This window comes from Cibotium barometz, chromosome 3, assembly GCF_041138505.1.
Source record: "Cibotium barometz isolate CiBa-2024 chromosome 3, ASM4113850v1, whole genome shotgun sequence".
NCBI lineage: Eukaryota > Viridiplantae > Streptophyta > Polypodiopsida > Cyatheales > Cibotiaceae > Cibotium > Cibotium barometz.
Genome location: NC_141048.1, coordinates 48,082,491 through 48,154,579, shown reverse-complemented (window position 1 = coordinate 48,154,579; position 72,089 = coordinate 48,082,491).

The following is a 72,089-nucleotide window of genomic DNA, read 5'->3' as shown; positions in this document are numbered from 1 at the left end:
TTAAATTGACTAAATTTGGACAAGATTTGGACCAGTTTGGCTCCCCTTTTGATCCAGTTTGATCCAAGAGAGAGGAGAGATAAAAATATCACAATTTTTTTGAATTAAAAAACCCTTCCACACATGTAAAGGTTCTTGATCCGTACCTGGAAGTGAAGAGCATGCAAAAAAATAGGCAAACTTGCAAATACACACAACACAAGGAAAGCAAGTAAATAAAACCCTATTGCATAAACCCTAAACAATAAGAGCTTATGCAAGAAGCCTAAGGTGAAGGGCTAATGCATAAGGCTAACGCAAGAAGCCTAAGGTAAAGGGATAATGCAAGAAGCCTATCAATAAGGGCTAATGCATAAGGGCTATTACATAGAGGCTTATGCATAAGCCTATACGCATAAAGGCTATGCATAAGGGCTTATACATAAGCCTAAATCCAAAGCCTATTACAAGAAGCCTAAGGTAAAGGTCTAATGCATAAGGCTAACGCAAGAAGCCTATGCATAAGGGCTAATGCAAGAAGCCTATGATAAGGGCTAATGCATAAGGGCTTATACATAAGCCTAAATCCTAAGCCTATTACATAAACCCTAAACCATAAGGGCTTATGTAAGAAGCCTAAGGTAAAGGTCTAATGCATAAGGCTAACTCAAGAAGCCTATGCATAAGGGCTAATGCAAGAAGCCTATGATAAGGGCTAATGCATAAGCCTATACACATAAAGGCTATGCATAAGAGCTTATGCATAAGCCTAAACCCTAAGCCTAACCCTAAGTCTATTGCATAAAGTCTAAACCATAAGGGCTTATGCAAGAAGCCTAAGATGAAGGGCTAATGCATAAGGCTAACGCAAGAAGCCTATGCATAACGGCCAATGCAAGAAGCCTATGCAGCATAAGGGCTAATGCATAAGGGCTATTGCATAAGGGCTTATGCATAAGCCTAAACCCTAAGCCTATTGCATAAACCCTAAACCATAAGGGCTTATTCAAGAAGCCTAAGGTGAAAGTCTAATTCATAAGGGATAATGAATAAGGCTAATGCAAGAAGCCTATGCATAAGGGCTAATGCAAGAAGCCTATGCATAAGGACTATTGCATAAGCCTATATGTATAAAGGCTATGCATAAGGGATTATGCATAAACCTAATGCATAAGCCTAAACCCTAAGCCTATTACATAAACCCTCAACCATAAGGACTAATACATAAGTCTAATGCATAAGCCTAACGCAAGAAGCCTATGCATAAGGGCACATGCTAGAATCCTATGCCAGCTCTATGCATAAGCTTCACGTAAGCTTGCAAAGAAGCCTATGTATAGAGCTTGCGTAAGCTTCATTCAAGTTTACAAGAAGCCAATGCAAGCTCTATACATGCTCTATGCATAAGCTTCATACAATCTTGCAAGAAGCATATGCATAGAGCTTGCAAGAAGCCTATGCAAGCTCTATACATGCTCTATGCATGAGCTTCATGCAAGCTTGAAATAAGCCTATAGCATGCTTTATCTACCCACCTCCCCATCTTGGGGCCTCTTGTATACAAGTAAAAAAGAAAAAAAACAACAAAAGCATAAGGGTTCTTGATCCATACCTGGAAGTGAAGATCTTACAACACAAAAAGATAGACAAACCTACAAATACACACAACACAAGCAAAGTAACAAGTAAATCAAACCATTAATAGAGATTAGGAAGGCATGCAAAAAAATAATAATAATAAGAAAGGGATGGGAGAAACAAGAGGACACAATTAGAAAGGGATAGGAGAAACAAGAGACATACATTCTCTAAAACTGAAACAAGAAAGGGATGGGGGAAGAGAGAGAAAAGAGAACCTTCAATTTTTTGAAGAGGGCAAACAGTTGTAGGTTTTTGAAAATGCTATTAGTGAGCTGTTGTGGTTTTATTAAAAATCCCCATCATCTATTAAAAATAGGCGTCAAATTATGAAAGATCCCTGTCCCCTCCGCGTAATGAATTCTGGGGTACTAGCAGCGGAAGTAACACTTCTTGCGCGGGGCAGGTCCCTCACTCGAGGTCTTGCCCACATATATTCGGACAAGAGACTAATCCCTCGGTTCTTCCAAAATCGAACCCGAAAAAACTTCCCTCACCCGAAAAGCACGGGAGATTCCTCCAGGATATTTTTACTCTAACGTAGTCAAGAGCCTTAAAATAACTGAACTGATCTGACCAAACCCGTAAGTCCCATAGTCAGATCAAGGAAAAGACTTGCACTTGGATCATAGAGACCAACGCTTTTTTCCTCATTGAGAGGCACAACCCCATTGATTCTTTTCCATAGAACAATTTTTATCTGGGATTAAATTCATTCTATTGTACCATAACAGAACTGAGTCTCATATTAGGGATCTATCAGTCTAGCCTAACCCCATCCAATCCCGTGGGTTAGCCAACCGCCCAACCACTGAAGTGATGGGATCCATTTAAGAATTTGGTTAGGTTTTGTCCTGGGTACCAAGGAAAAGAGTTCTTAGGCCCCTTAGCCGGATATTCATGCAAACTTAAAACTAGTCACACCACTTACACACCCAATATGAAATTGCCTTTTTCATAGATTCAGCTGTCTTTAAAACGATGTTTTAATGAAACTATAGTATCACTGATCATAATCCTCCAAAATTATCTGATTGAATCCTAATTTCCAATTTTTTCTTCATCGGTGTACCTATGGCATCATTGGCAATGAGAACGCTCACCACCTGTCCACTCTCAGGGGCCTTTTTGATAGTTAAATCAAAATAGAATCTTCGTTGAAGATCAGCAAGATCAACTAATAGATCCATATAAAAGAGCCATGGACTCATCCGTTGAGGACCAGCAAGGTCAATCAACTAGATCCATGCCCGAATTCAGAAAACAACTCTTACTCCTTGTTCCAGTATCTTCCACGATGCACGTGTGGGTATCTTTGATGACTCAGAGCCTGAGCACCGTATGGTCAGCACCCTCTAGGATCCTTCGCAGGTCACCTAGCGCTTCACTCATAGGCCGCTTCCTTAGTCCCTCATCCACCGCATCGGAAGCTCACCATTTAAATCGAACCGAGGCTGGTCAACACCTCGGCCGACCTTGCTACGCGAGACGTCCTCCGTTGACTCTCCATTAGCTGTTGTAACTTTATCAGCTAGATCACGACCTTATTCACAAGATGGTCAAAATGCTTCCCCAGCATTTTGGACATAAAAACAATCATTTAAAAACAGGTCATAAATATAGTTTCTATAACAAACTCTTGTCTTTCCACATTGTTCCACATCAATCCTCATTTATTTCATATGTATTCCCATTCTCATCACATCATTTTCCATCTCATCACATCTTTCCTCATTTATCTGCATCAGATCTCATCCACTTGCATCTACTTATATCCACATCATATTCATTCACATCATATTCATTCACATCACATCACATCATATTCATTCATATCACATCTATTCACATCCATTACATCCATTTACGTTCATCACATCACATGTATTCACGTCCATTACATCCATTTACGTTCATCACATCACATGTATTCACGTCCATTACATCCATTTACATTCATCACATCACGGTCATTCATATACATCACATTTATCCATTTACATTCATCACATCACGTTCATTCATATCCATCAAATTTATTCATTCATATCCATCTTTCCTCATTTATCCGCATCAGATCTCATCCACTTGCATCTACTTATATCCACTTGCATCTACTTATATCCACATCATATTCATTCACATCACATCACATCTATTCACGTCCATCACATTCCTTTACATCACATCACGTTCATTCATATCCATCACATTTATTCATTCATATCCATCACCTTCATTCTCATCACCATCCCATCACATACATTCTATCCATATTATATCACATCACTTCTATCCACATCATATCTCATTCATACACATCTCATCTCATCCATCCACATCCATCCAATCGTTCACATGTACGACTACCCACATCTATCCATACATTTATATATCACTTCACATCCATATATATTCATGTCACATCACATCTCTTTACATCACATCACATTATTTCACATACACATCCACATCCATTCTTCCACATCCATTCTTTCACATATATCCACATCCATTCTTTCACATACTCATCCACATCCATTCTTCACATACACATCCACATCCATTCTTCACATACACATTCACATCCATTTTCACGTACACATTCACATCCATTCTTCACATACACATCCATATCCATTCTTCACATACACATTCACATCCATTCTTCACATACATATCCATATCCATTCTTCATATACACATTCACATCCATCTTCACATCCACATCCACATCCACATCCATTCTTCACATACACATCCCGATTCACATGACATCACATCTCATCTCATTTACATCCCGATTCACATGACATCACATCTCATTCATTCACATCTCGATTCACATGACATCACATAAAGTTAAAGATAAAGTGGTTGAGCCCCTTGGTATGCCTGATATTTCCATAGGGCATTCTCTTGTGTTGATGGAGAGTCTAGTGGCTCGGAGATGAGCTGTGAGACCCCTTTGTCCCCCTCCAGCATTCTGGTGTAAGACAGTCCTTTAAGAAAATAGGGTTTCTATGCAAGTTTTCAGTTTGATTTTCTTTTGAATACAAGGAGTATTTCTTGAGTGAGTATCCCCAAAACTTCTTGATCAGAGTCCTAAATTTCATACCAGAATTCCGCGAATTCTATAACCTTGATCCACAAATCAATTCGAAGGGTCTCAAACTTAGTTTCAGATTTGGTGAAAATTTTGAGTGTATTTTTCTAAACTGGTCACACCTTCTTTCCTCGAAACCGACGAAAGAGTTTGGTCTTGGTCATAGTCTAATTCAAGGTTCGAGTCGGATAAGATTTTTCCTGAACTATCTTTCTCGAAAAGGTTTGATAATTCAGTACTATTTTACTGAATTTCCTTCTTTGAATATTCACTTAACTGATTTCTAAATTAGTTACGAATTCCAATGAGGAATAGATTAATAATTCATCTAAATATTTCCATCTCGATAGATTTCTTGAATTTTCTTTTTACAATCCGTGTGAATATAAAACGATAGAAATTTCTCTCTTAGAGTATTAAATTATTCATTTATCTCTTAGAGTATTAAATTATTCATTTATCAAATACTCATAGAATTTAAGAGAATTCTAATTTTGATATAAAAATTCTTTATGCATCTATTTATGCATAAAAATCAACTTCAATGGGAATAACACTTTTATAAAAAATCCTTTTATGTATCTATTTATGCATAAAAATAAACTTCAATGGGAATAACACTTTTATAAAAAAAATCCTTTATGCATCTATTTATGCATAGAAATCAACTTCAATGGGAATAACACTTTTATTAAAAAATCCTTTTCTGCATCTATTTATGCATAAAATCAACTTCAATGAGAATAACACTTTTATTAAAAAAATTCTTTTATGCATAAAATCAAATTTAATAGGAATAACACTTTTAAAATAAAAAGAATTTTTTTATGCATCTATTTATGCATAAAAAATAATTTTTATAAGAATAACACTTTTATAATAACAAAAACTCCTTTATGCACCTTTCTATGCATAAAAATCAAATTTAATAAGAATAACACTTTTATAAAAAAATACTTTATGCATCTTTCTATGCATAAATATCAAATTTAATAAGAATAACATTTTTATAATAAAAAAATTCCTTTATGCATCTTATCAAATTTAATAAGAATAACACTTTTATAATAAAAAACATTCCATTATGTATCTTTCTATGCATAGAAATCAAATTTAATAAGAATAACCCTTTTATAATAAAAAAATTCCATTATGCATCTTTCTATGCATAGAAATCAAATTTAATAAGAATAACACTTTTGTAATTAAAAAAATTTCTTTATGCATCTTTTTCTACATAGAAATCAAATTTAATAAGAATAACACTTTTATAATAAAAAAATTTCCATTATGCATCTTTCTATGCATAGAAATCAAATTTAATAAGAATAACACTTTTATAATAAAAATAAGTCCATTATGCATCTTTCTATGCATAGGAATCAAATTTAATAAGAATACCACTTTTAAAATTAAAAAAATTCCATTATGCATCTTCTATGCATAGAAATTAAATTTAATAATTAATATCAGTGATATCCATGTATATTGATAGGTGAATATGTACATGGAGTAATTAGAATATTTCTTTTAGATGCAAAAATGGTGGGAATTACTCTTTTGGGAATAACATAAAAACAAACTTTCTTTTTCACAAAATTTTGAAAAATTTTGCCATAACCTCCTTTGTATAGCTGACCATTCTCATTTTTATCTATCTTTATTTAACTTAATTAACCCAAATTAGAATTTTAGAACTCTAATCCACACAGTTTTCTAAATTCAAGAGAGTAAACTATAAGAAGAGTTTAATTAATCACTTAGCTAATCTTTCTAGGATTGAGAAAGGTTGGAATGTAAAGAAGAGAAGGGGGTGGCAAATTTATCAAAGGCATAGTATTTGAATTTAATTCAAATATTGGCAAAACATAAAAATCAAGAAAACCATAGATTTTTCATTAAACAAAGTAAGAAAATTAACTTACATGGAGCTTGTAAGCTCTCCTTTGGCTTGATTGAGGGTTCTTCTCTTGTTTGAAGCAAGAGTGGCCACCAATTCACTTTGGAGAGGATTAGGCCAAAAACAATTGAATTATTAAGAAATTCAATGTAGATGGCTCATGAGACAGGAGTAGAGTAACACCATTAAGCTATTACAAAGGGGGAGGCTTCTATTTATAGGAAAAAGTGAGCCTCTAACCATTAAGCTATTACAAATGGGGAGGCTTCTATGTATAGGAGAAAGTGAGCCTCTAACCAAGCAAACCGAATCTAGAATTTTCCAAATCAGTTTGGTGAATTTTTGACCATTTTTAGGTCAGTTCAGCTTACTTTTTGGATCTACTTTTGAAACAGGAGAGAGGAGAGATGAAAATATCTCATTTTATTGCTTAATAATTAGGGGTAATTATGAGGAAAAGGTGCCTACTTTATGAGGGGAGATCCCCACTCTGAGGTGTCAAAATTCAGTTTTTTAATTCTTTTCTTTGGTCCTTAGTCCACTCTTCATCTTATGTGAGCATTTACTCAATTTTGGGGGGTTTGTCATTTATTCTTCAATTTATCTCCTCCCTACATTTGGATTAATCTTATTGGTCCATAGGAACCTTAATTGGACCATAATCCAAAAATTTCTCAAAATCTAGACCCTTAGGCTAATGTCCTTTATACCTATTTTCAATTAATTCCAATTGCACATTGGAAAGTTCTTTTTGAATTTCTGTTTTAGGGGAAACCTCTTTAGACACTAAGAGGATTCTTATATTCAAAAATATCTCAATTTTGAATTACCTCCCTCTAGACATTTTCTCTCTCCAGGCTAAAATAGGGTAAAACAGGATCTTTCTTTTATTTTAGAGAGGGAAATAATTATAAGATCAGAAGGGGAGGTTCTTACACCTGCACACCTCAAAAGCGGGAGGGAGAAATCTTACATCCTACCCCACTTAAAAAACGCGAGATGTCCTCATCTCGCAAACTAGAGGACAACTCTTTCCCCCTTAAGATCCAACTGATTCTAGGGTTCCATATAGTCTGGTGAACCCAACAGAATCCTGGGATAAAGATCCCTTATATAGAACCCATCATCAGATAACAATTCATTTAGATCATATCATTCATATCCTTAACACAATAATGGTCCATTAGACCAAAATTTCCATCTGAACATTCCTCCATGGGAATTTCAATTATACATGTTTTTAATTTGTCATCCCTTAACTTGATCCACTGGGTCAAGTGTTAACAGTAGCAATCTGTTAGCACAATCCACTAATCTCATAGTGATTTGTTGAAGTCATTTTATCGTCATTTCATGAACATCATCACAGGGACTCGTCCCATTCATCCTCATTGTGGTTTTGCTCAGCTTATCACTTTTCAACCAAAATTTAGAAATCATCATTTTTCAATTAGAATCCCAATCAACTCATCAGTTCTCAACCAGAATTTTAAAATCATATCAACGTCCACATTCGAATTCATCATCATCTGGATAGCATTTTTGCTTATAATTTCTAGGTCTTAGATTTACTCGTATATACAGCCAGTAAAGAGCTGCAGTTATACCCTCAGTATATGCAAGTAGTCACGGTCTTTGGAATTTAAAGGTAAATATCAACATTTCTAGGCCTCAAGCAAGTCAAGGATTCCATACAATTGCGGTACTTCCATTTGAATACCCAATTACCTATTTATGAATCTTCATTTCTGAATATCAATTTGTATGAATTTCATCACACAATTACAACCTTTTACTGCTACTTCATGAATTTTTGACATTTCTGGTTTCTCGGTTGATCCACTTTAGGCAGTTCGCTCTGATACCAGCTAAAAGATCCCTATCCCCTTCGCGCAATGAATTCTAGGGTACTAGCAGCGGAAGTAGCACTTCTTGCATGGGGCAGGGTCCCTCACTCGGGGCCTCGCCCACGTATATCCGGACAAGAGACTAATCCCTCGGTTCTTCCAAAATCAAACCCGAAAAAACTTCCCTCTCCCAAAAAGCATGGGCGATTCCTCCAGGATATTTTTACTCTAACGTAGTCAAGAGCCTTAACTAACTGAGCTGATCTGACCAAACCCGTAAGTCCCATAGCCAGATCAAGGAAAAGACTTATACTTGGATCATAGAGACCATTACTTTTTTCCTCATTGAGAGGCACAGCCTATGATTCTTTTCCATAGAACAATTTTTATTCGGGATTTACTTCATTCTATCGTACCATAACAGAATTGAGTCTCATATTAGGGATCCATCAGTCCCATCTAGCCCCGTGGGTTAGCCAACCGCCCAACCACTGTAGTGATGGGATCCATTTAAGAATTTGGTTAGGTTTTGTCCCAGCAGGTACCAGGGAAAAGAGTTCCCAGGCCCCCTAGCCGAATATTCATGCAAACTTAAAACTAGTCACACCACTTACACACCCAATATGAAATTGCCTTTTTCATAGATTCAGCTATCTTTAAAACAATCTTTTAATGAAACTATAGTATCACTGATCATAATCCTCCAAAATTATTTGGTTGAATCCTAATTTTTAATTTTTCCTTCATCAGTGTACCTATGGCATCATTGGCAACCAGAACACTCAACACCTGTCCACTCAGGGGCCTTTTCAATAGTTCCTAGCTCATAGTACCCGACAATACATTCACTTATAAAAATCAAAATAGAATCTTCGTTGAAGATCAGAAAGATCAACCAATATATCCATATAAAAGAGCCATGGACTCATTCGTTGAGGACCAGCAAGGTCAATAAACCAGATCCATGCTCGAATTCAGAAAATAACTCTTACTCATTGTTCCAACATCTTTCACGATGCATGTGTGGGTGTCTTCGGTGACTCAGAGCCCGAGTATCGTATGGTCAGCACCCTCTAGGATCCTTCGCAAGTCACCTAGTGCTTCACTCATATACCACTTCCTTAGTCCCTCATCCACCGCCTTTTCGATAGTTCCTAGCTTCTAGTACCCGACAATGTATTCACTTATAAAAATCAAAATGCAATCTTTGTTGAAGATCAGAAAGATCAACCAATATATCCATATAAAAGAGCCATGGACTCATCCGTTACAAGGTCAATCAACCAAATCCATGCTCGAATTCAAAAAATAACTCTTACTCCTTGTTCCAATATCTTCCACAATGCACGTGTGGGTATCTTTGGGCGGCGACTCAAAGCCTGAGCACCGTATGGTTAGCACTCTCTACTAGGATCCTTCACAGGTCACCTAGCGCTTCACTCATATGCCGCTTCCTTAGTCCCTCATCCACCGTATCGGAAGCTCACCATTTAGTCAACACCTCGGCCAACCTTGCTACGCGAGACGTCCTCCGTTGACTCTCCGTCAGCTGCTGCAACTTTATCAGTTAGGTCTCCCCGACCTTATTCACAAGACAGTCAAAATGCTTCCCTAGAATTTTTGACATAAAACAGTCATTTAAAAACAGGTCATAAATACAGTTTTTATAACGAACTCTCGTCTTTCCACATTGTTCAATATCAATCCTCATTTATTTCATATGTATTCCCATTTTCATCACATCATTTTCTATCTCATCACATCTTTCCTCATTTATCTACATCAGATCTCATCCAGTCGCATCTACCCATATCCACATCTCATCACATCATATTCATTCACATCACATCATATTCATTCACATCACATCATATCTATTCACGTCCATCACATTCATTTACATTTATCACATCACATTCATTCATATCCATCACATTCATTCAGTTATATCCATCACCTTCATTCTCATCACCATCCCATCACATGCATTCTATCCACATTATATCACATCACTTCTATCCACATCATATCTCATTCATACACATCTCATCTCATTCATCCACATCCATCCAATCGTTCAAATGTACGACTACCCACATCTATCCATACATTCATATCTATCACTTCACATCCACATATATTCATGTCACATCACATCTCTTTACATCACATCACATTCTTTCACATCCACATCCACATCCATTTTTTCACATGCATCCACATCCATTCTTTCATATACTCATCGACATCCATTCTTTCACACACATCCACATCCATTCTTTCACATACTCATCCACATTCATTCTTCACATACACATTCACATCCATTCTTTCACATACTCATCCACATTCATTCTTCACATACACATCCACATCCATTCTTCACATACACATCCACATCCATTTTCACATACACCTCCATATCCATTTTCACATACACATACACATCCATATCCATTCTTCACATACACATTCACATCCATCTTCACATACACATACACATACACATACACATACACATCCATATCCATTCTTCACATATACATCCATATCCATTCTTTACATACACATTCACATTCATTTTCACATATACATTCACATACATTCACATCCATTCACATCCCATATCATTCATTTACATCCTGATTCACATCACATTACATATCATCCATTCATTCACATCTATCTGATTCACATCACATCTCATCACATCTATTCACATCACATCCCATTCATCCATTCATTTACATCTATCTGATTCACATGTCATCACATCTCATTCATTCACATCCTGATTCACATGACATCACATCTCATTCATTCACATCCTGATTCACATGACATCACATCTCATTCATTCACATCCCGATTCACATGCAATCACATAAAGGTAAAGAGAAAGTGGTTGAGCCCCTTGGTATGCCTGATATTTCTATAGGGCATTCTCTTGTTGATGGAGAGTCTAGTGGCTCTCCGAGATGAGATGTGAGACCCCTCTGCCCCCCTCTACCATTCTGGCATAAGACAGTCCTTTAAGAAAACATGGTTTCTATGCAAGTTTTCAGTTTGATTTTCTTTTGAATACAAGGAGTATTTCTTGAATCACTATCCCTAAAACTTTTTGATCGGAATTCTAAATTTTATACCAGAATTCCTTGAATTCTATAACCTTGATCCACAGATCAATTCGAAGGGTCTGAAACTTAGTTTCAGATTTGGTGAGAATTTTGCGTGTATTTTTCTAAACTGGTCACACCTTCTTTCCTCGTCGATCGAAACTGATGAAAGAGTTTGGTCTTGGTCATAGTCTGATTCAAGGTTCGAGTCGGATAAGATTTTTCATGAACTATCTTTCTCGAAAAGGTTTGATAATTCAGTTACTATTTTACTGAATTTATTTCTTTGAATATTCACTTAACTGATTTCTAAATTAGTTATAAATTCCAATGAGGAATAGTATAATCATTTATTTGAATATTTCAATCTTGATAGATTTCTTGAATTTTCTTTTTACAATCCGTGTGAATATAAAACGATAGAAATTTCTTTTTTAGAGAATTTAATTATTCATTTATCAAATAGTCAGAATTCTAATTTTGATATAAAAATTCTTTATGCATCTATTTATGCATAAAAATCAACTTCAATGGGAATAACACTTTTATAAAAAAATCCTTTTATGCATCTATTTATACATAAAAATCAACTTCAATGGGAATAACACTTTTATTAAAAAAATCTTTTTATGCATCTATTTATGCATAAAAATCAACTTCAATGGAAATAACACTTTTATAAAAAAAATCCTTTTATGCATCTATTTATGCATAAAAATCATCTTCAATGGGAATAACACTTTTATTAAAAAAATCCTTGTATGCATCTATTTATGCATAAAATCAAATTTAATAGGAATAACACTTTAAATATATAAAAAAATTCTTTATGCATCTATATATGCAAAAAAATCAATTTTTATAAGAATAACACTTTTATAATTTAAAAAAAAACTCTTTATGCATCTTTCTATGCATAAAAATCAAATTTAATAAGAATAACACTTTTATAAAAAAATTCCTTTATGCATCTTTCTATGCATGAAAATCAAATTTAATAAGAATAACACTTTTGTAATAAAAAAATTCTTTTATGCATCTTTCTATGCATAAAAATCAAATTTATTAAGAATAACACTTTTGTAGTAAAAGAATTCCTTTATGCATCTTTCTATGCATAGAAATCAAATTTAATAAGAATAACACTTTTATAATAAAAAATTCCATTATGTATCTTTCTATGCATAGAAATCAAATTTAATAACAATAACACTTTTATAATAAAACAAATTCCATTATGCATCTTTCTATGCATAGAAATCAAATTTAATAAGAATAACACTTTTATAAAAAATTCTTATTAAATTTGATTTCTATGCATAGAAAGATGCATAAAGAAATTTTTTTAATTATAAACGGATTATTCTCATTAAATTTGATTTCTATGCATAGAAAGATGCATAAAGGAATTGCTTTTATTACAAAAGTGTTATTCTTATTAAAATTAATTTCTATGCATAAAGAAAATTTTTTTATTATAAAAGTGTTATTCTTATTAAATTTGATTTCTATGCATAGAATTAAAGATGCATAATGGAATTTTTTATTATAAAAGTGTTATTCTTATTAAATTTGATTTCTATGCATAGAAAGATGCATAAAGGAGATCTTTTTATTATAAAAGTGTTATTCTTATTAAATTTAATTTTTATGCATAGAAAGATACATAAATGAAAATTTTTATTGTAAAAGTGTTATTCCTATTAAATTTGATTTTATGCATAAATAGATGCATAAAAGGATTTTTTTATAAAAGTTTTATTCGCATTGAAGTTGATTTTTATGCCTAAATAGATGCATAAAGAATTTTTGTATCAAAATTAGAATTCTCTTAATTTCTATGTTTAAATTCTATGAGTATTTGATAAATGAATAATTAAATACTCTAAGAGAGAAGTTTCTATCGATTTATATTCCAACGGATTGTAAAAAGAAAATTCAGGAAATCTATTGAGATCGAAATATTCAGATACATGATTAATTTATTCCTCATTGGAATTCGTAATAACTAATTTAGAAATCAATTAAGTGAATATTCAAAGAAAGAAATTCAGTAAAATAGTAAATGAATTACCAAACCTTTTCGAGAAAGATAGTTCAAGAAAAATCTTATCTGACCCGAACCTTGAATCAGACTATGACCAAGACCAAGCTCTTTCGTCAATTTCGAGGAAAGAAGGTGTGACAAGTTTAGGAGAATACACTCAAAACTCCCGCCAAATCTGAAACTAAGTTTGAGACCCTTCGAATTGATCTGTGGATCAAGGTTATAGAATTCGAGGAATTCTGGTATGAATTTTAGAATTTTGATCAAGAAGTTTTGGGGATACTGATTCAAGAAATACTCCTTGTATTCAAAAGAAAATCAAACTGAAAACTTGCTTAGAAACACTGTTTTCTTAAAGGACTGTCTTATGCCAGAATGCTGGAGGGAGCATTTAGTATATGTTTTTCTAAGGGAAGTTTGGTTGCAAAACAACTAGCGGGGAGTGTTCAAAGGACGGCTCACATGGCAAAGCCAGGTCTTGACCAGCCTTGATATGGTTGAAAAAATGGTGCGCTTCCGGTACGATGACGAAGCGGTCCCTGATGAGTGAAGTGCCGGACACCTAAGGAGGATCCTGGAGGGTTCCGACCAGGAGGTGCATGGGCTCGCGATGCCTATGACACACATGCGTATGTCATGGAAGATATGTATGATGGATGAAATAATTATTGTAATTTATTACTAGATCTTATTGGGTGGTGACTAGTTGGTCTACGGACAGTCCAGAGTGATACTACTTTTTGAGAAACAAGGGACTGGATGGCATTTTTGAGTTATGATACCTGTAAAAACCAATAATTGTTTGTCAATGGATTATTTTATATAATAAAGTTAACTATGTGCGTATCTGTATTGACACCTGTAAAAATCAATAACTGTGTGTGTATCTGTAGTCGAAAGCAAAATTTAAGAAAGGCATTAAATTATAGGTGGGTGAGTAATTGTCTGGTTCTACCGATTCCAGTGGTTGGGTGGTGGCTAACCCATGGGCCGGATGGGGTTAGGCTGGAATGAGTGGACTTTTAATAATTAAATTGAAATAATAGGAATACGCTTAGAATTCGAGTAGTTAAATAAAAACTTGAAGAATTTCTCAAATGAGTAGATCAATGGGTGTGCCTGACTTCGATTAGGAAAAAAGTGTTGATTTTCTCAAATGATTAGATCAACGGCTATGCCTGATTTCGATTAGGAAAAAAGCGTTGATTTCTTCAAACTAAGTGATAGTTTTCCTTCTATTCTGGTTTAACCAGGTGAAGGATAGTTTAGTCTCTTGACCTCGTTAGAAAATTCGTTAAGAAAATCAAAAAGGTGGAATCCTCCTCATTTTTTGAGCAAGGAAAATTTTCTCGATTTCGATTTCGGAATGACCACCAGATTAGTCTCGTGTCCGAGCATTCGAGGGCGAGGCCCCGAGTGGGAAACCCTACCCCACGCAAGAGGAAGCTACTTCCACTATTAGCAACCGGGAATCCAGTGCACGGAGGGGGTAGAGGGGTCTCATAGCTTGTATCAGAGCGCTGTTGTAAACTTACGAAACAGCAGCAAAAATTGCCTAAAATTTTAAAATAAATCTGGGAAATAATGTTTTCACTTGTTAAGATTATATTTGAAATAAACTTCATAAATTAAACTGGATTTTTAGATGGATACCCCAAATCTGTCTAGCATTCCTGGACTCTCCCAGCATGCGGATATGATCGCCTTTGCCTTCGAAAATCTCATCAACCACACTATAACCCGAGGAAGTAGAGTGAGACTCGCTCGTCACTTTGAGGATCTATACTTTCCTGATCTAGTAGAGCGATATCAGCATATGTGGTTCTCTGGAGGGCAAAGTATTTGTGTCAATACCAATCAACGACAGAGACTCAGACAGAATATCTCGTTAGCCATGATCTTGATAAGGCTAGGAGTTATTCATTATGTACAACTCTATAATCACTCACCCCGGAATTTTAGAATTTCTTGTCGTATTTTAAGACTTCTTAGTCGCTTTATAGCACCATTATCAGATGAATCGTGTATATCACAGCACATCTCCATCGCAGTATTGCCTTTTGAAGCATACGCGATTGAGGCGGTGATTTTGGAGCCGAGATGCCCTATGCATACATCAAAAACTTTTGATAAAAAATGATGTTTTGCAAAAGATTCCAAATTGTTTTCGTGGTTATGAATATTGGTTAATAAAATTATCAGAGTGAATCTTGTTTTCAAGAATTATGATGGAATATTTATTTGTGTAAGAAATAAATCTCAAAAATTAAATAGTCATAATCTGATGACAAAGTTAAGTTGACAAAAATATCGTTTTGTCAGAAAATCATGAGGTGAGCGGCCCGTGGTAGTAGGCAGCCGGATCCTCTTACCACCAATGGTGAAGACTTAGATCCGGACATTCGTAAAGCCCTCCACCGATCCCAACCTGGTCCCTTTAAGGGTGAAGGGGAACAATTAAGAGAAGTAGTGAAAAAATGGATCGAGGCAATGGAATAGTATTTTGATGTAATCGGTTAAACGAGAAGAGCAAGATGGCTCTCGCCACATTGAAAATTGTGGAAACAGCCAGGGTCGCATGGAGGAACCATTGCAAGATAAACCGTCTCGATTGAAATAGCCAAATCTAGTCAGATCTTAAGGCTTACTTAGGAAGAGGTTGTGTCCTCCAGGCTTCCTGGAAACCAAAATGAATGAGTTCTTGGAACTGAAGCAGGATAGCCAAACAATTGAAGAATACCATGAGGCATTTGCCCTTCTCCTCAAATATTCTCCACTTTTGGATGAAGAGCAGGTGATGGCCAGATTCATTCGAGGGATGAGCGAGCCATTGGACACTTTAGTGAAAATGCCAAGCTAGTCTCAATGGCAGAAGCTGTCAGAATGGCAAAGGACTTTGCCAAAGCATTTGTTGTTAAGGTTCCGTCGAAACCTGCACCCTTAAACTTTAAAAGGTTCGAAACCCCGGGAAGTGCTTCAAACTTTCCACCCCAAAGAGGCAGCAAGGCCCTAATCAAAATCAAGATGCTGGGAAATTTAGAAGTGAAGGAAGACCCTTCCCTCACAGAACACTTTCTCAAGAGCCCCACCTCTTTCAAGGATTCAGAGGGATGAGCTTAGAAGTGAGAACATGTGTTTTGGGTGTCATGGTTTTATCACCAGAGCTTAAAGACTGCCTGACTTGTGCCATGTCAAGAGGACAAGGAAGTCAACAACCCAGAGTGCACAGACCAGCCCCTTTATATCAGTCAATCGTCTCGCCAAAATCAGGGCAATCCCAGGAGGACTCTAGCTCAACCATCTGCCTCTGTTCAGAGTAATCCTAGAACTCCCTCCTAGAACTGGGGTAACCAAAGAGAAAAGGTTCCACCTCAATCTGCAGTAGCCAGAGCAGTTATGATAAAACAAAAGTAGTGGAAGTGGAAAGAGATCAGATTTATGCCGCGATTGAAAACCAAGGGCCAAATCATCAATTCTCTGTCATCCATACTCCAGCTGAGTATAAGGGTAAGCCATTAAAGCTTTTGATTGATTCAGGCAGTACTCATTCATTTATTTCCCCAGGATGCTTGCGTAAGCTAGTCTTAGAACAAAAATCAAGGAAACCTATGCAAGTTGAATTGGCTAGTGGGAAGATTCTTTTCACTCACCATGAGATAGATCGTATTCAGTTTAATCTAGATGGGAATGTAACTGACTGCCGGTTCAGAGTCTTACCTTTGGGAGTTTTTGACGGAATCCTTGGAATGGATTGGCTCCACAAAAATCAAAAGCTGACATTCACTTCTGTCACAATGGAACCATTTCCTTCCGTGACCTTCACGGGAACAAAGTTCAAGGAACTGGAATTTTTGGATCCCCAGATCTGCAATTAGTAAAAGCTTCTAAGTTACTGAAAGGACTTAGAAAGAAGCAGCTCATTTATGTTGTCCAAATGAATCCGGTAGACACAAAGTTAAGGGCTTAAGAATCTCAACATGCGCCAAAGAAGGTGGATGCAGACCCTGCAGGAATTTGATTTTGAAATCAAGTACTTCCCAAGCAAAGAAAATGTGATAGCAGATTCCCTCAGCAGCAGAAAAGCCTCCTTGCTTGCAATCACAGTGGTGTCAAATCCATTGATTAATGAAGCAAGAGAGAAGATCATGCAGGATAGATTCTTTGGCCCTATTGCTACCCTACTTATGAAGGAAAGAAAAACTCCTTAGGAGTTGAATCGAGTTCAAGGGTACAGCATGGATGAAGGAATTATGTATTATAATAGCAGGCTATGCATTCCCAATGATGAGGAAACTAGGTCAAATTCTGAATGAAGCCCATGACAGCCTTATAGCAGGACATCCATGTTTCATCAAGACTTACATGTCTGTAAATAAAAGCTTCTTTTGGCCTTGAATAAAAAGGATGTACTTAATCATGTACTTAATCATCAAGACTTACAAGACTTACATGTCTGTAAATAAAAGCTTCTTTTGGCCTTGAATAAAAAAGGATGTACTTAATCATGTACGTCAATTCGTGATGTGTCAGAAAGTCAAAGCCGAGAGAGTAAAAATGCCTAGGAAGTTACATCCATTAGACATCCCCCCAGATAAAGTGGGAATGTATCAATATGGATTTTATTAATGGACTACCTTTAGTGCAATCAGGTTACAACTCCATCTTCATGGTAGTTGACAGACTAACCAAAGTTGCCCATCTGATTCCAGTAAAAGAAACCTACACACTGCAGTGGATGTGGCCAAACTGTTCCTCAAGGAAATCTTCAGATTGCATGGCCTACCCAGGAGAATAGTAAGTGATCGAGATCCCAAATTCACGTCAAGATTCTGGACTGCATTCTTCAAAGCAGTAGGAACTTTCTTGGATCTCAGCATAGCTTACCACCTCGAGACCAATGGTCAAACAGAAAGGGTGAACCAAGTAATCAAAGATATACTTCGGTCATCATGCTATGGTAGGGAACCCAAGAAGTGGCTAAGCTATCTGCACCTAGTCGAATTTGCCTACAATGCTTCTTATCACCGAAGTATCGAGATGAGCCCTTTCAAAGCTTTGTATGGACAAGATTCCCTAACACCATTAACTTGGTCTGACCCATTGATTAGGGTCGAGATGTCTAGACAGATGCTTGACAACATGGAGCAATAGATGCAGTCAATCCGCAAGGATATAAAAGCTGCCCATGATAGACAGAAGCAATATGCAGATAAGAAGAGGTTAGGCAAAAAATTCGAAGAAGCAGATATGGTCTTCATTCGAGTAATAAAAGTGTTATTCTTATTAAATTTGATTTCTATGCATAGAAAGATGCATAATGGAATTTTTTTATTATAAAAGTGTTATTCTTATTAAATTTGATTTCTATGCATAGAAAGATGCATAAAGAAATTTTTTTATTATAAAAGTGTTATTCTTATTAAATTTTATTTTTATGCATAGAAAGATACATAAAGGAAATTTTTTATTATAAAAGTGTTATTTCTATTAAATTTGATTTTATGCATAAATAGATGCATAAAAGGATTTTTTTATAATAAAAGTACTTTTCCCATTGAAGTTGATTTTTATGCATAAATAGATGTATAAAGAATTTTTATATCAAAATTAGAATTCTCTTAAATTTTATGTTTAAATTCTATGAGCATTTGATAAATACTCTAAGAGAGAAATTTCTATCGTTTTATATTCCCACAGATTATAAAAAGAAAATTCAGGAAATCTATCGAGATCAAAATATTCAGATAAATGATAAATTTATTTCTCATTGGAATTCGTAACTAATTTAGAAATCAGTTAAGTGAATATTCAAAGAAAGAAATTCAATTAAATAGTAACTAAATTACCTAACCTTTTTGAGAAAGATAGTTTAGGAAAAATCTTATCCGACTCGAACCTTGAATCAGACTATGACCCAAGACCAAACTCTTTCCTCAGTTTCGAGGAAAGAAGGTGTGACCAGTTTAGAAAAATACACTCAAAACTCTTGCCAAATCTGAAACTAAGTTTGAGACCCTTCGAATTGATCTGTGAATCAAGGTTATAGAATTCAAGGAATTCTGGTATGAAATTCAGAATTTCGATCAAGAAGTTTTGGGGATACTGATTCAAGAAATACTCCTTGTATTCAAAAGAAAATCAAACTGAAAACTTGCTTAGAAACCCTATTTTCTTAAAGAACTGTATTACGCCAGAATGCTGGGAGGGAGCATTTGGTATATGTTTTTCTAAGGGAATTTCGGTAACAACAGCTAGCGGGGAGTGTTCAAAGGACGGCTCATGCAGCAAAGCCTTGACCAGCTTCGGTATGGTTGAAAAATGGTGCGCTTCTGATATGATGGGCGAGGGTCGATGAAGGGGTCCCTGAGTCAAGTGCCAGGACACCTAAGGAGGATCTTGGGGAGGGTTCAAACCAGGAGATGCACGGTCTTGAAGTACCTATCACACCCATGCGTATGTCGTGGAACATATGTATGATGGACAAAATGATTATTGTAATCTGTTAACTGGATCTCGTTGCTAACCAATTGGTCTCAATGGAGAGTCCAGAGTGATACTGTTTTTTTAGAAACAAGGGACTGGATGGAATTTTTGAGTTCTGGATTATTTTATATGTTAAAGTTTTAAATAGGAGTGTGTGCGTATCTGTATTCCAAAGCAAAAGTTAAGAAAGGCATTCAATTATGGGTGGGTTGAGTAATTGTCTAGTTCTATCGATTCCAGTGGTTGGGTGGTGGCTAACCCATGGGCCAGATGGGGTTAGGCTGGAATCAGTGGAGTTTTAATAATTAAATTGAAATAATAGGAATATGCTAAGAATTGAAGTAGTTAAATAAAAACCTAAAGATTTTCTCAAATGAGTAGCTGTGCTTGACTTTGGTTTAGGAAAAAAGCGTTGATTTCCTCAAATGATTAGATCAACGGCTGTGCCTAATTTCGGTTAGGAAAAAAGCGTTGGTTTCTTCAAACTAAGTTAGTGATAGTTTTCCTTCTATCTAGTTTAATCAGGTGAAGGATAGTTTAGTCTCTTGACCCCGTTTTTAAGAAAATCAAAAAGGTGGAATCGTCCCCATTTTTTCGGGCAAGAAAAATTTTCTTGATTTCGGTTTCGGAATGACCACCAGATTAATCTCATGTCCGAACATTCGAGGGCGAGACCCTGAGTGGGAAACCCTGCCCCGCGCAAGAGGAAGCTACTTCCACTCTGCTACCAATCAGGAATACGGTGTGCGGAGGGGGCAGAGGGGTCTCACAATGCAGCACGTGTTTCAATTCTCCGCACTTGCCTCTCCATATTGAACTTGCAATCAATATATGGGTGGTCTGATATATGAGCATTTCAAAACTTATGGGGTATGTGTCCCTTTCCCTCTCTATGTTTCACATGTTTGCATATGAATGTCGTGTCTTTCTCTTTTACTATTCATTTTGTTATATGTAATAGGTTATTGAAGGATCAAATTCTACCAGAAGACAATGAGATGCCTTCGGACCATGCACGAGCAAAAGAAATGTTGCACTCCATAGGGATGGACTATAGCACACACCATGCTTGTCTGAATAATTGTATTGTCTTTTCGCATGAGTACGCCACTCTTCACAAGTTTCTAGAGTGTGGTTCATCGAGGTATAGGCAAGATGTCCAAGGACAAAGGGTCCCTACTAAAGTCTTACAACACTTTCCCATCATTCCACGTATTTAAACAATGTTTAGATATAAATCCATTGCATCTTTAATGACTTGGCTTCGAAACACCAGATCCACAGATGACGTTATGCATGTGCCTGCTAATTCTCCACCATGGAGGCATATCGAAGAGAAGTGGGTGGACTCTGATTTAATTTCACGATTTTAGTATTTTTGTATTATTTGCATATCTCATTAGAATGATTAGCATGTTTGGCAAGGATTTCAATATCTAGTTATAATGCATGCTCTATATGTGGGCCTAGATTAGAGGCTCGATACTCAACAACTTTGAAGATGGTTGTCTACAAGGGCCACAAAACGTATCTCCTTGAAAACCATGAGTTGCAAGAGAGATTTCTAAGGAGGCCTTCTTGTGTGCTCAAGCCAAGTGATTAGAGGAGGGCACGGGAAGTGGATCCAAGTTATTCACCCCCTGGAATGAAGCAGCTTTCCAACTTCCATCTACTCCCATACTGGAGTGATCTTCTAGTCAATCATCTTCTTGACCCTATGAAAATTTTCAAGAACATAGTCGATATGCTTTGGAAAACCACCATAGGTGCTAAAGAGAGCAAGGCACAAAGGGATGATCTACAAGAGATGGATCGCATGCAGCACTTATGGGCACAGAGACTAGACATGATGGGAAGGTGATTCTCCCTAGAGCACCTTGGGTCTCAACCAAATAAGAGCAACAGCATGTAAAGAAGTGCATCAGTGAGTTTTGTACTCCCACTGGTTGTATACATTTCTTGAAGGGAGCATTAACAAAGGATAAAGAGCTTAATGGCTTGAAATCTCATGACTAGCACAAAATCTTATAGTTTGTGCTACCAATGGCCATTAAGGATTACCTCAACAAAGACATAAGAGTGACAATATACAAGATTAGTGTGGTGGTACGATGGATATCAAAGAAGAAGATGGCTTCAATAAAAGCCATACAACAAGCAAAACAGAGTGGCAAGGTTATAAGCGATGAGGAGGAGAAGCTTGCATATGATTGTGATTACCATGTAAGTGAGTTTTTATATGTACAAAAGAAACCATAAGACATAGTCTTGTATAAGTTTTTGTTCTTGATACATTTTCATGATCTTTTGCTTGCAGTATCGCAAGTTTGGTGCACTTTGGTCATGCGGCTATCACTTTCGTGTGGAGAGAATAGATAAGAAGAGAGCAAAATTTTATTGTAGTGTCAAAGCAAATTTCATGCAAGAAAGTCATTCAAGTGCAAGTGATCTAAGTAGTGAAGTTGGCATGCTTGATTACTGTGGACCAATACAATACATTATCAAGGTTGGGTTCAAAAAGTTCTCTATGTTCATTTTTTATGTGAATTGGTTCAAGGTAGTGACTCAAGGACCACAAGAAACCATGTGTAGAGATAAAAGAGGATTTGTTCAAGTAGACTCTACAAAGATATAGACAAGCCAAAGGGACACATTTGTGCTACCAAAGCATTGTGTGCAGGCCGTCTTCAAGGTGGACCCGAGAGATCATAGGTGATTCTTTGTAATCCAAATTGATCCATGGAGTAAACAAATATGTGAAGATATGGAAATTTTAGATGTAGTAGAGGTTGAGGAACCCACTCAAGAAGCACGAGAGACAGATATTGATCCAATTGAACAATTATAAGAAGGATCAAATGAAGGTATAGTAATTCAACAATTACTAGCACTTGAACCAGAAGCAAACACAACAACTAATCCGGTCCGGGAATTCGAAGAAGAAATAGAAGAACAACTTTCAACACAACCTCCTCTAATGCTTTAAATAGAAGAGGACAATACGGAGGCTACACCTATTGACAAAGCTGCAGATGAAGAGGTTTTTCTGGAAATAGATGTATTCAGAGCCATGGATAGAGTCAATGAGATGAGCTATAACATCTTATTTCAATTTTATTTGACAAGAAATACTTGGTTTTTATCAATGTTATCTTTTTTTGCACACTTACCTTTTTTTAAAAGTCCAAAATAAAAAATAAAAAAATTAGTTTTCGACGCTTTTTTCGATGCTTATTCTGACTTTTATTTTGATACCTTTTTGACTGTTATTCTGACGCGTATTTCAACGCTTATCTGTGAAGTTTATTTTGACGATCATTTTGATGGAATATTTCGATGTTTATATCGACGCATATTTTGAGACGACACAGAAGTTGTCAATACTAGCCGTCAGAAATAGGTTGTCTTGTAGTATTGTGAGTTCATGCTCCACATCAAGTTCCTCTCCAAGGTTCAAGTCTTTAACTTTGTAAGATTTCTCCCTCCCATCTTTTGAGGTGTGCAGGTATAAGAACCTCCCCTTTTGATCTTATAAATATTCCCCTCTCTGAAATAAAAGAAAGATCCTGTTTTACCCTGTTTTGACTTGGAGAGAGAAAATGTCTAGAGGGAGGTAATTAAAAATTGATATATTTTTGGATATAAAAATCCTCCTAGTGTCTAAAATGGTTTTCCCTGAAATAAAAATTCAAAAAGAACCTTCCAATGTGCAATTGGAATAAATTGAAAATATGTAAAAAGGACCTTAGCCTAAGGATCCAGATTTTCAGAAATTTTTAGATTATGATCCAATTAAGGTTTCTATGGACCAATAAAATTAATCCAAATGTAGGGAGGAGATAAATTGAAGAATAAAAGAAAAACCTCCAAAAAATGAGTAAATGCTCACATAAGATGAAGAGTTGACTGAGTACAAGGTTTATTAGTTATTAAGAGATATTTAGAGGAAATGATGCATTTTTGACACCTCAGTGTGGGGATCTCCCCTCATGAAGGAGGTGACTATTTCGCATGTGTGGAGGAGTTTTAAACTAAAAAATAATGAGATATTTTCATCTCTCCTCTCTCCTATTTCAACTAGATCCAAAAAGTAAGCTAAACTAACACAAAAATGGTCAAAAATTGACCAAACTGATATGGAAAATTCTAGAATATATTTGCTTAGTTAGAGGCTCACTTTTTCCTATAAATAGAATCCTCCCCCTTTGTAAAAGCTTAATGGTGTTTATGCACTGTTACTCTACTCCCGTCCTGAGCCATTTATATTGAATTTTTTTAATAATTCAATTGTTTTTGGCCTAATCCTCTCCAAGTGATTTGGTGGCCACTCTTGCTTCAAACAAGAGTAGATCCCTCAATCCCTCAATCCCTCAATCCCTCAAGCCAAAGGAAAGCTCACAACTCCATGTAAGCTAAATTTTCTTACTTTTTTAATTTTAAATCTATGGTTTTCTTGATTTTCTTGTTTTATAGTTGCTTGAATTAAATTCAAATGCTATGCCTTTGAGGAAAAGGCCACCCCCTTCTCTTCTTTACAATTCAGTCTTTCTTAATCCTAGAAAGATTAGTTAAATTAATTAAACTTTTCTTATTGTTTACTCTCTTGAATTCTAAAAAATGAGTAGATTAGAGTTCTATACATCTAGATTGGGTTAATTTAAGTTGAAATTAGAATAATAAAAATGAGAAATGGTCAACCATACAAAGGAGGTTATGGCAAAATTTTTTGAAATTTTGTGGAAAAGAAAGTTGTTTTTATGTTATTCCAGAAGATCAATTCCCACCGTTTGTGCATTCTAAAAGAAATATTCTAATTACTCCATGTACATATTCACCTATGAATATGCATGGATATCATTGATATTAATCATTAAAATTGATTTCTATGCATAAAAAGATGCATAAAGGATTTATTTTTATTTCAAAAGTGTTATTCTCATTAAAATTGATTTTATGCATAGAAAGATGCATAAAGGATTTATTTTTATTTCAAAAGTGTTATTCTCATTAAAATTGATTTTATGCATAGAAAGATGCATAAAGGTTTTATTTCAAAAGTGTTATTCTCATTAAAATTGATTTTTATGCATAGAAAGATGCATAAAGGAATTATTTTTATTTAGTAAGTGTTGTTCTCATTAAAGTTGATTTTTATGCATAAAAGGATTTTTATAAAAGTGTTATTCCCACAAAAATTAATTTTTATGCATAAATAGATGCGTAAAGAATCTTTATATCAAAATTAGAATTCTCTTAAATTCTATGAATAGATGTGAATGAGATGCGATGAGAATCAGATAGGTGTGAATGAATGGATGGATGGATGTGATGTGAATAGAGGTGATGAGATATGAGGTGAATAGATGTAATAAGATGTGATGAGAATCAGATGTGATGTGAATAGAGGTGATGAGATGTGAGGTGAATAGATGTGATGTGAATCAGATAGGTGTGAATGAATGGATGGATGGATGGATGTGATGTGAATAGAGGTGATGAGATGTGAGGTGAATAGATGTGATGTGAATCAGATAGATGTGAATGAATGGATGAGATGTGATGTCATGTGAATCAAGATGTAGATGGATGAATAAGGAAATGAGTGGATGATATGTGATGAAAATGGATGTGAATGTATAAGTGAAGAATGGATGTGAATGTATATGTGAAGAATGGATGGGAATGTGTATGTGAAGAATGGATGTGAATGTGTATGTGAAGAATGGATGTGAATGTATATGTGAAGAATGGATGTGAATGTATATGTGAAGAATGGATGGGAATGTGTATGTGAAAGAATGGATGTGGTTATGTATGTGAAGAATGGATGTGAATGTATATGTGAAGAATGGATGTGAATGTGTATGTGAAAGAATGGATGTGGTTATGTATGTGAAGAATGGATGTGGACGTATGTGAAAGAATGGATGTGGATGTATGTGAAAGAATAGATGTGGATATTTATGTGAAATAATGGATGTGGATGTATGTGAAAGAATGGATGTGGATGTACGTGAAAGAATGGATGTGGATATGTACGTGAAAGAATGGATGTGGATGTATGTGAAAGAATGGATGTGGATGTGTATGTGAAAGAATGTGATGTGGTGTGACATGAATATTTGTGGATGTGAAGTGATAGATATGAATGTATGAAGAGATGTGGGTAGTCGTACACGTGAACGATTGGATGGATGTGGATGAATGAGATGAGATGTGTATGAATGAGATATGATGTGATATAATGTGGATAGAATGTATGTGATGGGATGGTTATGAGAATGTATGTGGTGGATATGAACGAATGAATATGAAGGATATGAATGAATGTGATGTGATGAAAATGGAGATAGATGTGATGTGTGATGTGAACAAATATGATGTGATGAGATGTGGATATGGGTAGATGCGAGTGGATATGGGTAGATGCGAGTGGATGAGATGTGGATATGGGTAGATGCGAGTGGATGAGATGTGATGAAAATGAAGATAGATGTGATGTGTGATGTGAACGAATATGATGTGATGAGATGTGGATATGGGTAGATGCGAGTGGATGAGATCTGATGCGAATAAATGAGAAAAGATGTGATGAGATGAAAAATGATTATCACAAATTTATCAGCACAATTTTACCAAAAATTACATTAAATCAAGGGTAAGCAATTTGTACGGAATGGTTGGAGTATCAAACCAACTCCGAATTGCAATCTAAAGTTATAGGGATCTGTATCAGATACCTAATGGTTAATTTGAACCCTCAATTGTACCAAAATATAGTGATTAGTACTGATTAATCATTGATTAGTAAATTAATCCACTGTTTTGTGTGCTAATCAGAATTCAAGCATGGATCTGGTTGATTGACCTTGCTGGTTCTCAACGGATGAGTCCATGGCTCTTTTATATGGATCTGTTGGTTGATCTTGCTGATCTTCAACGGAGATTCCATTTTGATTTTTATAAGTGAAAATATTGCCGGTTACTATGAGCTAGGAACTATCGAAAAGGCCCTGAGTGGACAGGTGGTGAGCGTTCTGGTTGCCAATGATGCCATAGGTACACCGATGAAGGAAAAATTAGAAATTAGGATTCAACCGGATATTTTGGAGGATTATGATCAGTGACAATGGTTTCATTAAATGATTATTGTAAAGGCACCTGATTCTGTGAAAAAGGCAATTTCATATTGGGTGTGTAAGTGGTGTGACTAGTTTTAAGTTTGCATAAATATCCGGCTAGGGGGCTTAGGAACTCTTTTCCCTGGTACCCGGGACAAAACCTAACTAAATTCTTAAATGCATCCCATCACTACAGTGGGTGGGTGGTTGGCTAACCCACGGGAGTGGATGGGGTTAGGCTAGATTGATGGATCCCTAAATTGAGACTCAATTCTGTTATGGTACGATAGATGAAGTAAATCCCAAATAAAAATTGTTCTATGGAAAATCAACGGCTGTGCCTCTCAATGAGGAAAAAAGCATTGGTCTCTATGATCCAAGTGCAATCTTTTCCTTGATCTGACTATGGGACTTACGGGTTCGGTCAGACTAGTTTAGTTAGTTAAGGCTTTTGACTACGTCAGAGTAAAATTATCCTGGAAGAATCGCCCATGCTTTCCGGGCAAGGGAAGTTTTTTCGGGTTCGGAAGAACCGATGGATTAGTCTCTTGTCTAGATATCCGTGGGCGAGGCCCCGAGTGAGGGACCCTGCCCTGCGCAAGAAGTGCTACTTCCGCTGCTACCACCCCCTGACTTCATTACGTGGTGGGGACAGGGATCTTTCAAACTTGATCACTATGAATTGAGAATACGTATTTTGGTGAAGAAGAGCATACAAATGTAGATAAGATAACGTATGTCACTTGTGTTACACATTTATTAAGATAATGAAAATAAAGTATTATATGAAATTAGCTTCTATATAGACTTCTATGCAGAAAGGTTACCTTTGTTGCCATTAGTCCCTTTTTTCTTCCCACTAGTGGTGTACGCTTCACAAACTAGCTATGCACCACTACAAAACCTTAAATTGAGCTAGAATGCTCCACTTTTGTAGCCTCCTCCATTCTGTATAGGTATGCAAAGAAGGCAGCATCAAAGAGACAAAAGTCAGAAAATTTAAAGGCCAAGGTATATAGATTATCATCAACCCTATTCCAAGATGGAATCTTTTTTATGGAACAACCCTCTATAACAATATCAGATGGGAAGTCACTAAATATTACCTCAACACAATGATCCACCATCTTAGCTTTCACCTTGCCTTTAGTATAAATTATATTCAACGCTTCCATAATTCCACTAATGATGGTGGAGGGTTTCTTCCAATTCTGAACATCCAATGCAAGATCTACAATGCTTGCATTAAAAGAAAATATAATTCCTTTCACAGTTTTAAATGTTAGCATGGCTAGGTCAAGTAGGGATCTTCATTGTGATATGTATTGAGAGCCAACTCACCTTTTGGTTCCAAAATGTCTATTGGTGAATCGCCAATGTTCTCAATTTTCTCTCCACCAATGCTACTACTCTCTACTTGTGTTACTTGCCTCTTGCTTGCCTGCAACCCTTGTTCTACAAGTTGTCTTCCTAGGTTCACAGGTGGCGTGAGTAATGTGGTGCCGATGTAGTAGAGTGGGCATGGGATGTAATGGGAGTATTCTAAACATACGACACACATGAAAAACACATGTTACATCATGTAATTATATTATAACATAGGAAAGACAAAGAATTCTCACTTACCTCATCTATAATCTCAGGTTGTGCTCATAGAAATAATACAGACTTATGTTATTGATATAGATCCATCTCTTTATTTGATACTATATTTTTTTCCATGTGGACAATAATCTCTCTCAATACTAGAAATAGCCTACATATAGGTGTAATAAGAATAAGAAAAAGTTACAATTGACTATGGTATTATAAGAACTCAAAGGATACACACTCTCTTCCCAATTGTAAGTCTTCATACATATATGATGGTGTATCATTGCAAGCCTATATGGTTGCTAGCAAAGGAAGGTATGCTCTTAAGTGAACCCACACTCAAAAGCTTAAGAAGCCACTTGCTTATTACATAAGCTAATTTCAATAGGTGTTATTAATGATTAATTGAAGAGGTCAAGAAGTATATAGGAAGAAGTTCACCTGTAAATAACATGTTGTGTAGCCTTGCAAAGACTAGGCTGATGCTCGATGTCATTGTTGAATCTAATGCTTCTTTGATGAGTCTTGAAAGCCTTTTTAAAGTACTTTCATCGATTGGTCATGATATACTCTGTGTACACATTGTCATTAAGAATCCTCACTCTATCTACATTATGTAAATCATGCAACAAAGATACCCCCAATTCATAAATTTGAAGCCAATAAACAAACATGTGAAACCAATCTCATATCTTCCTCTCATCATTAGGTAAGAGATTGGGAAGATACTCCAAGGTGCGTATAAGAGATTGGGAATTGTAAAGAATCCCCATAAGAAAGAATTTATCTTCATCTTTAATGTAGGTAGCAGTAATTATGTTGAATTTCTCCTCTGTGTTGGCAATGTGTTTTCTTGGCACATGCCTTGGCACATGCCAAGGCAAAGAAAGGACATCATGCCACTAACACTCACTGTTGTGAGGATCTGCAAGCCTCACATACAAGTTTCCATGCTTTTCCTCTATACAACACCACCAACTCTCTTATGATCTTTTGTCTGGCCTCATCATCCATGGCCTTTATCTTTTCATCCACTTTTTTTTCCATTTCATCCTTTAATATAAAACATAATATAAAATAATAATAACAATTAACCAAATTTCATGTTGTCACTTTGCAAATAGAAGACATATATGTAATATAACATTTTTAAAAATACAAGTTACGAGTAGGAAATTACCTTTAAAACAAGTGTAAGTATTTGAATTGGAATCTTGTACCAACACTTTTTTCCTCTTGCATCAACTATCTTGTTCAACTCTCCTTCAATTCATTTCTTATCTTCTTCATCAAATTCAGCAATATAAGTAGTAAGGTTTGATTCCCCATGTTTCCTAATCTAGAAAATCTTACCTCCAAATGTGTTGGAAATATACCCAAACCCATTTCAATCCTACCACACAAGACAACATTTCAATCAATGAACCAAAATCCACATTGTTCAATTAGATGAAAGAATATATAAGTTCAATCAGGAGAGAGAAATTTCTTACTTGTTCAATTGGGTGAGATAAAACAAGAGTTCTACAACATCATTGTTCTCAAATGAAACAAAATCACAAACAACACTGAAGTGCATCGACAAATCATTTTGGTATTTTGTAACATCAAGAACACAATTATAAATAAGTAAAAGACAAGATTTCTCCATTTTGCAGCATCAAGAACACAATTATAAATCAGTAAAAGACAAGATTTCTCCATTTGTGAGACCCCTTTGCTCCTTCCGCGCACTGGATTCGCGGTTGTTAGCAGCGGAAGTAGCTTCCTCTTGCGCGGGGCACGGTTTCCCACTCGGGGCCTCGCCCTCAAATGTCCGGACACGAGACTAAACTGCTGGTCATTTCGAAACCGAAACCGGGAAAATTTCCCTTGCCCGAAAAATAGGGACGATTCCACCTTTTTGATTTTCTTAACGAATTTTCTAACGGGGTCAAGAGAACTCAACTATCCTTCACCTGATTAAACCAGATAGAAGGAAAACTATTACAGACTTAACTTGAAGAAATCAACGCTTTTTTCCTAACCGAAATCAGGCATAGCCGTTGATCTAATCATTTGAGAAAGTCTTCAGGTTTTTATTTAACTACTCGAATTCTAAGCGTATTCCTATTATTTCAATTTCATTATTAAAACTCCCCTGATTCCAGCCTAACCCCATCCGGCCCCTGGGTTAGCCATCACCCAACCACTGGAATCGGTAGAACCAGACAATTACTCACCCACCCGTAAACGAATGCCTTTCTTAACTTTTGCTTTCGAATACAGATACGCACACACTCTTCTTTAAAACTTTAACTTATAAAACAATCCATTGACAAACATTATTGGCTACAGATGTCATAACTCAAAATTTCCATCTAGTCCCTTGTTTCTTAAAAAAAAACAGTATCACTCTGGACTCTCCATTGAGACCAGCTAGTCAGCAACAATGAGAACCAGTAAAACAGATTACAATAATCATTTCGTCCATCATACATATCTTCCACGACATACGCATGGGTGTCCTAGGCACCGCGAGCCCGTGCATCGCCTGGTCAAAACCCTCCAAGATCCTCCTTAGGTGTCTTGGCACTTCACTCAAGGATCGCTTCGTCGGCCCTCGTCCATCGTACTGGAAGCACACCATTTCAACCGAACCGAGGCCGGTCAAGACCTGGGGCTTTGCCGCGTGAGCTGTCCTTTGAACACTCCCCGCTAGCTGTTGTTGTAACCGAACTTCTCTTAGAAAAACGTATACCAAATGCTCCCTCTAGCATTTTGGCATAAGACAATCCTTGAAGAAAATAGGGTTTCTATGCAAGTTTTCAGTTTGATTTTCTTTTGAATACAAGGAGTATTTCTTGAATCAGTATCCCCAAAACTTCTTGAACGGAATTGTGAATTTTATACCAAAATTCCTCGAGTTCTGTAACCTTGATCCACAGATCAATTTGAAGGGTCTCAAACTTAGTTTCGGATTTGGCAGGAGTTTTAAGGGTATTTTTCTAAAGTGGTCACATCTTCTCTCGGTCAAACAACCTTGCTACGCGAGACGTCCTTCGATGACTCTCCATCATCAGCAGTTGCAACTTTAACAGATAGGTCTCCACACGACCTCATTCACAAGACGGTCAAAATGCTTTCCCAGCATTCTTAACATAAAACAGTCATTTAAAAACAGATTTCACATACAAATATAGTTCCAACAATATTTCCATCTTTTCTCATTACTCCGCATCCTTTCACATTAGACCCCATCTTGTCTCATCTTACCATAATTTTATTTTCTTCATCGATCCCTATCACATCACATCAGTCCCACATCAAATCACATCTAATCGCATCATCCACACATCAATCCACATCATCCATACATCCATCCACATCATCCACATCAATCCACATCATCCATACATCCATCCACATCAATCCACATTATCCAGACATCCATCCACATCTTTCATACATCCATCCACATCAATCCACACGTTAATCCACATCATCCAAACATCCATCCACATCAATTTATATCATCCACTCATCAATCCACATCATCCACATCAATCCACATAATCCATACATCAATCCACATCATTCATACATCAATCCACATTATCCAAACATCCATCCACATCTTCCATACATCCATCAATCCACACGTTAATCCACATCATCCAAACATCCATCCACATCAATCCACATCAATTTATATCATCCACTCATCAATCCACATCATCCATACATCAATCCACATCATTCATACATCCATCCACATGTCAATCCACATCATTTTCGTACATCCATCCACATCAATCCACATCATCGAAACATTCGTTCACATTTATCTGATTTACATCACATCTATCCATCCATTCATTCACATTTATCTGATTCACATCACATCTGTCCATCTATTCATTCACATTTATGTGATTCACATCACATCTATCCATCCATTCATTCACATTTTTTTGATTCACATCACATCTATCCATCCATTCATTCACATTTATCTGATTCACATCACATCTATCCATCCATTCATTCTTTTATAAAAATCAACTTCAGTGGGAATAACACTTTTATAAAAATCCCTTTATACATCTATCATAAATTCAATTTTAAGGAAAATAACACTTTCGAAATAAAATAAAAATAAATTCTTTATGCATCTTTCTATGCATAAAATCAAAATTGATGAGAATAACTCTTTTGAAATAAAAATAAATTCTTTATGCATCTTTCTATGCATAAGACCAAAATTGATGAGAATAACTCTTTTGAAATAAAAATAAATTCTTTATGCATCTTTCTATGCATAAAACCAAAATTCATGAGAATAACTCTTTTGAAATTAAAAAAATCTTTATTCATCTTTCTATGCATCAAAAAAAATTCTTTATTCACCTTTCTATGCATAAAACCAAAATTGATGAGAATAACTCTTTTGAAATAAAATTAAATTTTTTATTCATCTTTCTATGCATAAAATCAAAATTGAGGAGAATAACTCTTTTGAAATAAAAATAAATTCTTTATGCATCTTTCTATGCATCCAACCAAAATTGAGGAGAATAACTCTTTTGAAATAAAAATAAATTCTTTATGCATCTTTCTATGCATCCAACCAAAATTGAGGAGAATAACTCTTTTGAAATAAAAATAAATTCTTTATGCATCTTTCTATGCATCCAACCAAAATTGAGGAGAATAACTCTTTTGAAATAAAAATAAATTCTTTATGCATCTTTCTATGCATAAAATCAAAATTGATGAGAATAACTCTTTTGAAATAAAAATAAATTCTTTATGCATCTTTCTATGCATAAAATCAAAGTTTGAATAAAAGTAACGCTTTTATTGATTCAATTTATCTCCTCCCTACATTTGGATTAATCTAATTGGCCCCTCAGAACCTTAATCTAAATTTTTTGGATAAGGCCTTTTGAACAGATTATAATTGATTTCTAATGCACCCTCTGAAAATCTTTTTGAACTTCTGTTTCGGGGGAATTTATTTTAATAAGAAGAGATATTTTTTCATCCAAAAATATCTAAAAATTGAATAACCTCTCTCTAGAATATTTTCTCTCTCTAGGCTAAAATAGGGTAAAACAGGATCTTTCTTTTATTTCAGAGAGGGAAATAGTTATAAGATCAGAAGGGGAGGTTCTTACACCTGCACACCTCAAAATTTGGAGGGAGGAATCTTACATTCATCATCCCCTTTTAACTCCTATCTCTCCTTCCCCATCCCCATCCCCATCGCCATCCCTATCCCCTTCTTTCTCTTCTTCCCTATCCCCTTCCCCTTCTCTCTTGCCTCTATTCCCTTCCTTACCTTCTCTGTTTTTTACCTCCTTCTATCACTTCCCCTTCTTTAACAAGAGGCTGCTCTTCAATGTCGATTTCTCCAAGCTCAAACAAACCTCGAGCAACATGAGATGAACCTTCTTCTACTTCACTCTAACACACCTAAATAATCTTTTTTTGCTTACGATTAGGTCTTGGACTTTAAACCTCCATGTTTTCACACAATCATTCAGGTTCAGAGCAACATGACCTTGTAAAATATCTACTACCCTCCTTCGACAAGCTAGGTGAATTAGTGAAATGAAAAAAAACATAAGCAGTGACATGTTTTAAATTTTATTAGAAATAGAAATTAAAAAGAAAATTTGTTTTTTATTTTTCTAAATTTTTTTGGGATGGGGAATTTATTTCGTCACTAGGTGAATGATAACAAATATCCATACACATATCTCAAAATTGCACCCACGACCTTCGTACTCATAATGTGACGTGCACCCACGACCTTGGTACTCATTAACAAATACATATTTTGAATACCATGAATTCAAGAATATGCTCAAAATGTATAAACAAATACATGTATAAAAACAAGAAAAAATTACTCAATTTGCATTGCTAATCGAACACTAGCTACCATGTAAGTTCCTCTCCCACTGTCTATGTGAAGTCCATGTCTCCAGCTACAATGAAAGTTACTCAGCAATATGTTTTTAAATTAATTCTTCCTCTATCTATGTGAAGTCTTTGTCTCTGATTGTTTTTCAAAAACCTATGTGAATCAAAAAATCTTTGTGTTTTGGAAGTCCTTGTGTCTGATTTAAATTTTATGTGATTAGGCCTCTAGTTTGATTGTGATTTAGTACTGATCTTGAAAGATCCTTGCCCCCTCCACACAATGAATTCCGGGGGTGCTAGCAGCCGAAGTAGCACTTCTTGCGCAGGGCACAGCCTCTCACTCGAGGCCTCTCCCCCCACGGATATCTGGACAAGAGACTAATCCCTCGGTTCTTCCAAAACCGAACCCGAAAAAACTTCCCTCGCCCAACAGACATAGGTGATTCCTCTAGGATAATTTTATTCTAACATAGTCAAGGTCATCACTAACCAAACTGATCCGACTGAACTCGTAAGTCTCATGGTCAGATCAAGGAAAAGACTTGCACTTGGATCATAGAGTCCAATGCTTTTTTCCTCATCAAAGAGGCACAGTCGTCGATTCTTTTCCATAGAACAAGGTTATCCGAGATTTACTTCAACTATCGTAACTTAATAGAATGGAGTCTCATTTTAGGGATCCATCAGTCTAGCCTAACCCCATCCAATCCCATGGGTTAGCCAACCGCCCACCAACGACTGTAGTGACAGGATCCATTTAGAAATTTGGTTATGTTTTGTCTCGAGTACCAGGGAAAAGAGTTCCTAGGCCCCCTAGTCCGCGTTTTAAGCAACTTCAAGATAGCCACACCACTTACACACCCAATATAAAATTGCCTTTTTCAGAGATTCAGCTGTCTTTAAAACAATCTTTTAATGAAACCATAGTATCAGTGATCATAATCCTCCAAAATATCTTGTTGAATTCTAATTTCCAATCATTTTTTCATCGGTGTACCTATGGCATCATTGGCAACCAGAACGCTCACTTGTTCACTCAAGGGCCTTTTTAATACACTACTAGAGGTTTAGGGCATACCGACGTTAGAACACCGACGCAAATGTCGAACGTCAGTATGTACGTCCTAAACTTGGAGGCGAAAAGTCGGGCGGGTAATTTTTAGAAGTGCGTATACCGACGCATATATCGACGTGTATACCGACGCGTATACCGACGGATATACCGACGGATATACCAATGGATATTCCGACGGATATACCAACGCCCACAATTTTTTTATAGCCGAGAACCTATTATTCCCTGTTTTTGCACGGTGTCGAACATCTAGACAAGGTATGCGTCCATCTCCCTCAAGCGTTCGCCTTCTTCCATTCAACCCACTCTTGTTGTGTGTGTGTGTGTGTGCAGAGAATTAGTGAAGTGTGTGTTGATCTCCCTCTCTCTCTCTCTCCTTGGGCGGTTTTCCTCTCCCCATCTCCTCATCTTCTTATGGCGTTTTGCCTCTCCCTCTCTCCTCATCTTCTTATGTGTGTGTGTGTGTGTGTGTGTGTGTGTGTGTGGAGAGAGATTAGGGTAAATGTGTGATGTGTGTGTATATCTCATTCCCCTCTCTCCATCCTTCTTCTTACCTTCTTAATTATGTATGGAGAAATGATTTGTATGTGTGTGTTGTGAGAGATGTAGAGAGTGAGAGAGCTTGTGTATGTGAATCTATTACTAATGTATGCAATGTGTGTGTAGGTTTGTTTCTCCCACATGTGTCCTAGCTTGCAGATCTGCTTCGAACACGCACTATCCAATCCACATTTGAGAGGTAAGCACATTACCAATTATGTTGTTTTATTACTTCTCTTTTTGTTATGTTTTAATTTGTTCTCAATTTGTAATTATTAATTGAAATTGAGTATGCAAGCTTGTTGTTTTATGCACATATATGCTAATATTAGCATATATGTGAGTGCATAAGAAATTAATGTACGTGCTTATTTGTCTTTACACACACACACACACACTTTGCAAGAGAGAGAGAGAGAGATTTTCTTTTTGGCGCATACCCAAGGCGTTTTGGTCTCTTTTTCGACTTGAAATGTAATGTCTAAGACATGCATGTCAACGCTATGTCTATATGTATATACTCTAATGTAATTGCCTAAAGCACATATCCGTAAGTTAATGTATATGCCTAAACATCGCTAATGTATACTTGATCTCCCTCAACGGCGGCTGGGAAAAAGAAGCCCGTTTGACGCTTTAAATGTTATTTTTAAAATCTCCCTCAACGGCTGGGGAAAAGAAGCCCGTTTGACGCTTTAAATGTTATTTTTAAAATCTCCCTCACACGGCTGGGAAAAAGAAGCCCGTTTGATGCTTTAAATGTTATTTTTAAAATCTCCCTCACGGGCTGGGAAAAAGAAGCCCTGTTTTATGGTTTACATAATGCTTTGTGTAATGCGTAATGATTTGCATTTAATGAGCTACATATACATGTTATCCTGCTAGATGGAGCCTCTCAATCTTGAAGAGAGAATAGCATGTCCATGCATGCGATGTAAGTACCAAATATTTTGAAAACGAAGGATTTGCAACCAGCATATTCATGACGCTGGCATAATTCCAATGGAGCGCTTACAAAATTTATGGTTTCAATCGTACAACCAAGCAAGTGTGCAACCACATCTTGATAACATTGCGCCTATGAATGCTCGTCCCCAACAAAGGATGAGAATATCGAAGGAGGGAGTGACAGATGGAGCTCAATTAACAGCACCCGAGGGAATGGAAGAAGGTCAGGGAATGGAAGAAGGTCCAATGCAAGAAATGTTGGATGCCTTTATCGAGCAACAAGAAGGTGTCTTCGAGGAGCATGAACATGAAGATCATCAACCACGACATTCTCAACGGTCAAATTATGAGCCAGAGGAAGAGGCCATGCGTAAACTTGCACGCCTTCCACTATACAATGGTGCCAAGATATCTGTATTGCGTGCATCTCTTACGATGCTAAAGTTACAGTCAATTTTTGGATGGTCTAATACAAGTGTCACTGAACTCTTCAAGTAAGGGATTTATGGAGATTACACCTAATGTTGAAATGATAAATTTTCAACTTGTATTTGACTAAATCTTAATAGTAACGATCAGATATTGCCATACTTGCAAGCTTTTGAAAGACCAGATATTGCCATACGACAACGAGATGCCTCCATCTCATGTAGATGCCAAGAAGTTATTGAAATCCATAGGCATGGATTACAATAATATTCATGCTTATCGCAATGATTGTATTCTCTTCCGCCATGAATACGAGCATCTGCAAGAATGTCCCCATTGTGGCTCTAACAGATATAGAGAAGATGTTTAGGGAGAAGCTGTCCCAGTAAAGGTTCTTAGGCACTTTCCAATCATCCCAAGAATGAAAAGCATGTTCAAGTGCAAATCTATAGCAAGCTTGATGACATGGCATGCCACAACTCAATCCACAAATGAAGTGATGCGTGTGCCTGCTGATTCACCCGCATGGAGACACATTAAAGAGAAATGGCCGGCTTTTAGGGAAGATCCTCGTAACCTCCGTCTTGGCCTAGCAATGGATGGTGTAAACGCTTTTGGTTTACGGAGCTCTTCATGGAGCACATGGCCTGTTTGCAAATAAAGGATTTACTATTTGTGCTCCCCATAGCAATAAAGGATTGCCTCACTGAAGACATTAGAGCTACTATCTATAAGATTAGCACATTGGTGCATTGGATTTCTTCAAAAGAGATAAAGAGAGACACTTTGGAGACAGCGCGTTTAAACTCCATAGAGGCACTCTGCATGGTAGAGAAGTTTTTCCCTACAAGTTTATTAACAATCCAGATGCATGTGCTAGTTCATGTTGTAGATGAGGTTGCAGTTGCTAGAACAGTCCATTCAAGATGGATGTTCTTTTTGGAGAGATTTATGAAGACATTAAAGGGATTTGTTCGCCAAATGGCTCGCCCGGAGGGAAGTATGTCAGAAGGGTGGCTGATACAAGAGTCCCTTGTTTACATCACTGAATATTTAAGTTCATCAGATCCAAAGATACCTCGACTATGGTCTCAAGAGTCTAACAGGCGAGTCATTGGTGAGGAACCTCAAGGCCAAGGCATTAAGAGAAAGATGGATAACAATTTGAGGGAAAAAATCAACAAATTTTGCATCTTGAACTCGCATGTAATGGAGAAGTGGATTAAGACATATGAAGCTCTCAAGCGACAGCGACGAGTACAAGATCATTTAAGTTTCAGAAGGAATTGCACTACAAGAAATCTCCCATATCCAGAAGGTCTGCAAGCTCTTCCGGACTTTCCCACAGGTAGATGGCTAGAAACTACAATTTTAGAAGCCAAACATGCTGTTTTAACTATAACAGAGGAGGAGGAGCTTACAAAAGGATGCGATTGGCATGTAAGTGTTTAAGTTCTACATGTCTCTCTTTTTTTTCTCTACATGTCTCACTTATTATTTGTCCATCAACAATCTTTATGTGTTATTTGTAGTATCACAAATATGGGGCGTTTTGGTCACATGGACATCATTTTCGAGTAGAACGAATAGACCAAAGAAGAGCAACCTTTGATTGTGGTGTCACAGCACAATTTGTTCAAGAAAGTCGAGCAAGTGCAAGTGATGATAACACAATTAGTGGAATGCTTGATTACTTTGGAACCATTCAAGACATAAAGGTTGGCTTTAGAAGTTTTGAGTTGTTTCACTACAAGACACTGCTGCCATACACGCGTTCCATACACGTGATAAGTTACGGGCGTGTGTATGGTCGTGCATGTATATGAATAGTATCAGGCACGTGTATATTGGCATCTAAATTCGCGTGTATTGAACTTTAAGAAACGTGTCTACCAGTGTGTGTATATTGGCATCTAAATTCGCGTGTATACTGGTTTTAGAAACACGTGTATACGCAATTATACACGCATCAATACACGTGAGTGTTTTATTAAGAAAAACTAAATTCCTTTACAAAATTAAAAACTATTTTCTTTAAACCATCTCATAGTACATTACAAGATATATCATTACACAATCCCACTACATGCATTTACAACAATGAAATATATTCAAAAATAAATCATGAGATGATAATTAAAAGACAACATATACAATAGAAATGTCATCAATTTAGAACGATACAGTGATGGATTGGTTAGGGTTCGATCTCATCTTCAATAAGATCCATCCTTGCCAAACGATCAACATCAATATCCATTTGATCAATTTGTAAGGCTACGATTAAATTTATTCCACTATCGATACCATTGATAATGGTATCGATGTCCTAATCATCCTCATCAGCATCATCATCATCCTCAATGGTAGGGTCATTCTCATGATCATGAGAAATGGCACGCTCATCCTCATTATCATGATCATCTCTTATTTCTTGATCATCGATCACAACATCTTCATTGGCATGGTCGACATCATCTTCATTGCGGCTTGTTACATCCTCCATATGCTCCATATCAATGTGAATGTATTATACATCACTTTGGAACGTGGTGCAATAGGGATGACGTACCACCATTTAATGTCATGCACCATTGGCAGATAGATAACCTACTCAAATACACATACTGCAGTAATTAATTAGCATATCAAAAGTCAAGGGGTACGCGAGCTTAGATATATATGTACATGAAACACATTAGTAAAAAAATGCATACCTGCTCACATTGTTGTGGCAATACGAGCCTATCTTTCTTTGTTTGCCAAAACTTTGTAGAGTCAATAGTTACATAGCCACTTGCATGGCGTTTTATCGTTGTATTAGGTCCTTTTTCCACCACATTCATTTGCCATTTGACATCTAAAACATACACAAAGAAGCGATGAAAGTCAAGCCTAAATATATCTTGGATTGTGCCACAATAATCATCCATTTTTTCATTAGCTCCCTCAAAGCTACTAATGACACCGCAATCTTGTGTATTTCTCTTTTCATCAATTCTTTGTGTTTTAAAATGCTTGCCTTCACACCATATAGCATTGAACATAGTGCACTGGACCAAAATAGAAGCAATATTTGTGTAAGCAATGTGAATAAATATTAAAAGCAAATCACTTACAACTAATGCAAAACATTAGTTCTATGTACCTTTGACATGCATCCTCGTGCATACTCCCATTCTTCCGCCGTGATATGCAGCCCCTCGTCGCTCTCTGCTCTCTCCATTTCCTCATGCAACCAATCAACATGGATATCATTCGGAAGTGTTGCTATATGCTTAGGGTACGCCTTCCGAGAGCCATGTTGCCTCCGAAAGAGAGCTCTTTCTGCTTGCCTTTTTGTCTTTGCATCCTCATATCTTATAACCCATCTACTCATCACATCACTATTAAGGATGCAAGTGAAATTGAGATCATCGATCAATGTTCTGTCAATTACTTTACTCTGTCCTTTTCCTTGAGGCACAATAGAGGTCATCCTCAAGTCCTCTTCATTGCTCTATAGTCGTGGCAAAGAGCTGTCCACCTGACCAAGAAATTCTGAAATATATACAAGAGACTCTTCAACCAACCCTCGGCCATGCTTCCTTCGGGCCTTGCACTTTGCCTCACAAAGTCTTTTAAGGTCTTCATGAAGCGCTCTAGGAAGAACATCCAACGTGCATGCACAGTGCCACATAAAGCAATTTCGTCCACTAAATGCACAATGAGATGTAGTTGACTTGTGAGAATGGTTTGCGGAAAAGTCTCCTCTACCAAACAAACCACCTCCACTGCCATAACACGCGCATCATCCAACGTGGCTGGATCAATTGCTTTGGAACTAACATATCTGAAAAATAAATGAATAGTACGTTATACCTCATGCACGTTCATTTTGCAAGGTATAATGAAGGGTGATCTGACATGGGTTTTACATACCTCACAAGCTCGCCCATCTTATAAATACATTTTTTCAAACTCTTATTTGCACAATGGTCGATGCTAGTAGGTAGTATGAACTGCGCACATAAGAGCACATGTATGTATGGTTTATGGCATTACAAAATTTAATTTCAACGTACAAGACTTGGAAAACACTTACTTGGAGCATCTTGTGCCAATCGTGGGACTTCAACCCATATAGTTGCTCAATGCCTCTTTTCTTAGTGGTTGTAAAGGCTCCCTTCAATGATCTCATGCATCCACCAGTGGGAGTATGCAAAGTGGTGATGGCCTGCTTTACCTGCTTCTCCTCTTTCTTTGATATAATTCATGGTGCAGGAGGCGGAAGACGAATGTGCCCACCCTCCTCTCGTGGCCAAGCTTGACGCATACGTCCTGCAACCCGCAAGTCCTCCTGTATGCTAACATTGTCTCGTTTACCAATAACATGTTCCCAAATACCAGATCCCACATTCTTGAAGATGTGCATGGGATCAAGAAGATGGTTGATCGTACCTACACAAGGGATCGCTCTATGTGATCTTTAATCCAATTAGAGACTACACAAAACAAGTTGAAAAACATTACTATACCTGTTCATGCCATCTTGGAGGAAGAATATTTGTAGACTCCCAAATATGCTTCCAATCTTTTGCACGAAGTGTTTGTGGAGGAATGTTACTCTTACTAGAAACATATTTAGAATGATCTGACGGGAGAAATCAATGATGATTATCGAATATGGTCTTACACAAACCGTCAGCATACTCATGTACTAAGGAAGGGCCACAAACAGGACATGCATGTTTACCCGATGTTTTTAAACCTGTTAAAATATAAATATAAGTTAGAATAATAAAGTCAAAAGTTATAATTAATATAGCCAATAGTATTAGAGTAGGGAGGTAATTAGAATTCTTACAAGAACAATTGCTGTATCCTGTCATGCATTGTCCACATCAACACTGCTTTTAAGTCCGAAGTGTCGAGAGGAGGGAGGCCTACTAATGTCCACCACCGCAACACCTCTCCATAGTTTCTCCAACTCATCAATCAACGGTTCGAGATAAACATCCATATGCTTGACTTTATGTTTCCCTGGAATTAGAAGGGATAACATAAGATGTCCCTTCTTGATCCTCGCCATTGATGGTGGAAGGTTGTAATTCACCAACACAACTAGCCACACGCTGTATGCGGTGCTTTTGAAACCAAATGGATTCACTCCATCCATACCTAGGCCAAGTCTCAAGTTTTTAGGCTCTGTTTTAAAGTTGGGCCACTCATCTTCAATATGCTTCTCAATATGCTTCCAAGCAGGAGTGTCTGCGGGAATTCTCCACATGCCATCATCCGATCGATGTGAGGAATGCCATGACATGAGCTCTGCTATGGATTTGCACTTGAACATGTGTTTGATGCGAGGAATTATAGGGAAGTGTCACAAGACTTTACGAGGTACATCAAAACTCTTCACATCTGTTATATACCTTGCTTCACCACAAGTGGGACAATGTCGAGCCTCCTTATGTATCCCACGAAAGAGAATGCAATCATTCACGCATGCATGTATGCGATCATAATCCAATCCTCCAAGAGATGTCACATAGCGCCTCGCTATGTCTCTTGAGGTGGGTAGTCTATTTCCCTTTGGAAGCGGTTTGATAATAGCCTGCATCCAATATCATCAATTAGTCCTAAACCCTAAACCCTAAATCACTAATTCAAATTTGCAAGTTAGAATTCTTACTTCAATAATGCATCAAGACTTGCATTGCTCCATCCATAAACTGTTTGTATATTGAGTAGTTCAAGTGAAGCACGTAAAATAGAGAATGTGCACCCTTCAAAAACCGGTGTCGATGAAGCCTTGTAAAGATGCTCTTGTTCCATATCATCATCGTCCATACCTTTGGGATCATCCCTAAAAAGATACCGCACCATATCATCAAACACTTCCTCTTCCACAACTTCGTGGGGTGCAGGGCTATTGTCATCCCTTTCCCACTCATCTTCTCTGACAATAGATCCCGAAGCTCCAGCATCATCTCGTCGACGCTTTGCATGCTCTCGCCGCACGTAAGGCACCATGTTAGGGTGTGGTACTGCATCCTGCTTCAATTAGAGTATATATATTACAACTCCATTCATCTAATTTGGATACCATGAGTCATTTGAATACTATCAATTTACATCTACTCACCTCTAAACCTGTTTGATTCCATTCTCCATACATGGAGATGTGATTCAAGGTAACTCGACGCGCTCGTACAATGCATCCTTGACATCGATTACACATACACTTGATCCTTTGTCCCAACCACACATCGCGATTACGATGACGCATTGTCTCATCCTCACCAGAACTGCTTGACGAGGTTGATGACATCCTATGTACAAAAGAGTAAACACAAAATCATAATCAGTTTTTAATGAAAGTATAAAAATCGCGTGTATAAACGTGGCTACATCCTAAAAATGGCGTGTATAAACACGACTAAACCCTAAAAATCGCGTGTATAAATGCGGCTATAAACTGAAAATCGCGTGTATAAACGCGGCTACATCCTAAAAATCGCGTGTATAAACGCGGCTGACTTATTATAAATGCGAAAATACACGCGCGGTTACACGCGACGACTTGTTCATACCTAAAAATAACCCGTCTTCTCCAAATAAACATTTTCAAACTAAATATTTGCTCTCCTTCATCGCCGCCTCTTCCAACAGAGCACTAAACCTAAGTGCAAGGAGTAGACAAGGAGCACACACAGGTGAAGGAAACCAGCCAAAAAGAAGACTCACTTTTTCAGAGGTGAGTCAGTTTGTCCTTTGTCTTGTCTCTTTCCTTCCATTTGTTTATGCTATTGTCTCTTTCCTTTATGCGTTTGTCTCCGTCCTTCTCCTTCTCTGGTTGCCATCTGGTGAACGATTGTGACAGTGGGCGACAGTGGGCTTTTTATAAGGACGATTTGTCGGAGGTCGGTCGCTTTCAAAAAAAAAATTCACAGGGCGCGTGTAGGAACGCGTGTATGTCTGCATGTATCCTCTTGTCTGCACAGACGTTCACGCGCATATACACGCAGTTTTGGACGGGTGTATACACGCGACTGCGCTTGCGATCCAGGTTCTTCAGAGAGATGATCCCATCTGCATATGGCTTGCCTTCACAAAATCATATGTGCTAGCTTGCATTTGTGCTTTGATGCAATCATGTATATACTTTTATTTTTGCAGATTCTTTATGGATCCAGGTTCTTCATCCGATCCATTTGCGTATGGCACTTGGATGATGGAGATGCTAAATCATTTGGGCACCATCCTGGTCCAGTTGAGCTTACAGAGAACATGTATGCCCATCCCCCTCCTGGATTGCCTGGTATCTATACCCCGCCCTCGAGTGTCCAGGTCACTCCAGTGCCGTCTATGCCTGCGAGTCCGACGAGACGGCATGCAGCTTCTCCTCTTCCACGCCCATCGAGGAGACATACCCCTTCCCAGACACACTCACGCACACCCTCCCAGGCACCATCACGTCAGGACTCAGAGCCACCATCACGTACTCCCTCACAGCCACCGTCACGTCAGGGCTCACAGCCACCATCACGTAGACAATCCCCCAGTCATGACTCCACCCGCAGAGCAGTAGGAAGAGTGGGAGTGGAGGATGCGCCGGGTGCTTTGGTGGGGGAGGTAGTAGGGCACGCGGTGAGAGAGGAGATAGAGGGAGAAGAGTTAGAGGAGACAGTGAGGATGAGGAGGAGATGAGAGAGGTGGAGGGAGTGATCTGCTATGATGTGACGGATAGGGGCGGGATAGTGATGGATGCGAGGGGGAAAGAGGTAATGGAGTACATGCGGGGGTAGTAAACTTGTATAGAAATTGTTTTATTAGATTTAAAGATCAAAATAGCCGATTAGTTGGGGAGGTGATAGATGCTGTACATAGTCGGTACTCCAATCCCCCACATGCGACATTCTCGGATGTATGGGGAAGGACGCAAATAAGGGAGATCTAAAGTAATAAAAGATCTCACCTTAAGAAACTCGCGTACGATGATGGGCTAAATGTAGCTGCGGGTGGCTATCCTGCCAAGAAACCTGCCCCACTGCGCACGAACGCGAGTGGAAGGAGGCAAAGAAACGAGCAAAGGGTGGCGTGAAGAGCAGGCAGCATGTGGAGGCATGCGGATCCAGATGGAGACCATTGGATCTTTGCATTTCGGATCTGGCGGCGTCGAGTCATGAAAGGCAGAGTTCGTAAGTATCTTGCCACTTTATTTGATTGTTTACTTAATTCATTGATTCTATGATTGTTTTAATCATACAAATTGTGTTGATTATGATACTGCGCGACGGGTTACGAGGAGGAAGCCCACAGCCCACGATACTGGGTATGCTCGCCGGCATAGCAGAAATGACACGTGGGCCCTCTTCAGAGCCGAGGGACGTATTACGGACGCGCAGTTTGAGATGGCCATGAGACCATACGGTCGACAGGTACTTGAAAACTCTAAACGAATGATTTTGGTTTATTGAATTACATATATATATATACTTATATACTATATATTACTTGAACAGGCACAATCTGCTGCTGCACCTGCTGATGATTCACCCGTCGCCACTGCAGAGGGTGGACGTGAGCACTACTCATCGGATATTCCGACCGATGTGAGCTCATCTGATCATGGAGGGAGCAACGAGTCATCATCTGGGTCTGAGTAGTACTCAGACTTATAGTATCACATTCCATATTGAGGATGTGGTTGTATATATATTTTTGTAAGTGAAGCCATGGGCTACTTCGACATATGGACTCCCTTGTATATATGTGTACACATAAAATTTTGATAGTAATATTGAATCGTGAATTGATAGTATTGCATTCATGTCTGTCTTGAATCGTATATTGACAATGTATGTATTCATGTCGTTCTTGTCTTAAATCTTCCTCGTGGATGGTGCAATGCACCCAAAAAAAAAATCCAGAGAGTGTTATTGGGTGCTGGAATGCTGGAACACCATTCAGGTACCAACAAATAGCACTCTCTGGATTTTTTTTTTGCTCTCTGTTCGTGTGTATAGACACGTCAACTCTGCAAAAAGTCGCGTGTATATACGTGGATATCTGGGAAATATGCGTGTATTTACGCGGATACTCTGCAAAATATGCGTGTATATACGTAGATACACTGTGAAATGCACGTATATAAGCGCAGCTAAACTAACAAAACGCGTGTATACACCCTCGTATCAGTGCGTCTAAGCGGCGCAGCTAAACTGACAAAACGCGTGTATACGCCCACGCATCAACGCGTCTAACTGCTTCTATACACGCGCTTTTACACGCATGTCTTTGGCCACGGTGATACACGCGCTGATACACGGGCCCGTTACTTTTTTTTCACAAGTCATTTTTAGCGGCTAGGAGCGCGGGTATGAGCCCGATCCCCCTCATCCTCACTGTCTCCTCTAACTCTTCTCCCTCTATCTCCTCTCTCACCGCGTGCCCTACTACCTCCCCCACCAAAGCACCCGCCGCATCCTCCACTCCCACTCTTCCTACTGCTGCGGGTGGAGTCACGACTGGGGGATTGTCTACGTGACGGTGGCTGTAAGCCCTGACGTGACGGTGTGGCTGTGAGGGAGTACGTGATGGTGGCTGTGAGCCGTGACGTGACGGTGCCTGGGAGGGTGTGCGTGAGTGTGTTTGGGATGGGGTATGTCTCCTCGGTGGGCGTGGAAGAGGAGAAGCTGCATGCCATCTTGTCGGACTCGCAGGCATAGACGGCAGTGGAGTGACCTGGACACTCGGGGGCGGGGTATAGATACCAGGCAATCCAGGAGGGGGATGGGCATACATGTACTCTGTAAGCTCAACTAGACCAGGATGGCGCCCAAAATGATTTAGCATCTCCATCATCGAAGTGCCGTACGCAAATGGATCGGATGAAGAACCTGGATCCATAAAGAATCTGCAAAAATAAAAGTATATACATGATTGCATCAAAGCACAAATGCAAGCTAGCACATATGATTTTGTGAAGTCAAGCCATATGCAGATGGAATCATCTCTCTGAAGAACCTGGATCGCAAGCACAGTCGCGTGTATACACCCGTCCAAAAATACGTGTATATGCGCATGAACGTCTGTGCAGACAGGATACACGCAGACATACACGCATTCCTACACGCTCCCTGCGGCGGGAAAAAAAAATTTGAAAGCAATCGACCTCCGACAAATTGTCCTTATAAAACGCCCACTGTCGCCCACTGTCACAATCGTTCACCAGATGGCAACCAGAGAAGGAGAAGGACGGAGACAAACGCATAAAGGAAAGAGACAATAGCATAAACAAATGGAAGGAAAGAGACAAGACAAAGGACAAACTGACTCACCTCTGAAAAAGTGAGTCTTCTTTTTGGCTAGGTTCACATTCATTTATATTCATTCAGATCCACATCTCATCACATCACATCCATCCACATCACATCTCATCTATTCACGTCACATCACATCATACTCACATCCATTTACATCTCATCATATCATATTCACATCGCATCACATCCATTTAGATATCATCACATCGCATCACATCCATTTAGATATTATCACATCACATTCACATCTCATCACATCCACTCACATCCATCACACCCATTCACATCCATCACATTCATTGCATCCACATCACATCACATTCATTCCACCCACATTACATCACATCCACATCTCATTCTCATCCATTTACGTCACATAACATCCTTTCACATATCATCACATCTCAATATCATCTCATCACATTCACATCCACATCCATTTACATCCCATCCCATCCACATCTCTTCACATCCACGTCCACATCCATTTACATCACATCACATCAAATCATATCCACATCTCTTCACATCCACATCCATTTACATCACATCACATCCTTTCACATATCATCACATCTCAATCTCATCTCATCACATTCACATCCACATCCATTTACATCACATCACATTCCAACCACATCTCTTCACATCCACATCCACATTTACATCCATTTACATCACATCACATCCCACCCACATCTCATCACATCTTATCACATTGCATTTACATCTTATCACACCCACTCACATCTTATCACATCGCATTTACATCTTATCACATCGTTATCACATCTATTCATATTTAGTAACATTTTCTACTTTCGATACCGATGATGGGACTTTTCTAAATTTCTGCCAATTGCTTGGCCTAGTTTTAAAGGTACTTTTTCTCGATGGATATTTTCATATTCTTTCTCAAATTTCTCAAGTGAAATATATTCAATATTCTTCTTTTGAGTATTTTACCCATATTTTCTAAAAAAAAAAGCTCAAAATTCCACTTTTGATAAATACTCATAATTTGAATTATGCTAAAAATTCCTCTTTTACCATTTAATTTCTTGGATCTCAATTATCATGGGAATTCCTCTTTTTGCATAAAAATAAATTTACCAAAAATTCCCCTTTTTCCATTTAATTACTTGATTCTCAAATATCATGGGAATTCCTCTTTTTGCATAAAAATAAATTTACCAAAAATATCTCTTTTTCCATTTAATTACTTGATTCTCAAATATCATGGGAATTCCTCTTTTTGCATAAAAATAAATTTACCAAAAAATTACTCTTTTGTCTTAATCAATTAATTAAGCATAATTAAAAAAATTATTTCTCATGAATATGATGAAAATCATTATTTTTGCATAGGATGTCCAATCCTAGAATATGGTAGGAAGTCATCTTTTAGTATTATTCATAAAAATAAGATATGTGTTAATTTCTAAAAAATTTACCCCATAGCTTCGTTGCTGCTATTACAGATAATTTTTAATTTTTCTAGAAAAGAATAAGACTTTGTAATACAATTATGATAGAAGAACTATCCTTAAACTTAAATCTAAATTATGGAATTAAATCATAAATTTACCATAACTTTATTAACATAAAAGCATAAAAATACTATTTTCTTAACCTCTAGCTTATTAACAAGCTTAGAGTTTGGTTCTGAATTAAGAATTTATCAATGAGAAGCATTCTTTTTCTAAACAATTAGCCATAGGAATGACTATTCTTTTGAGAGAGAGAGATATACATAAAAAGCATAAAGATTAAAATAAGCATAAAGATTAACTTTTTTGTGATTAATCATTAAAGTTCTTAGAGAAAGCTTGATTTGCATTAAAAACAACTAATTAGAAACTTCTCAAGCTTGAGAGGGGTTGAGAAGTGAAATCATTTGAGAATATTAACAAAAACTATGAAATTCCTTCTTACCTCTAGGTTTTGGCTTGCTTCTTTATCTAGAAGTGAAGCCCCCAACCAATCAATTGGTTTAGTGAGTTGAGAAGAAAGCTCCAAGAGTTGTTGAAGAGAGAGAGAAGCTCCAAGCTCTCCAAAAGTAGAGGATTTTTAAGGGATAATAGAAAATATCATTATTTTAATGAATACTGGCATGGTATAGTTCACAAATTTTTTTACAAAAGACTAAGGATCTATTCTTAGGTGAGGGAGGCCACTAACCAAGTTCAACTGGTTCTAGAATTTTCCAGGTTCAGTTTGACTCAATTTGGACCAGTTTGGCTTCCTTTTTTATTTGGTTTGATCCAGGAGAGAGGAGAGATAAAAATATCACAATTGTTTTGAATTAAAAACCCTTCCACATGTGTGAAATAGGTGCTTACCTCAAGAGTCCCCCTCTCCTTACCAAGGTGCCAAAAATACATCATTATTCTAAAATATTTCATTTTTTTAGTAATATCTCTTAATTTTTAACTAATAAACCTTGTACTCAGTCTTCAACTCTTCATCTTATGTGAGCATTTACTCATTTTTAGGTATTTTCTTTTATTCTTTGGATTTATCTCATCCCAAAACTTGGATTAATCCTATTGGCCCATAGGAGCCTTAATTGGACCATAATCCAAAAATTTCTGAAAATGTAGACCCTTAGGCTAAGGTCCTTTATACACATTTTCAATTAATTCCAAATGCACCTTGGAAAGTTTATTTTGAATTTCTGTTTCAAGGGAATCCATTTTAGACACTAGGAGGATTTTTATATCCAAAGATATCTTAATTTTAGATTATCTCTCTCTAGACATTTTCTCTCTCTAGGTCAAAATAGGGTAAAACAAGATCTTTCTTTTATTTCAGAGAGGGGAATAATTACAAGAATAGAAGGGGAGGTTCTTATACCTTTACACCTCAAAAGTTGGAGGGAGGAATCTTACATATCTATTAAAGCCGATCAATCTTTCTCTAGAGATTGAATCACAAAAAAATATGGGCTCGTAATCTCACAAAACATTTATACTGAAAAACAAGTTAGAGAGTAAGCAAATTTAAGAAGCCCCCTCAACTTCCATGAAGTGATCAAAAGCATAATAATTCCCATCCACCATGGATGGGTCCACATGCGCTTACATGTGCACATGGATGGCATATTTTCTTGCATGCATCACGGTCCCATGTGTTTGCAGACATGGAGTTTAGTTGTTTGTCAAGAATAGCACAATTGTTTGGTCACAATGCAAGCATGTTGATAGTATCATGGTCTTGTGTGGAGCACCATGTGTACTTTGAGATGGAATGGAAGGATTCTCATGTTCTTAATGAAGGGGTTTAATCTTGTGCATTGTAAGGATGGAGTGACATGGTTATCTCATGGTTGTTTATAGATAGCTCAGTCTATGCAAAAGGAAGATGGCATGGCTATATAGTTTTGTGTGATTATAATCATAGAGTGTGGTCTTGTGTGCATCACCTTGTGTGGTGGATGGGTAATGGCCTATATATACCACCTGCAAGAACACAAGAAAAGAATGTAAGAGGAACATAACTCTCAAGATCACTTCCCTTCAACTCACACAAACCAAAGTGAGATCCCTACACCTTTAGCTGATTGTATTGAGGTTAAGCTAACATAGAATCGACACTATATCTTCTCAACTCATTCTAGACTGTCATAAGACCCCAGACATCAAACCAATCTCCCCAGTGAGAGCAGAGTGATCCATGTCCATCAATTCAATCAAAACAACATCATACCAAAATAAAATATCAAAGTAAAAGTCTTTGTATCCATTCACACCAAAACACAATTGTGTCTCAATAGCCTTGAGACGTGGGCATAAACACATCACAAGGAAACATAGAAAATACTCAATAGCTATAGTCGGAGAAGAAAATGATCTGGATCACATAACGAACAAAGAGGATACTCTGAGAACCCTAGGACACACCCTTGGACAATTATCTAGTCTCCAGCTCTTTGCTCTTATCCACAAACAATCCCTCTCACCTTGTGTTGCTCCACTTCTCTGCAATCTTTATAGTAAGTAGGTTCTCTAGCCTGCTACCCTCATCAAGGAAAATGGAACTACAAAAGACACACATCACTACCGTCACTTCACTGGTGGTATCTCAATCCCACCCCCTTATGTACATCTGTTTTTTAAAATCATCTTTCATGGCCTTCATAGAGCCATCATCGCCTTGGTTTTTCTGGAAAACAACTATGCTGCCCACTTTCCATGATCTTCCATGCGCTTGCTATTTTGATTTAGTGCACCTGCGTCTCTTCCACGCATCATTTTTCCACCTTGGATTTACCATACAGGACCTTTCATACTTTACATCCATCTATACACTGGGTTTGGGAAGGGCTAGGGATTCCCCATACAACATGATTAAAGTGGAATGATTCTCATTTTTTCTTGTACAAACTTTGAGATGTGCATCGCGAAAAGACAAGCAAGAGAGTGAAGATGAATTGCAACTTGTATGGTAGTCTTTGAGGATATTATCAAAAGGATGAGGATATTATCAAGAAGACAAAGGGTAAGAGAAGACATCCTTATATATTGCCCATGCCTTTTAGGAAAAACAATGGGATAATACTAGGATCCAACCAATCCTCTCATATAGTTGTCCAACAAATTATACAAAAAAAACAACTACTAGCTTATTGATCCTGAGAAGATAATTTGAAACATTTACTCCTCCATATTCTGCAAAGATATGTCCACTCCATCATCAACATTTGCGTGTAGTAGACATACCTTGACAATGACCATCAACCGGTTCGTGCAGTAGACATACCTTGATAATGACCATCAACCGGTTCATGCAGTAGACATACCTTGACAATGACCATCAACCAGTTCGTGCAAACTTGGTTGCACACTATTTGGATTAATCGGATCTAAAATTTGTACATAGGAGCCATAACACATAGATTTTCATTTGCAATATTAGCAAAATCAACTCTGAAAAACATCCAGAGATAGTCCCACTACTGCACATACAACTTCAGCTCCAAGAAATTCTGTAAAGCTAGAAAATACAGCTTTCCGGTAAAATTGCCTAATATCGGATCACAAATTTTCTCCACATGCTCCTTCCAATCCATTCCTTCACAAAATCATGCTTCTCTTTACCTTTAAAGTTAAAGCATACACCTCTATCAACCTTGATGTGTATCCAAATAGACACATAGTTGAAGTAACATGCAAGAAAGAATTGTTGTCGAGATGAAGAAGTAACCATCCAAATTGCACAGGGATATCAATCAGCACTTTGATTAAAATAGGACTGAAACACTCCACTTTTCTAGCATATGAAACATCAGATGCATCATACTTCATCATATCCATAGCATGCATATCAGCCATATGGAAAGCATAATGCCCATCATGCTTACATAGAACCAACTCCTCCACATGGAAAGCACAAAGCCCATCATGTGTCACATCTGAATACTTGCCATGAGCATGAAACAAAGCATATATCTGCGTGCTTAACATTGATGAAACATATAAAACATCAACATAAACCACTTCTTGACCTACATAGTCGGGTTTCAACACGTCGGGCTCAATCGTCTGACTATCCGGTTTGACTTCTTGCACTTCTTCTGTTTCAAGTTCTTGACCTTCTAACTTCACAATCCAAATATCAAATTTAGATTTTTGATCTTCAAGATCAATGATTCAAGCTACTGAAATATCCAAGACTGGTTGAACTCTTGGAATATCAAGGACTAGTTGTATATCACGGACTGGCTATATATTAAGGACTGCTGAACTTCTTCCCAGAACCTCAAAAATTACTGCCGATGATGCACCCCCAAATTGGAGTTGTTGACAAAATTTTATGGTTCAATAGTAATAATATGATTCAACATGAAGAAAAACACATCTATGGTCAAGACATCACCTTCCGATGTGCATAATTGTCAGTTTTGGGACTGCAAAAAAACATTTTTTTGGTCAGAAAAACACCCTCATAAGGGTTGGTTAGACATATGCAAATCAAAAACTGTTTTAGATGGGTGTAAACCAGCCATAAGACTAACTTGCAAGCATGTCACATCATCCATATCATCCCATTTAGCCCACTTTTGAAGTTCCCAAAAATTACCATCTGGTAGGCTGCAGTGCATTCCCCAACTGGAAAGGCAACTTGACATAGATTGAAACACTACCAAATCATCCTCAAAAGAAAATCTAATTTTATTGCATTTTTGTAAATATATTTTTTCTAAAATATCCAATCCCACTTGGAAATACTCCATCTTCAAGTCATTTAGAATGATAGTTGAATCAGCCTCTTGACATGGGTATGGACTGCATAGTGCTTGTCTTTCTAGCATGTGGTTTGCGGCGGATATTGAAGTCTGTGAATCTGATCAGTCACATCATATTCATCTACAAGAGAAACTAGGAATTTCTCCATCACATCATCTTCTTCACATATGTGCTTGTCATGCAAGCATTACACCTCATCTGCAACATCGGGACCTTGCATCTTCGGATTCTTATGCTCTGACCCAAGCTTCTTGGCTACTTGAGAACTTGCAAACAAAGTTGTTAACAACATGCATTGTGTCATACCTCTTATGGATTTGAGTATGTCCAAACCATTAGGTCTTCTTGGTGTGCGGTTTGGGGATAGTGAGGGCTCCTCTTGGCTTCTTTGGCTCTTGGGTTGCTCCTCTTGCTATCCTCCTTCTTCCAACACTACCTTCTCAACTCCTTTTGGTTGTCTTTGTGCTTGAAGATCTCCTTCCACTGAGCATTGCTTTGCATCCACATCTTTGACACCAATAACAACACACAAACACTCACGGCGAGCAGCATGAATAGGTTCAACGAACCCTAATTTTTAAAATTTTATCCATAAAGATTGATATTGAGTCACACCATTGGCTAACTTTGGAAGTGCATCAAGTGCATTTGCAGAATTTGGTTGGCTCTTTATGGTAAATCCACTAGCTGTACTTCATTTTGTCCAATCACTAAAAGCATTGGTGGTGGTAACCACCACTCATCTTCATCACTTTCCTCATCCTCAAATTGATTTGCATACTTCTCCATTACCTCGTCAAACTCCTTCTTGTTGCAACATGGATATTTGTCATGCACTAGAGCATGATTTCCTTCTCTTCCTGTTCACGATTTTCATGCCATTGTTGAGCTTTATCCAGAAAACCTGAAAATTGATCTAGCTTTTCCTTTTTCTTCATGAATTTCATCATGAGATAAAACATTATGGAAAGATTAACAATCCGGTACAACTTCTTGCATATATCTGCTGACATACAATATTTGATGCATACCTCTTCTTTCTGGCGGCATGGCTCACACATGTATGGACACTCCTTTGTGCGGTGCTCATGCTTTTAACAAATGGCACACTTCTTCATCTTTGCCATTTAAACAAGATCAAATAATTGAAAAACAACATTAAAACCTGAATTTTCTTTGACTATAGTTGAAGGTGTCAAAATAGGGTTCGTGCATCATCTTCTTGAGAACCATCATCTTGACATTTCACCACTTCGACAACATCTTTGCATCAGATTTTGAAATAAAAATAGGTCAAATTGATCTTCTTGCCTTGCTATAACCTCACAAACAGGAAACTGGCTAATCTGGCAACTTGCTCTGAAACCTGCCTGGATATCTCGGGGGGGTCACTTGTATAAATATGTAAGTATCACGTGGGTTCAACAGAAGGACATTTTAAATATTTAGAACTTATAGAAATATATTTATAGAGGGGATTTATTTATTATATTTTAAAAAAAATTTACAGATTTGAATAGGAAAGGATACATTATATTCACTAAAAAATTCACAGATAAGGGATTTTTTAAATAGGCCTTGAACGCACGTGATATAGAGGATTTACATATAGTGACCCCCCCGAGCTGGATATGCAAAAAGTTGCCTATTTTTACTTTGTTTTTGGTTTTTGTTTAAACTAGTTTCACTTTCACAATTCACCTAGAAGGCTCTATTCAAATTAAAGAGGGCACACTAAGGAAAGTGGAGTACTCGACATACTCCTTTGGCATATTTTAAGGTTAATCTCAAGAATTAAAGCCAAATCCTGAATTCTTATCCAAGTAAGAACTAGAAAAGTGATAGATCAGTCACATAATGATGCAAGCAAGCACTCAAATAAACACTAAATGGAGAATCATAAAAATGATTGAAACAATAGCAATAGTTGAGGATGGGTTTAGAATACACTTGGGCAAGTGGGTAAATCCGATCCATATTGAGGCTACACGTCCATTGTAAGTTGTAAATCTAGATCTGGTCTACATGATTGCACCTCAATAACCTATAAATCAAACTCATCTAGCAAGCTCATCATTAGATAACCCTAGCTCGTAAATAAGCATACTTCGATTTGACATCCCTAGGTTGATTTTCTCCCTCACTTGGGTTTGCTTCATATATATATATATATATGTCTTTTCTGGTATACTAGGCAATAGTATGAGTGCATCCTCATCACTGTGATATTGTATGGGTACTATAGATAAGCAAGCTAAGTAGCTACTATGAGCTAAGATATCTAGGAAATCACCCACCATACTTTATTAGAAGGAACAAGGAGTCCGTAACATTACTTCAATAAATGATGATGTAAGTCCATAAGTTCTTGCCCTCCTCCCCTGCTCTACAAGTTGTTCCTGTGGAGTTCTATCTTGATAGGGTCCTCCCACTAGGTAATGTACACTCATGTGATCGTGTCATTTTGGTGTCCCTCCTACCATGGAATGCAATGGTCATGTCCCACAGCTCCTAAATAAGTTCTATAGTGCCAACATAAGTAGGACGCCTGCATACCACATGCAATGGCACAAGGCAATGGAACTGTAGGTAGAATAGGTCCACAAAGGTGGCTCCACAACATCGCTCCCATAGTCGTGCATAAAAATAGCATGAGTGGGTTTGGAAAGGAAGAATACTTAGTTTCCCTTGATAGTACCATTCCTAGAAATCCGAGTCTAGGATAGGGTCACTTGTGTCGATCTATGAAAAGTCCATTCTCTCAGCTTATAGTCACAATAGAGTCGTACTTCATTCTCTTATTTAACATGTGCTCTTTCTCATCATCTTTTTTTTAATGGTTAGTTAGATTTTTAGTATGTTTATAGTTGCTATATTGTTGTACACTATTGGTTCAAGCTCTATTGTCATGGGTTAGCTTTTTCCAATAGGCTCCCTCTTGATATAGACATGAACTTTGTCAGGGAGAAAACCGTTGTGAGAGGAGTCTAGAACACAATCAAACTTGATGTATGGAAACATCTAATGCATGTAGAGTGGTTTGAAATGAATCCTAGGTGGTAGAGATAGCATGGTGGTCAAGTGGATAAGAGTAGTTGCAAAAAGATGAAAAATTGAAGGTGTATGGCAGAACAGGGGAACCGAGCAAGACAACGTTTTAGAAGGAATTGAGGTAGCGCGACGGGCCTAGGAAGGGGAATGGCTAAGATTTTCAAACATATAGCAAAAAGAGCATAGAAGAGAGAAGCAAGATAGTGAAGAGAGTGTGTGAAGTGACTACAATGAAAAGACTACCTACAGATGAAGGTCTTACAGTTTTTGAAGGTTGAAGAAATGAAATTCAATGCAGCATAGGTGAAATTGGTTAAGCTAGAGCAAAGGATGCGTCGTGGACTTGAGAATCAGATAGGAGGTGGTTTCCCTATGATTTCTATATGGTGACTCTATTAGAGACATGACTTAGTCCAATTTTTGTTCAATTGTATCTACTATCAGTCAGCAGAGCTGAGTGCTGATTTGCATATGTTTGGGAAGACCTACAGTTTGTGGTTGTTAATTCATTGCATTGTGAATTCGTGTGCTTTGGGAGAGTAGTTGTTGAGGTCTCTCTGCTGTGAAGTATCCTTAAGTTCTTAGTGTGTTCTTCTAATATATTTTAGCCCATATCTAAGGGGTGTTGAGACGAAGTTTGTCTTTGTTTTCGTGAAGAGAGCTGAGAGTTCAAAGCTTGAATCTGTGTTGTGATTGATGAGTATTTGTGATATGGAGCTTGGTTTGAGTTATTTTTATTGATTTTGTTTAGATAGAACAACTATCAATGTATGTCTGATGTTCTGAGAGTGAGAGCTAACGTATAACTGAATCTCACTCACTATCAGAGAGGTTTCAGAGTCAAATAGGAGTCAGCTACAGTCAATTGTGCATCTAGGGGGATCAAGTGGTGAGGTAGAAGCATTGATATGACCATTTGGGACTGAAGGGAAGAAATTTTGAGTTAAGTAGTATGACAGTTAGAAGTCAGCAGCAGCAGTCAAACAGTCGAGTTTGTGAGTTAACTGATCATTTAGAGTCATATGTGAGTTGGTTATAATCAGTTGAGTGTTTATAGGATTTTATATTTGTGGGGTTTGAGTGTTTAGAGAGTCTAGAGGTGTTAGAGGACTCAGAGCTAAGGAAGTTTGATCTAGTTGAGTCAACTGTCAAACATCAGCTAGGAATCAGTTCAATTCAGATGAGTCAGTTTGTGAGTTAGCTTGCAGACAACAGAGTCTTTGGTGTCATATCTCTATGAAATTTGAGTATCCTATAGGTTAGGGAGAGTTGGGGGATGAATAAGAAAAAAATTTCGATTCCATCCATGCACATGAGTTGGATTGGGTCTCTCTCAGTCAACTGAATCAATATTTGTCAAGACGAGTAAGATTGGTGTCAGCAGAAGATCCGAAGAGCATCAAGAAAATGTTAAGCATGGATCTGGGGTTGAGGGATTGAGCTTAACTAAATCTAGAGGACAATAGGAGAGCTATGAGGACTCATTTCATATCGGAGTCAGTTGCAGTCTTCTAAATCAGTTTACAGCGAGCTAGGTCAGACTCATGCTAGTAGGAAGTCGGCTAAGGAGTGCTGACAGGTTCACTGAAGATTCGAGGCAAGTATTTGAATTTTTATGATGCTAGAAGACATTTTGGGAGTCAGGTAGAAATGCTGCTGGCTAGGATTAGCTGGTGTAGACATCCATTCTAGACTATAGTTAGAATTTGATCAGTTGGGTGTCAGGTGGGAAGGTTTTAGGTCAACTGCTTGTCAAAGGAAGTCAGCTCAGGTATTTATGCAGAAGATCGGAGGTCATGGGAGTTATATCTAGCCTGGGAGGACAGTTAGAGGTATCACCCAAGCTGGATTGAAACGTGTAGAGGTGTCTATTTGGGTCAGCTGGAGGTTTGAGGATTGGCTCCAAGCTGATTGGTGCCCTTTGAGCTGGGATCCTAGTGTCCCGTAGTTCTGATCCTTACACATTTTCTTCGTGTGTGCATGCTCTAGTGGTGTAGGAGAGGCCATCATCCAACCAACACACATGCTTTGGTGCCCCCACTGAGAATCAGAAAGTTCTTTCTTCTTAGGACTTTGATCAACAGGTTGGAAACCACTTGTAGATCAAATCATGGCTATGGTTGATTTTTCATATGATGTTTTCAAAGGTGAGAGAAGGGAAGATGTCACTCAACTCTTGAGGAGGGATGAGTTAGCAGCATTGAGAAACAATAGGGATGACAATGCGTATAATGCTCGGATGATAGAACTACTTTTGGCCAGGGAATGGTATGAAGATGTGTTAAGAGAGGAGCAGAGGGGTAACTGGGAGTACTTGAGAAATGCATTAAGAAGAAAGTACGAGAAGACTGAAAGTCCAGAGGGCCTTTGGAAAAAACTTAGTAGGTTGTACCAAAGGGAGGAAGAAGAGCTTGTTGCTTTTGGAGCTGATCCCCATGATAGTCTAATGCATCACTATGATCAACCAATGCATCACTATATCCTAATGCATCACTATGATCCACTACAAGAAGGTAGGTAGAGATAGGCATATCAACAATCACAATGCTTGGAATGCTCGCTGCTGCCTTCCCTCCCATCAAGATCATGCCCACATGATTTGACTCACACATCACTCTCACTATCACTAACACACACATCATCATCATGTGCATATGTGTCAGTGGCAACATGTGCACATGTATCACTATCATCATGTGTATGTGTGTGTGATACATCAATTTTATCATGTGTATGTGTGCATGATACATCATCATAGGCATGTGGGTGTGATACATCAATGTTATCACATGTGCGTGTATGACCATCACCATGTGTACATGTATCAACATCAACATGATGAATCATCATCATTATCCACATCATCATCCACTAAATGCATGTCATAATGATACCCATGCTCAAGTATATAGTCATCTCTGGTCACAAGTGCAGGGCACTCAATCAAGTCCCCACCAACATCATCCCATGAAAGCAATGCCGAAGCATCTATGTAAAGATAACCACATAGATCCTCAACAAAATCACCATTTCTAGAATGCGTGGACCATCTAGCACGGACATCCTCCTCATCAAACAAGTATCTACACACTGGCTAGGCAACAACATCTGAAGCTCAAACATCCATATGTGACATGAATATGATGTGTCATCATAGCATGATGTCGGTGAAGAGGGATCTAGAAGTTGAAGCCGTGATGTGCCAAATGTATGTGTGAACTCGGTAAATGATATGTATCTCCACACCTGAAATGGTAAACCATAATGACGGGCATGGAGCCAGAGTGATAGGAAATGAGCAGATGTCACACGATCAACATCTGGAATGGAATCGTAGTGATGTCGACGACGATGATGGTGGGTAGCACAACGATGGTAGGTGGATAAAGGTAGTAATGGATCCCCGTGTCGTTCTGCCAATGCTCGAAAGTGTGGAAACACTCCTAAATGTGCTCAAGAATGCCACACCACGTGTGGAAAAAGCACCAATATGCTCAAATGGCCAAAAAAAGTGTGTGTGAACGTCCAAAAATAAACCAAATGGCCAAAAGTGTGCGCGTGATGCCCAATGACTAGGGGTGAGGTGTGAAAAGAAACCCAAAAGTGTGCACGTGAACAAAAACCACAATGCTCTAATGCATGTGAACAAAGGCCAAAACAATGATCCGAATGTACCAAATCGGCCACATGACACACGAACCACCTCGACAGAGCTCAAACCATCTGAACAAGCCCCAAAAAAATATGAAGTGTGTGAACACTCTCCATTGACGAAATACACTTGGCCTAAAATGCATCCCCTCAAACTCAAATAGCAAGCAAAAATAAATATAAAAGCATAAGGTCTAAGGAGGTGTAGGTGGGTAATAAAAAATGAACAAGGAATCCCAAAGAAAGAGCCCACTATGAAAATGGCCAAGTGTAAATGGACTAAACAAAAGATGGAAAGTGTTGAATGGCAAAACCTTAGGAAGTGTGTATACACACAAACCCTAAGTTTGGGTATTTTGCTAAAAAGAAATTAAAACAAATGTATCCTACCTGGTGGCGGGGGCGGCCAATTTTCTCACTTCTTGCTCCTCTTTCTTTCACACTCAGCCAGATTGCTTAGAGCTGAGTGAGCTCTATGAAGCCTACCCATTGTTTGTCTTGTTTGTCTTCTGTTTAATGTGCTAGATAGCAACGTTGCCTGAGTTGAAGTAAACAATCTGCTGGGCTGCTGAGACACGTTGAGCCTTGCATGGCGATGAAATGTTGATCGATGCTTGCTGAGCCTTGCAATGGACGTTTACAACCGTAACTTACGCCTTATTGGAGTCTCTTTTAATCTCCTGCTTGAATTAGCCGAGAGGCTTCAAGGATCCACGCTCTGTGCTGAAAGAAAGCTGCACTGTACTAGAGATGGCAATGAGTGTTGTGAAAGCACAAAAAGCTTTAAGGCTCCATGCTGATGACGTTGCACTGAACAGCTGCTTTGTTTCCACGATTGCTTAACATAGTTTGTTGCAATCTTTATATATATATATATATATTTAAAAATACTACGCTGGTGTTCTCTGATGCACTACCGGATGCTGCTACAAGCCTTGGATTCTACGCTGTAGAGAATCCAAGGTGTGTGTGTGTTCCCGCTACACCATCTTACCCCTTCATTTCTGGGACTTGCAACCCCCGAGAGAGAGAGAGAGAGAGAGAGAGAGAATTAGATAGCTGCCTATGCTTGAGACTCTGAGAGCATTAGATGGCAAGCTATACTGAATGTTAGCCATTTTGTAGCTTCTTGTAGGGTGCCTCTACCCAATTTTTTTTCATTGTTGCTTAACAATGTCGTGTTGTCCACCAGCATGTCATGACTGGATCTTTCCGTTTCCTGTTTAGGCTCTATCAGACTAGATCTTTCCATTTCTGCGCTGAGCCTTGAACAAGGCGATGATGTGTGATGAGCTGCCCAATGTTGTGCTGCCCACGTAAGATGAGCTATATGGAATTAAGCTAAGCATGGACAATCTTGGCTGCACAGTGATGATCTGCTTGGATACACTTTAGTGTGTGCCTTTCCTTCATTGTTTGAGTAGACCACCACCTAGAGAGAAAAAAAACACTTGCTTCGTTGTTTGATGCACTGCAAGATTGAGTACTTTCTATTGTTGCCTTCTTCGTGTTGACGACTTGCTCTACTCAAAGCGTTGCGTATTACTATAAGAGAAGAGGCTTCTTGCCGTTACTGCAGTAGATCTAGCAATGAAGTGCTTGATGATCTACATTGAGCCAGACAAACTACGCCTTGACAATACACTAGCGCTGAGTCCTTAGAAGGCGATGAAGTGCTGCCTGTGATGCCACAAGAAAGTTTCTACAACAAGAAACGATGAAACACTTGATGAGGTGGTCTCGACGACAAGGTCTACACCATTACCAGCCGACAAATGTAATGTTTACCTTGCTTAAATGCCTGCCACCTTTCGTTGTGAATCCCCTTGAAATGGCTCTGCTCTGTTGCTGTGCGTGCTGGAACTAAGCACTCAGCATCATACGTATGAGCTGGCTATGTTGGAGCTTTGCACTGAGCCGCAAGGCAATGATTGTGGTCTGCTTGCACAGATCGTAGAAGAAAGTATAGACTCAACATAAAACTTGTTGAGCAATGATCTCCACGTGCTTCCATAGAAATGTAGATTTGGTGTTACAATGCAGATTTTCCCTTCTCTACTAGGTACTAAAATTTTCACTTTGTTCTGTTCCTTGACAGCCTATCTTTTCATAGAACTGGTTCTTTACAGAATCTATGAGAGATCTTCACACTCAAGGAACCTTGTTTACAAGTTAAGAAATCCTTGTGGTGTATGTGGCACACTGGCTCACACTAGTGGAGTGGGTTCAATTCCCAACAAGGCCATACTTGCAAAGATAGTGTTAATCAACAAACTTTTTAAATTTCTGCACTCAAAATTGTAAAGCTTGTACACTTTTGTATCAACTAGTTATTAACATGCTCTTTGCATAATACTGATGCTCAGATCTGTAATAGAATAACATGCTATACATCTTGATGGAAATGTGCTAAAATGTTATAAACTAGGGTATGTGCTTGTAAACAGTGATTTCTCAACACTTTTCTTGCCTTGACAATACACTAGCGCTGAGTCCTTAGAAGGCGATGAAGTGCTGCCTGTGATGCCACAAGAAAGTTTCTACAACAAGAAACGATGAAACACTTGATGAGGTGGTCTCGACGACAAGGTCTACACCATTGTGCTCTTGTACCATCCGACAAATCCAAAGGTTCAATACTCCTAGAGCACATGCCTTTTATAGTCCCCAAAGCCCATGTGCCCTAATCCTACATGTAAATGGCCCTAAGCCCCCATGTGCCTAGGCCCATCCCATGTGCATGTACATTCTAATAACACTTTGTTACAGTATTTCTCTTATCTTTTGGTAGAACTCTTTGTTGAGAAGAAGAAGAACAACAACAATTTTTAGCCTCTCATCTTGTGTGCTTTCTTCTAGGGTTTATGTGAGTGTGTGTGTGCTTACGAGAGCTCAAGCTCTCTTCCTTCCCTACATTTTTTCATGGTATCAGAGCCTGGTTCATACTAAAAAGTCGAGCAACAAGAAAAAGAAGCACATGAAGTGGGACGAGGGTAAGAGCTTCACCTACTCTTCCCCCTTTGTGTTGGGTACTACATCCTTATCGGGAGCTCTTCGGGAGGCACTGGCAAACGAACTCCGATTGAGGAGCTATCTTCATGGGAGCGGATTTATAGGAAACTATATTGTCCTTTGGATAAAAATTTTCAGGCCTAAAACGCGTTTTGACGAGTGTGTCTTGACCTCCGTTTTTCAGTTCACGCCTATGTTCACGTGCACTGTGGGTAAGTTTTGATTCTGTATAGAATTCTATTTTTAGAACCACAAGAAGGGCATTTGGATGTGGAGACACTATGTACTGCAAAGAGGGCTTATAGGTGCTATTGGGTATATGTATGCAAATTGAGGTCATTGGTTGTGACAGTTTGGGTGCACCAATACTATACTGCAGTCTGCACCCAAACTGTCACTGGTTGTGACAGTTTGAGTGCAGTATAGTATTGTTGGTAGAGAATACAACAGTTTTTGTGTAGAACAAACAAGAGTGTTGTTTTTGGTGAGTTTGTGTTGTAGACAATGTATTGAATGATGGAATTAACCAGATTATTGCAGAGAAGCTTGAAAAGAACAACTTCCATGCTTGGAGGTTTAGATTAACAAATTTTCTAATGGGGAAAGGCTGCTAGGACTATATTGAAGGTGAACATGAAGAGGCACTAGAGATACCTGCGATTAATCCAACTGCTCCCTGATGTTAAAGAATACAAGGATTGAAATCAAGGAGCAAGGAAAGTCATGTATTGGATTTTTATTAGCATACAATATGATTGGGCATATACAGGATGCCAAGTCACCCAAGGAGGCATGGGACACCTTGGTGAAGTTGTATGAAACTAACACCAAGGCAATAAAAATTCAGTTGAAGAATGAGTTTCATAGTGTGGAGAAGAAAAACATGTCTGTGAATGATTATGCCTTGAAGATCAAGGGCATTATGAAATCCCTTGCATCGATTGGTGTTTCTGTTGATGATGATGATAAGGTGGAAGTATGTCTACATGGTCTCGAGCCACAATTGAAAGATCCCTCTCCCCACTGCGCAACGAATTTTGGGGTGCTAGCAGCGTAAGTAGCACTTCTTGCACGGGGCAGGGTCCCTCACTCGGGGCCTCGCCCATGGATATCCGGACAAGAGACTAATCTCTCGGTTCTTCCAAAACCGAACACAGAAAAACTTCCCTCGCCTGGAAAGCACAGGCGATTCCTCTAGGATAATTTTACTCTAATGTAGTCAAGAGCCTTAATTAACTAAACTGATTTGACCAAACCCGTAAGTCCCATAGTTAGGTCAAGGAAAAGACTTGCACTTGGATCATAGAGACCAACGCTTTCTTCCTCATTGAGAGACACAGGCGTTGATTCTTTTCCATAGAACAATTTTTATCCGGGATTTACTTCATCTATCGTACCATAACAGAATTGAGTCTCTTTTTAGGGATCCATCAGTCCACCCTAACCCCATCAGTGAGATTCCTCCCTCCAACTTTTGAGGTGTGCAGGTATAAGAACCTCCCCTTCTTATCTTATAATTATTCCCCTTTCTGAAATAAAAGAAAGATCCTGTTTTACCCTGTTTTGGCATGGAGAGAGAAAATGTCTAGATGGAGGTAATTCAAAATTGAGATATTTTTGGATATAAAAATCCTCCTAGTGTCTAAAATGGTTTTCCTTAAAATAGAAATTCAAAAAGAACTTTCCAATGTGCAATTGGAATTAATTGAAAATAGGTAAAAAGGACCTTAGCCTAAGGGTCCAGATTTTCAAAAAAAATTGGGTTATGGTCTAATTAAGGTTCCTATGGACCAATAAGATTAATCCAAATGTAGGGAGGAGATAAATTATTGAAGAATAAAAGAAAAACTCCCAAAAATGAGTAAATGCTCACATAAGATGAAGAGTTGACTGAGTACAAGGTTTATTAGTTAAAAATTAAGAGATATTTAGAGAAAATGATGCATTTTTGACACCTCAGTGTGGGGATCTCCCCTCATGAAGGAGGCGCCTATTTCACATGTGTGAGTTTTAAACTCAAAAATAATGAGATATTTTTATCTCTCTTGTTTCAACTAGATCCAAAAAATAAGCTAAATTGACCCAAAAATGATCAAAAATTGACCAAACTGATCTAGAAAATTCTAGAATCAATTTGCTTGGTTAGAGGCACACTTTTTTCTATAAATAGAAGCCTCCCTCTTTGTAAAATCTTAATGGTGTTTATGCACTCTTACTCTGCTCCTGTCCTGAGCCATTTACATTGAATTTTTTAATAATTGAATTATTTTTGGCCTAATCCTCTCCAAAGTGAATTGGTGGCCACTCTTGCTTTAAACAAGAGTAGAACCCTCAATACCTCAAGCCAAAGGAGAGCTTACAAGATCTATGTAAGTTAATATTCTAACTTGTTTAATTTTAAATCTATGGTTTTCTTGATTTTTATGTTTTGCAGTAAATTGAATTAAATTCAAATGCTATGCCTTGATGAAAAGGCCACCCCCTTTTCTTCTTTACATTCCAGCCTTTCTTAATCCTAGAAAGATTAACTAAAGGTTTATTTAAACTCTTCTTATTGTTTACTCTCTTGAATTTAGAAAATTGTGTAGATTAGAGTTCTATGAATCCAATTTGGGTTAACTTAAGTCAATTAAAGAATGATAAAAATGAGAAATGGTCAGTCATACAAAGGAGGTTATGGCAAAATTTTCCAAAATTTTGTGGAAAAGAAAGTTTGTTTTTATGTTATTCCAAAAGAGTAATTTCCACCATTTTTGCATCTAAAAGAAATATTCTGATTACTCCATGTACATATTCACCTATGAATATGCATGGATATCAATGATATTAATTATTAAAATTGATTTTTATGCATATAGAAAGATGCATAAAGGAATTATTTTTATTTCAAAAGTGTTATTCTCATTAAAATTGATTTTTATGCATATAGAAAGATGCATAAAGGAATTATTTTTATTTCAAAAGTGTTATTCTCATTAAAATTGATTTTTATGCATAGAAAGATGCATAAAGGAATTATTTTTATTTCAAAAGTGTTATTCTCATTAAAATTCATTTTTATGCATAGAAAGATGCATAAACGAATTATTTTTATTTCAAAAGTGTTATTCTATGTTTAAATTAGAATTCTCTTAAATTCTATGTTTAAATTCTATGAATAGATGTGATGAGATGTGATGTGAATCAGATAGATGTGAATGAATGGATGGATGGATGTCATGTGAATAGAGGTGATGAGATGTGAGGTGAATAGATGTGATGTGAATCAGATAAATGTGAATGAATGGATGGATGGATGTGATGTGAATAGAGGTGATGAGATGTGAGGTGAATAGATGGATGGATGAGATGTGAATAGATGTGATGAGATGTGATGTGAATCAGATAGATGTGAATTGATGTGAATCAGATAGATGTGAATGAATGGATGGATGGATGTGATATGAATATAGGTAATGAGATGTGAGGTGAATAGATGTGATGAGATGTGATGTGAATCAGATAGATGTGAATGAATATATGGATGGATGTGATGTGAATAGAGGTGATGAGATGTGAGGTGAATAGATGTGATGAGATGTGATGTGAATCAGATGGATGTGAATGAATGGATGAATGGATGTGATGTGAATAGAGGTGATGAGATGTGAGGTGAATAGATGTGATAAGATGTGATGTGAATCATATAGATGTGAATGAAGGGATGGATGGATGGATGTGAATAGAGGTGATGAGATGTGAGGTGAATAGATATGATGAGATGTGATGTGAATAGATGTGATATGATGAATGAATGGATGTGATGAGATGTGAGGTGAATAGATGTGATGAGATGTGATGTGAGAGAATGGATGGATGGATGTGATGCGAATAGAGGTGATGAGATGTGAGGTGAATCGATGTGATGAGATGTAATGTGAATCAGATAGATGTGAATGAATGGATGAGATTTGAATCACGATGTACATGAATGATATGGGATGTGAGTGGATGTATGTGAAAGAATGGATGTGAATGTGTATGTGAAGAATGGATGTGAATGAGTATGTGAAAGAATGGATGTGAATGTATGTGATGAAAATGGATGTGAATGTGTATGTGAAGAATGGATGTGAATGAGTATGTGAAAGAATGGATGTGAATGTGTATATAAAGAATGGATATGGATGTGTATGTGAAGAATGGATGTGAACGTGTATGTGAAGAATGGATGTGAATGAGTATGTGAAAGAATGGATGTGGATGTGGATGTATGTGAAGGAATGGATGTATGCGAAAGAATGGATATAGATGTGTATGTGAAAGAATGTGATGTGATGTGACATGAATATATGTGGATGTGAAGCGATAAATATGAATGTATGGATAGATGTGAGAAGTCATACATGTGAACGATTGGATGGATGTGGATGAATGAGATGAGATGTGTATGAATGAGATGAGATGTGTATGAATGAGATATGATGTGGATGGAAGTGATGTGATATAATGTGGATAGAATGTATGTGATGGGATGGTTATGAGAATGTATGTGGTGGATATGAACGAATGAATGTGATGTGATGTAAATGGAGATAGATGTAATGTGATGTGAACGAATATGATGTGAACGAATATGATGTGATGAGATGTGGATATGGGTAAATGCGAGTGGATGAGATCTGATGCAGATAAATAAGAAAAGATGTGATGAGATGGAAATGATGTGATGAGAATGGGAATACATATGAAATAAATGAGAGTTGATATGGAACAATATGGAAAGATGAGAGTTCGTTATAGAAACTGTATTTATGACATGTTTTTAAATGACTATTTTATGTTAGAATGCTGGGGAAGCATTTTGACCGTCTTGTGATAAGTGAATGAGGTTGTGGAGACCTAATCTGATAAAGTTGCAACACCTGACGGAGAGTCAATGGAGGATGTCTCGCGTAGTAAGGCCGGCCGAGGTCTTGACCAGCCTCGGTTTGATTTAAATGGTGAGCTTCCGGTACGGTGGATGAGGGACCAAGGAAGTGCCTATGAGTGAAGTGCTAGGTGACCTGCGAAGGACCCTAGAGTGTGACCATACGGTGCTCGGGCTCTGGGTCGCCAAAGATACCCACACGTGCATCGGGGAAAATATTGGAACAAGGAGGAAGAGTTGTTTTCTGAATTCGGGCATGGATCTGGTTGATTGACCTTGTTGGTCCTCAATAGATGAGTCCATGTCTCTTTTATATGGATCTGTTGGTTGATCTTGCTGATCTTCAACGGAGATTCCATTTTGATTTTTATAAGTGAAAATATTGCCGGTTACTGAGCTAGGAACTATTGAAGAGGCCCCTGAGTAGACAGGTGGTGAGCGTTCTGGTTACCAATGATGCCATAGGTGCACCCATGAAGGAAAAATTGGAAATTAGGATTCAACCGGATATTTTGGAGGATTATAATCAGTGACACTATGGTTTCATTAAATGATTGTTTTAAAGACAGCTGATTTTGTGAAAAAGGCAATTTCATATTGGGTGTGTAAGTGGTGTGACTAGTTTTAAGTTTGCATGAATATCTGGCTAGGGGGCTTGGGAACTCTTTTCCCTAGTACTCGGGACAAAACCTAACCAAATTCTTAAATGGATCCCATCACTACAGTGGTTGGGGGGTTGGCTGGGCGGTTGGCTAACCCATAGGCTGGATTGATGGGTCCCTAAAATGAGACTCAATTCTGTTATGGTACGGTAGATGAAGTAAATCCCGGATAAAAATTGTTCTATGGAAAAGAATCAACAGTTGTGCCTCTCAATGAGGAAAAAAGCATTGGTCTCTATGATCCAAGTGCAATGTTTTCCTTGATCTGACTATGGGACTTACAGGTTCGGTTAGATCAGTTCAGTTAGTTAAGACTTTTGACTACGTTAGAGTAAAATTATCCTGAGGAATCGCCTGTGCTTTCGGGGCGAGGGAAGTTTTTTCGTTTTCGGTTTTGGAAGAACCGAGGGATTAGTCTCTTGTCCAGATATCCATGGGCGAGGCCCCGAGTGAGTGTGAGCGACCCTGCCCCATGCAAGAAGTGCTACTTCCGCTGCTAGCACCCGTGAATTCGTTGTGCGCAGTGGGGATAGGGATCTTTCACCATCCAGTCCCATGGGTTAGCCAACCGCCCAACCACTGTAGTGATGGGATCCAATTAGGAATTTGGTTAGGTTTTGTCCCGGGTACCAGGGAAAAGAGTTCCCAGGCCCCTAGCCAGATATTCATGCAAATTTAAAGCTAGTCACACCACTTACACACCCAATATGAAATTACCTTTTTCACAGATTCAGCTGTCTTTAAAACAATCATTTAATGAAATCATAGTGTCACTGATCATAATTCTCCAAAATATCCGGTTGAATCCTAATTTCCAATCATTTCTTCATCAGTGTACCTATGGCATCATTGGCAACTAGAATGCTCACCACCTGTCCACTCAGGGGCCTTTTCGATAGTTCCTAGCTCATATTACCCGGCAATATATTCACTTATAAAAATCAAAATGGAATCTCCGTTAAAGATTAGCAAGATCAACCAACAGATCCATATAAAAGAGACATGGACTCATCCGTTGAGGACCAGCAAGGTCAATCAACCATATCCATGCCCGAATTCAGAAAACAACTCTTACTCCTTGTTCCAATATCTTCCACGAGGCACATGTGGGTATCTTCGAGGACCTAAAGCCTGAGCACTGTATGGTCATCAGCACCCTCTAGGGTCCTTTGTAGGTCACCTAGCGCTTCAATCATAGGCCGCTTCCTTGGTCTCTCATCCACCGTACTAGAAGCTCACCATTTAAATCAAACCGAGGTTGGTCAAGACCTCGACCGACCTTGCTACACGAGGCGTCCTCAATTGACTCTACGTCAGCTATTGCAACTTTATCAGTTAGGTCTCCACCACGACCTCATTCACAAGACGGTCAAAATGCTTCCCCAGCATTCTTGACATAAAACAATTATTTAAAAACAGGTCATAAATACAGTTTCTATAACGAACTCTCGTCTTTCCACATTGTTCCACATCAATCCACATTATTTAATCCACATCCATTTCATATGTATTCCCATTCTCATCCAATCACATCATTTTCATATGTATTCCCATTCTCATCCAATCACATCATTTTCATCTCATCACATCTTTCCTCACATCCTCATCAGATCATACCCACATATCCACATCTCATCACATCTCATCCATTCACATAATATCTCATCCATTCACATCACATCTCATCACATCTATCCACATCATATCTCATTCATACACATCTCATCTCATTCATCCACATCCATCCAATTGTTCACATGCACGACTATCATATCTCATTCATACACATCTCATCTCATTCATCCACATCCATCCAATCGTTCACATGCACGACTACCCACATCTATCCATATATTCATATCTATCACTTCACATCCACATATATTTATGTCACATCACATCTCTTTACATCACATCACATTCTTTCACATACATATCCACATCCATTCTTCACATACACATTCACATCCATTCTTCACATACACATCTTGATCCATTCTTCACATACACATCTTGATCCATTCTTCACATACACATCCACATCCATTCTTCTCATACACATCCACATCCATTCTTTCACATACATATCCACATCCATTATTCACATACACATCCACATCCATTCTTCTCATACACATCCACATCCATTCTTCACATACATATTCACATCCATTCTTTCACATACATATCCACATTCATTCTTCTCATACACATTGACATCTATTCATTCACATCATATCCACATCCATTCTTTAACATACACATCCACATCCATTCTTCACATACACATCCACATCCATTCTTTCACATACATATCCACAATGCACATCCATTCTTCACATACACATTCACATCCATTCTTCTCATACACATTCACATCCATTCTTCACATACACATTCACATCCATTCTTCTCATACACATTCACATCCATTCTTCACATACACATCCACATCCATTCTTCACATACACATTCACATCTATCCATTCTGGCGTAAGATAGTTCTTTAAGAAA